Source organism: Toxotes jaculatrix, chromosome 13 (genome assembly GCF_017976425.1).
Source record: "Toxotes jaculatrix isolate fToxJac2 chromosome 13, fToxJac2.pri, whole genome shotgun sequence".
Classification (NCBI taxonomy): domain Eukaryota; kingdom Metazoa; phylum Chordata; class Actinopteri; family Toxotidae; genus Toxotes; species Toxotes jaculatrix.
Genome location: NC_054406.1, coordinates 13,896,212 through 13,960,085, shown reverse-complemented (window position 1 = coordinate 13,960,085; position 63,874 = coordinate 13,896,212). Strand labels below are relative to the sequence as shown.

The window sequence follows — 63,874 nt, the reverse complement described above, 5'->3', positions numbered from 1 at the left end:
ATGGAGGGGAAGGAAATTTGTGAGCACATGATTAATGAAATAATTAATTAAGTAATTGGATTGACTTAATTATTTATTTCTCAATCCTTGAAGTCGGAGAAAAGTTTGATTGCATATTCAAATCTGGGGGGGAAGTGGGGGGGGGGGGTGCAATGAGGTGAGCTGTGTTCTGCTTTTGATTCACATTTAATGCTGCAAGTACAGATGAGAGAGTAACTCATCTGTAAGTTTTAGTTTTCAACACATTGTAAGAAAGCTTTCCATGTGCAGAAAGCAGGCTGTAAAGTGAAAGCAGCTTCCAAAGTTTTGGGACGATTTGTTATTTAAATGATCAGATTAATGAACATCTGAGCAGCCTGTGTCATGAGCTCTCCAATTTGATCCAAACACAATTGTTTCAGTTCTTCATTTTGTTAATAATATAGATGATTAACTATCTTAATGAAGAGTTAAGTCTGTGATCCCATTCCCATATGTGACTCCCAGTATGTCTGGAAATAGATTCTGTGATTCCACGTTGTCTTTTCCATCTGCTGCCTGCTGTTACGGGGTGTGTTGGATGTTTCCTGGACCTGCTGTCAGGACTCTGAGCTTTTCCAGGGAAAACATGCAGTACTTTTGGATCTTCTCTTAAAAAGCTGGCGTGGTATTCCTCCATGAGCTTCTGCATATGTCATACCTGGCATTAAAGCTTTAACTTCACACTAACTCAAATGGAAAGGCTGTTCAGATTTCCCATAACTCACATCATAAATCAGCTGATATACTGGTTCTTTGGGCCAGCTTGGTAGCGAACCTTAAATTTACTGCTATTGGATACCACAGCAGCTGATTGTGCTAATGACGTACAGCATCTATGACTGCATGTCTGCAAATCTCAATGCACGCTTCTCCTGCAACATATCTTTTTATCACCTCCCTGTCTCTAGTGAAACATTTGAAAGTCTGATAAAATAAGTGAGAATCACATTTTCTTTTTACAACTTTTTTTTTTTTTTTTTTATCCTGGGAAGAACTTTGCTGAGTATGCAGGCTCTTTTTTCAGCTATGCCCCTCTTCACAGGCCTACAGTTAGATATACCCTCTCCCATGGGAGCTGCCCACTGCTGCCACACTTTTCCAGAACTGGCCAGTATCACTTGGCATTTCTTGTATTTCTGCATACAGTACACCACAGTTACAATTACCCTCCTTGTGACTTTAAAAGTCTGTTTTAGTCTTTTCAGTCCATGTCCTGTCATGTGCAGCTAAAGTTTACACCTGTTCAACTTGGACCATTCACTTATTCAGTGGGCTTTTCACATCTGATGCTTTTCAAGTTCTTACTTTCTACAATATCTGTATATCAGCTAAAGTATGGTTATGGTTAGAGAAAGACTGTGATTATGCTAAACAAAAACATAAAAATTAATGGGACGCAAAACCCTGCAGGAAAGTTGGCACAGACCCATCTACAACCCCTATACTTTCCACACTCACTACATAAAGGGGACATAACTTCCTCGATTGGAAATGACTGCTGGCTCTGGATGTGAACCATTTGGATTTGTCTAATATGGACATTATTCATAGAGATACTGTGGTGTGCACGCACATTAAACAAAGTTTAATGTAGATCACATACTATTCACCTAACTGTAACACATACGGGAAAATGAGAGAGTGGTGTCTTACCACCTTTATGATTCATTTGTGTTTTATAAACATACATCATCCACTAACACTCCCGCCTAATGCTCATACTTGGGCTTTTAAAGAGTTGAGCACAAGATGTAGCATCGTAGACCAACTGTACCCCATCACAGTTAATCCAAAAGGCATGTGTAACCGAGACTTTCCCATGACCAGGCCGAATTTCATTCTTCATCAAGTGTTCTGCTCAGTTTGGCCTTTTCACTTTCCCTGCCCTGCCCAACAGTCACCACTCAAATAAAACAACACCACAAGTGTTTAAAATGAAACCAATGGCTAAAACGAATCCTCTAATGCATGTTAGCATGCGTGTATAAATCTTTGTATGTGTCTATGAGTCTGTGTGTGTGTGTGTTTGAATTTGTGTTTGTGTGTGCATGTGTTTATATGCAGCGTGTGCAGGTCTCCCTGCTGCGTCGTATTGGAGATCATTGTGCATCCATCAGTATGCCGTTAAGCAGTGGCCAGTGAGGATATGAAATGGCTCTCACTTTGGGGCTATCGCTGATCAATGCTCATAAACATTTAATGTCATAATCAGCCATCAGGCGGCACAATAACACATCAGCACTAACAGCTTTGGGCACGGACAGCAAGATGGCAACACACATAGACACATACGCTCACATACAAATGCATACACAGACTCACTTCTTTAGTGCGACATCTCTGGTACATTGACTATGTATATTTTATGTAACATAGCTATGGAGGTGGAAACAACTTCTGCACCGCACCACACACACACACACACACACACACACACACACACACACACACACACACACACACACACACACACACACAGAAGCACACACACATTAGATATCTTGCCTCACACACCATTAAACAAACACACACCATCAACCATTTAGGCACTAAAATAATGTGTGTGCTCAGAGTGTGTATGATGTTATGCTATGTGAGAGATGAAAGAGAGAGAGAGACAGGGGGAGGGTGGTGTGGTTGGGGGGGGCGGGAGGGGGGTATTATCGGGGGAGGGCTTTACAAAGTAAGCCAATTTATACAAGGTATCCCGGCTCGAATTAGTGGCTAATGACTCTATTAGCTTTCATTTTTGCACCGAGGAGATTTGCCTGCATAAATTAGGGCCCGATCATTGGCAAAGTGTCACGGCCAAAGGACAGTTTATAAATACAACAGCCAGGCCCTGTCAGCCACACCGGGCGCTGATATAGACGTCTCTGCAGACTTTGTCGTTGAGCCCAACAGACTTGTGCCAGTCAGACAGTGACAGGGGACTGTGGGGGTCCCAGGGGGAGCTCTCTCGCCATCGTCCCTGAAAAGGTCAACTTGACGCGGGCACAGCCCATCGACCTGCCCCCCTGTCGGCTCCGCTGATAAAAATCAGATAAACTTAAGACCACTTATCGATCGAGGCTGCAGAGCCTTAGGCAAATGTTGGCTGAGCCCTCCTCCTCCTTCCCGTCCTGTTCTCCTGTGCATATGATTACACACAAGCAAATTAAAATAGGGCTGCTGAAAAAAGAGTGAGGAGGGAGGGGTAAAGAAGGGGAAGAGATGGGAGAAGGAGAGAGGAAAGGAAGCACAGGCATGGATTCTTGTTTCTCTGAGGAGAGGAGGGGAGGGGATGTTATTAAGAGGTGAGAGGATGAGAAGTGGGAGAAGGGACAGTAAGATTAATCGCAGAAATTTGAGCAGAGACAGGGAAATTTCATTAACTATGAGAGCACTTGTTAGAGCTAAATGGTCAGAGAGAGGCGGGAGGTGGAGGGGGGGTGAGACAGCTAGATTCTAAGAGGTTGAAGAAGTAGAGAAAAGAAAGACAAAGATGTACACAGAATGTGCTCATGCAGCCTCTAATGTCCCTTCCTCATCAAAAAGCAGTACAGATGCTCTACTCCCTAATGTCTGACTCTCCAGGTCTTTTCTTTAACTGTAAAAGAAGACGGGATGGGAACAGAGACAGGGGGGACAGATGAGTGAAAGCGGCTGTGGGAGGGAATGGAGGAATGAGGGGGCCCTGCAGCAGGAAGGATACAGAGCCGAGCAAAGGGCCAGGAGTCAAAGTTAGTGAGAAAAGACCAAGTACAGACTGCTGCAGAGAGACAGAATTAGAACAAAGCTACAGGAGAAACGAGGGAGAGATACAGAGGTGTAGCACATCTGGCTGGCAACACTTTCACCTCCGTAATCAGACCACACATCCTCTGCAGTTTCACTCACTGTCGTCTCTCACTGCATCGCTCTTTCCAGGGTGGGTGTCTGTCTGCTGCCCTTTGCACCCGCACTATCTTTTCTCACTTCCTACCTCGATCCCTTCACCAGGCATCCACACATCTCCTCGTTTTTCTGCACAAAAACATACTGTATGCACACACACAGACACAGACACACACACACGCACACACACACTGTCTCACTGTCTCTGTGTCCCTCTCAAGAGGATGAGCATTACAGCTCAGGGCAAAGAGGTGCTGATAAGGGGACAGGAGTGTGACGCGAGCAGGGGCCGATGACCACAGATAACACACTTACTTGTGTGTATGTCTTTGTGTGCGTGTGTGTGTGAGGCCCCACAGTCGTCAGGGTGTAAGTAGGAATGATGAGGGTAACCCCGTTATCAGCTCTGTCTATGTCAGCACCTCCATCTGGTGTCGGTGGTCTTGCCAGTGTATGTGTGCATGTGTGCGTGTGTGCGTGTGTGTGTGTGTGTGTATGTGTGTGTCGCTATAGGGCGAGTTGTCTGCTGAGCAGGAAGTGCAGTCTGGGTCAGACTGGTGACATACAGCACAGCCTATAATGTCTGTCTCATTCTCCTCTTCCCTTCCTTTGTGTGTGCGTGTGTGTGTGTGTGTAAGCCTAATCAGTGCAAAAGAAGAAGAATGGAGGTTTAATTAAATATCTCAGTCTGCTCTTTACATTTCCTCCTGTTTTTTGCTTCCACTACATTCCACATTATATTTGTTCTTATTTTCAGCTGCTAAAATGTTAATACATCCACATCGTAATCATTTCTCAGAATAATATGTTACACATTTTCTAAAAAAAAATTAACTGCATAAACAATATAAGCAACTAGTAGCATATAAAAGATGCCAAAAGAGATGAAAATGCAGGCGGTGTTGGCAGCAGAGGAGGTATGAGAGAGTTTTGGGTCGAAGCCACAACTCACAGCTTTAGTCCTCTGCTGCCAACCACTGGAGAAAATGTGGAACAGCGGCTCCTCACACTGACTGAAGATCCTCTTGACACACTGGTCTCTCCTCTGTGACTTCTATCTCTGCAAAACCTCAGCCTCTGTGATTACAAAATAAGCAAATTGTGCCGTAGCTGTAGAAAGAGAAACTTGCGAGAACTTCAAATTTAATGTATAAAAATGGTTTTGTTGCCATTAGTGGAGAATTTACATGTAAAGGCAAAGTAATAGATTGAACAGTGGAAGAATTTATCAGGGGTTTACAGGGAAAGAAGCAGTGACTTTTTCCTCTAAATGCATAAAAGACTTTTTTTGCTTTACTGAAAGCAAGATACTAGAGATTAATATTCAAAAAGGCTAAAGCTATTACTGTAAGTGCAGTAACATCCAACCCTTTGAGACGCCAATCTCTTGGATTTTATCCTACATATTTTTTAAAGAATGCAAATATTTTCATTTGACTATGTGGGAGAGTTCAACTATGAGGGAGAGTTCAACAATGTGGGAGAGTTTTTAAAATGTCACTAGTCCCCTTTCGCACTAATCCCTCAGTTTGTTGTGTAATGGTTTGTCGGTCCCTGCCAAAACATACTGAATCAAAAACAGAGATTTCTATTTGACTACAGGGCATTGCAACCAAGATATAGCTCGTTCTTATGCATAGTAACAAACTACAGATACAATGGCCACGGCTACTCTCTTATCACAACCAATTTTGCCCCTTTCCACTGCACAACAACATATTGCACAAAACACCTCTAATGCAACACAAAGAGTAGACTCTATCATTCTAAATGTATGTATATGATGCAGAAACATGATTCATATGGACAAATCCTGATATAACTCATAGGAGATAGGTCATTATGATTACACAGAGTGCTCCCCACTGGCCATTATCATTCAAGTGCATCTATACACTGAAGGACACAGCAAAGCCTGTTTGGATATGGCACTGTGGTACAATTTGTGGCTGTGTGTGTGGGTGTGTGCGTGTGTGTGTGGAGAGAGAATCCAGCTTTTTGTTTGGAAGAAAGGGGGAACAGGTGCAGTGAATACTGCAGAGTGAGTTTTTAAGGACAGTCTGATCAACAGTATCATTAACAGTGGAATAACTCAGTGTGTTTGACTATGTGTGTGTGTGTGTGTGTGTGCAACCATGAGACCCGAGTGCGTCTATTTCATCATAAGTTGCAGTGGATAGTAAAAGATGCAAATAGGCTCAATAAAATATCTGTTATTTTTAAAATCTAATATCGATGATTCAGTATCCAGCCTCTCAATAAAACGTCGCAGTAAATGGCCAGTGGATTTATATATAACCATAACCTGACATAAGGGTAAGTGTTCCTAATAGTTATAAATGAGAGACTGCCCGTTACTTTTGTTTATTGGCATGCATTCTTTGGATCCCCTCACTGATTCCAGTAATGTAACATGTCGCTCTCACCGTGCTGCAAAATGAGATTAGACTCTGACATGGGCCCCGCATCATCCACCGATGAGCCCGCACCATGAACTCTTCACCCGGGCACGGCACGGCGGCGAGATGACGCACGGAAGCGGAATATCCAAGCAGGCAGCCAGGCAGGCAGGCGGCGGCTGCGCGCTCCCTGGAGCTCCAGGCACGTTCCTCCAGTCCTGGAAGAATTATTCATCCAAGTCTGCCATCTACCGACGAAAAAAGGGAACGACACAGTCAGATGTGGGTGCTGAGAGTATGTCCTCTTTGACAAAATACTAGGATATAATGTTCATCATGACTCAGTTGTGGGCTTATAAAGAATCAGTCTGAATACAGTTTCTCATTATCATTCTAATATAAGCTAAAATCCCTGTTAGAAAGAAACATAATGATAATACTGACTGTGCATCAGCCAGTATTGTACTGTACTAGTTGATAGATACTGAAAATGTGTATCTCTTACGGATTCACTTTAAAGTTTTGATTATACTCATGTTCAACTTTTCAGTCCCACTGTGATATTTTGAAAACATACTTTTACTTTGAAGCTCTTTTTCACAAGTGTGTATACCAGCATTTAGACAGGCTTGGAAGCAGCAACATGTTCTGCTGAACTATTATTTAGCAAAACACTGAAACCCTCTGCCTGCGCCTTCATTGTAAGTCTCATTGTAAAAGTCAGTGAACAGTTTATGTACATTCTGGTAAGTGCAAGCACAACTGTTTATTTCACCTAACATTCCCACAATAGGTTTAAATCAGGAAATATAGACCATTTACAAAGCAATGCAGTGACTTGTATAATAGATGAAGAGACATCTAATGGTCAGCTAGACACTATTTACAGGACAAGACAGACAGACAGACAGACAGACAGACAGACAGATAGATAGATAGATAGATAGATAGATAGATGTAGTGTCCAGCAAACGCTACATGCAGTACATGTACATGCATACAGAAGAGAAGGAGCGGCAGCAGAAGGAGAAACAGAGAAACAGAGGGCCATTTTATTGGACTGGTTTTATTGCTCTCACTCAGGACTCATATCCTGAGTTTAACAGGGCCAAAGGCAAAAGGTTTTAAGTGTGTGTGTGTGTGCATGTCTAAGAGAGAAAGAAGGCGGGGGTTATAGCCTCCTGCCCATTACCGGGGGTTGCACATGTAGGCCAAGGCCACATCATGTTGGACTGAGCTCAGCACAGCAATGCTGGCCAAAGGCTGTGTTACTGTCTACTTAATGTGATAAGAGGTGGGTAATTACGGTTTATTTTGTCGTAGCATTTCACCTTGTATTGAACAAATGAACAGTAATAAAACAGTTTAAAATTTTAAATCAAAATGGAAGTTAGATGAATTTCAAGGAGAATGGAAAGCGAGGGAGGAAATAACCACCGGCTCACTATGTAAGCTGTCATCCACATCTCATTCTGCTCAAAAAAATGTTTGACATGAGCTTTTTCAACATCACAATATTTACATAGTAGTGTGAGGGATAGCGTTTCCCAGATGGCCCGAGATGCATCTTCGTGCTGCATCATTTTACAGTATGTTTATAATGCAAGTAAACAAAAGATCCCTCCCTGTCATTCAATACATCTGAGAATGAACACAATCTCTTTGAAGACAGAGTGACACAAAATCATTGCTTTGTTTCACCCTGATATCACTGTGCGGTAATTAAGGTTATATGAGCAGAGAGCAACAGTTATAATGCTCTTTAATGGTCGCATTTTCTTTTACATTCCATTTTAATGGATTTCAAGCTCTTTACGATTTGGAAAATTTACATATAGGGATTTAAGTAGGTCAATCCTATGCCCATATTTTTTCTGAATATTGCAGCTTGAATGAGGTCAAAGTGCACACTGAACACAGAAAATAACTCTGCCCAGAGCTTGGTGGGGAGGTCGGCTTGTAAATCATTACAAAAAAAAAAAAAAAGTCTGACTATTTTAGCTTTGTCGCAGAAACTTTTAAAACATTTTGTCATCTGTGTGGTAATGAAACTAACTGAACAGAAAGTCTTCACTTTAAAACACATTTTTGATACAAAATGATGTTGGGTTGGGCTGATACATGATGATCCCTGTTTACAGATGCTTTTTCCTCTCACTGCAGGACAAGGACAGTTTACGTCCAAAGTCAAATTTTTTCCCAGTGTCAAAACCCTTATAACTGAAGTTTGGTTAATCCCAACACATGGTAGGAATTTCTCCTTTGAAGGTCTGATTGATAGGTCACTGGATGTAAAGTATTTTCATCATACACTGACACATAAGCTGAAACTTTGCCTTAAAGCAAGCTAGTGCAATGTACAATAAGTGGAATATTCAAACAATCAAAAATTTCCAAGAAATGATCTTTACTACCAGTGAATAATGAAGGTTACAATGTCCTCCTCTTTCTTTTCTTTATCTCCTCGCTATTATAATTAGGAATAGTATCAATAAAAATAAGACAGTGCTTCACAGTAGGCCTTGTCAACATAATACATTGACTTATCGTAGCAGGAAAGTCGTGACAGTGCACAACACCAGGACTCTGAAACTAAAGCAGCTACATGGAATTAAGTGATTTCATTATTTGTTCACCATGAAAAACAACAATCAAGACTATCAATACAGAATAAAGCACAGGTGAATAAAACATATGGATAAGTAACACATCTAAAGTTGATAATCAAAACAAATCAGGGAAGAAAGGATTTGAATTAAATATTAAGAGCAGGCCCTAAGAAGATATGGGCATAGGTTCATATATGGTCATGATTAGAAATAAGTAAAGCAAAACAAAGGGAAAAAGTGACAGACAATATAATGGTCTATATCTACCCAAAGATAACAGCAAAAACGAATTTAATAAGGGAAAAGGGAAAAGATGAAACGGATTTTTCAGCCTTTACAAAGTAGAGGTACCGCACATTGGCCTGTAGATGGCAGTGGAAGACAAACAGTGGCCGCTACAAGTAGGATGCAGGCTGGTGTGTGTTGCTATCATGTTCCCACTGTGCATTAATTGTGCCTTAATGTCAGATGTAGGCTATTGAAACCATACCTTGGTGTTAACACCTAGACCCTGAAATCACATTTAGAAAAGTTCCTAAATTAACACCAATGTTTTGATAGCCTAGATAAAACTGTGATTAGACCTGTTTCAATAGGCATGCATCAGTGAGTTCCCATATACCTTACCATCAACACTCTCACACACACTGATGACCTATGTAAGACACTCACAAATGCGCTCTACTTGAGCGAAGTCAATTTCTTAAGTGCGTATAAAGTGTTTGCTTGGAAGTTGGCTGATGATAAAATTACTCGGGGCTGCTTGTATATCAATTCATCTCTGTCTTGCTTTGTGTTTCAAATTGATTCCATCTAATTCTATTACAAGCTGCTAAACCTGCATCCGTGCTCATCTACACATAAAACCATAGGCTAATTGACAATCTTCTTGGCTGTCGTCATATTAGGGCGGATTAAATGCAACGCGGAGGCGAGCTTCGGGCAGACTATAATTAATATGAAGTGTTTACTGCGTCGACGGGGCCACGTTGGTTAATGGTGTTGTTTATTGTTTTGCAGGAGCCCCGCGTTTCCGGTGCATCAATCCTCGTGTCAGTGCCTGGGCCCTGGTGTCGCCGAGGAGTGATGGCCGTGCGGTGATTATAACGGAATAAAAGGACGTAATGAAGTGCTTTCCGCCCCGTTATTCTCGTGTGCCCGGCTGCTGTCAGCCACCTCCACGCTGCCTTGATGCTCCACTCCTTTCCCTCCCTCCATCCCATCACTGTGTGCCACAGCCTGCTGCCTGTTTTCTGTCTTTCTTCTTTGTTATTTCTTATTTTCTTTATCGTAAGGTTCACACAGTTTAATCGTTAGAAACGCTAATAACTTGACAGGGGACACACAGCTGTATGTGCTGTGTGTCTATGTGTGGCGTTATCACAAATGCCCTGTTTGTGGTTTATATTAACATGCCTATGCCTCTCTGCGTATTTGCCATTTTTCTGTATTTCATGTGTTAACATTACTCTGTAGCCTTTGTGATTTGCGTGAACGTGTGTGAGAGAAAGAGAGAGAGAGAGAGACAAATGGAACAGGTTGGTGGTGATTAATTGAAGAAATAGAGAGTTGATTGTAGTAATTAAACAAAACAAGGCACAGCAAACGACTGGGCTGCCATCTGGGCCCGCAGGCTGGGAGCACATGCATTTACCCACTGCCAAGCACACCATTTATTTACCCATATAAAGATGCTAGGGGACCGGCTGGGGCTCACTGTGTTTGTTTGTTTGTGTATGTATGTGTCTGTGTCTGTGTGTGTATGAGCATATTTTGTCATAGAGAAGATAATTTTATTCATCACATGCCAATGTGTGCACATGTATGTGTAAACTAATGTTTTGTTTTCAAAGAGAAAATGACTGCTCTGGTCTCTCAAATAGCCACGCTGGATGTATGGGTGTGTGTATATGTGTGTGCAGAAGTGTTTGAGTGTGTTGTATGTTTATACATATTTGCATCTGTGATGGTAGAGACATTCATCCTGTGTCACTTTGCTGATCATCCTAGCTGCTTTGGTGCATAAACATCACAATCAAGTGATGCTGCGATGGAGAGCAAATGTGCAAAGATGCATAACAGGGGACATGGATGGAACCAGATTAATTAAAACACACATATCCAGATACAGACACACACACACACATACTCACACAGCCATACGAACTCAAATGCAAATGCTTTAACGCAGACACACACAAAACCAAGCAGACATCTCCTCATACACACACACTCAAAGGCTGTGTGTTATTTTTGAAGTCAGTCGACCATCAGCTAAATCTGGTCTCTTCATTTTGCTTCAGAGAGAAAGCTATGAGGACTCGTGTGCGCGTATGAAATTGCTTACATTATATGCTGCAATGTTTTTCCAATGGGCTGGAACATATTAAGCTGAAAATGAATAGCAGGTCTTCTCGACACCATGTTGCGCGGTGGCTAAGCCTTCACTTCCCCTTCTCCGAGTGCTCCATCATAACGACAGCTGTCACTTTTATAGTGTGTGTATGTGTCTGCTTGTGTGCATATACTGTGTTTGCGCCATATGTTTGAATGTATCTGCATACATGTGTGCATTTACGCGAGTGTGTGCGCCTGCTACTGTAAGGCTGTGTGCAGTGGCCCTCTGTACCAGGTCATGTGTTGAGACAAAGGATCACATCTGCCTGCTGGAAAGGAAGCCATGCACGTCTATTTGCTTTAGCACCAGTCGTACAAAGCAGGAAGATGTTCGGTTGATGTGCACACAGATGATTATCATAAATATGACATCTTTTATATACCCCAGCAGGTACATAGTGCAAGCATCTGAGCATGTGTATGGGTTTGGGGTGTGTGTTTTATCGGGGTACATTTGTGATCTCTGTGCATTCACATATGCATATTTATGCATGTGTGTGTGTGTGTGTGTGTGTGTGTATGTGTGTGTGTGTGTCAGACGGTGGCTCATTGGTATGCTGAGTGTCTCCGGTTCCCCTGTGGTGCTGGGTGGGATAGGAAGCATCTGTCACCTTTGCAGAGATCCAGCACGCTGCCGACTTAACCCTTAAAGCGCCGCATCACCTGAGGGCTGCTGAGAGAGAGAGAGAGAGAGAGAGAGAGAGAGAGAGAGAGAGAGAGAGACAGAAAGAGAGAGAGAGGGAGCGATTTCTATTGGCAGAGCCAACCAGATGGGTGGGACCAATGTCAGAATTTTGCCCAGATTGATGAATTTGGAGGAGGAGCAAATGCAGACAGACATGGCCTATCCAGTCAGGAGGCGGAGCCTGGTTGCCGCAGCAACCGAACACCTTGACAACCTATTGGAGGACCAAGAAAATTGCTGATACATTGCTCTCTTTCATTTTTACCCTCTTTTTTCCCCCTTCTCTCTCTCTCTCTCACTTGTTTTGGTCTGTCCTGTAGTTGTTCATATGAGGGGTGGGTGACACAAAGTGACAGCGATTACACACTGGCCACGGTGCTGGGACCATGAGATACAGTCCTACACAAGCACTTACTTCACTCTACAAACACATGGCAGAGGGAATAGCAGAATAAAGTATGCTGTGTATGTGTGATGATATACAAAGTTAGAGAAAACCAAGTAGCCTCAGGGAAATGTAAAAAAAAAAACCTCTAGTTGCTAATGGGACAGTAAGTTCATGCAGCTTTTTCAGAGGACATATTTGTATCATCAACTCCTGTCTCATTACTGTCTACATGCCATTACTCTTTTGTGGAGTAGTTTACACTCCCATACAGGAGGTTAAATAAACATCAGTGATGCAACACTTAATAAGCTACGGCAGCTTCCTCCATTTTGGGTTCCCTGCTACCTCAGAGTTTAGAACTGTGAAGACAGCGAATGGTCAATGACACAAAGTCACATGACTTCAGACACAACTTATTTCCTGAAACAAACAAACCACTCTGAATGCAAACCCCAGTCTCTGGTGTGACAGTCATGCAGCCCAACCACTGCCGTTAATGAATGTGGTTCTTCCTTCATTCATCTGAAAGTCATGCACAGTGTCACGAAAGAATTGAAAATTGCTGTTCATGCACATGATTTTAAATTAGATTAAATTTTGTGACTATTTCAAAAACTGCCATGAGACTGGGTTGGTGCTGTTACACAGTTGGACATAATGTCTTTATATGGAAGATTTTAAAATACAGTCAGAAAAAGAAAGGAACATATCCACGTGTGTGCGTCTCCCTTCTGCATTCATGCAAGTCTGTGCATTTGTGTGTGTGAGTGTGTCCTCCGGGTGTCATTGAGCTCTGGTATAAATCAGCTGGGTGTGCGAGTGTCGGGCTGCAGTAAATTAGCCAGGTTTTAATTGTGTCTGTAATAGATGACTATAATTAGTCAAGGCTCTTCCTCAGCCTCTACTGCCCTGACATAATCATCTTCTAACCAAACTACACATCCCTTCGTCTCTCCATCTCTCCATCCTTCATCCCTCTGTAGCCTGGAGGGACAGGAAGGATCTTCTCTTCCTCCTCCTCCTACTCCCAGGATCCCCCTCTCTGTGACAGCTTCTCAAAGAAACCAACAGAGAAAGGCCCTCTCCCTTTGTCTACCTGAGGTCTTCTCTCCCGCCTTCTGCACCTCTCATCAAAAAATTCTGTTTCTAAGAGGAAAATGTCATTTTCAAGGCAAGTTTCAGCCTCCAGTTTGCAGGGTCTGTCACCTTTTTGCTTGTCGTTGTTGAGACCAACGTCTGTGACTCTAAGATAATACAATGTCCTATTTATCCTTGTAGAGTTGCTGTTCAATGATAATACAACACACTTTATTGTCCCCATGGGGAAGTTTGTCTTGGACTCTGCATGTGTGTAACCACCTCCATAGTAATAAAAAAAACAAATAACAAACAAATAAATATGAACATAATTAAACCAGTTATCTGCAATTAGATCAGTAAATGATCCCAGAGCTCTACCTACTCTTACACCACAGCCTCTGGCATCGAAGCTAGACATCATGTTTTTAATGCAGCGTTGAAGTTAGTGATGACTTAATGAAAAGCAGAAAAGTAACACATGATCAGAGCTGTGCCTTTACTGGTTATAAGTGAAGTAGTACTAACTGCGACAGGATCTCAGGTATATATCAAGACATTATCAAAGATGAGTGATTTTTCATCATCCCTGTCTTGATTTATCAAAGATATCAACAGTCTGATGAAATGAAAATGAATGAAATTTGTTTGCTGATGTCCGCTTGTCCAAGGCAGGTGCAGGTTAGATCTTTGTTAGTGATGTAAATAGGTGGAGAATTGAATTACCTGCTGGGTCATTGCGAGCCACCAGAACAGCTTCATGGAGTCTTTTGGGTCTCATTGAGGTGAACGCTGCCAGACATTAAGGCCTAAAATCTCCCGCAACTGTTCAACTAGGTTGAGATCAGGTGACTGTGAAGACCAATGCAGATAATTCACATCATTTTCATATTTATCAATCATTCAGCAACCTCTGTATAGAAGCAGTTTTAATTATATTTCTCCATTCATTTATTCAGTATTTTTCCTTTGAATTGTCACCCATCTCTGTAACAGCTTCCTGTTGATCATATCCTCAAGATTTTTGGGCCAGAATCCAGGTCATCCTTCTTAACAAACTATCCAATCTCACTGCTGATGTTAAAGATTATGTAAACAAAAATGTACTTACATGGGTCATCAAAGATGATCGAAACATCCACGCAACCTAAATGTGAAAAGCACTCGATTTCAGTGTGGTTAGTGAAAAACATGTCAGTAATCCAAATGAACTTGCACATACAAATGCACACTTACCCTTGAACACACGGGGCTACTGCAAAAATCATGCAACTAATCACCAACGGGTGTGAGTGACAGAGGGGCCGGACCAATGGGATCTGACAGAGCTGATGGCCAGCACCTGATAAAGCAGGACAAAACTGAAAAATGTTGCTGCAGGGGGATCCATGCGCTGATTAGGCTTGCGTTCGATTCCTCCAAGTGCCGATTCATCAGTGTCCACTAGCACCCGTTTACCCGATTCCCGGGTGTCAGTGTGGTCACATAGTTGCCGGGACCTCGCCAATCTCTGTCGCACAGCATCAGCGTCTGAGAGAGGCAGCAGCTGACCCCTGTCCCATTCCAACACACACACTCACACAGTGCCTTGCCTCTAATCACAGCAACAAACACAATAAACTGTGTACACTAACCCTGTCTGTACACATACAGACCACACACAACTTCAGCTGATACTGACCACACACACAAACACACACTAGTTCATGCTGAGATGTGAGCCCCCCCACCCCCTGAAGTGCCTTGGTCACCAATCAGGACCACTTTGTCAAGGCACAGGTAACCGTGACGACTCTAATCCCTCGGCAATCAGCCGGTCATTCATCACCGCCAAGGGAAGGAGACCGAGAGGGAGAGAGAACGAGGAGAGGGAGGGAGGAAAAAAAGGTGGACGGGGGGGGCCCCCGGGTGTCACAGACAGGGGCAACTGTGCAGACAAATGGCCCCAAAAATTCAGTATTAATCAGCAACTGATTTGCTGCCCCTTTAAAGCCAATACCACTTAACAGCTGCAGAGAGAGAGGGAGGGAGGACAAGCGTGAGCCTGAAAACAGAGACAAAGACAGGAGAAGAAAGAAGATGAAGCCCAAATGAAGGAATGAAAGAGAGAAAGACTGGATGAAAGAAAGAAAGAAAAAGCAAAGCACCTCATTGGAGTCTACTGTTGCATTTGGTGTTTGGTTTCTGACATAGTAAAATGCTGCGTAAGGTACTCCCCTCACCACACAAACACACACATGCACACACACACACAAGCTACACAAGTAGCCCCCTGTTGATTTGTCAGTGGAGTTGATCAATAGCTGTGATGGAAACTGAATCAGCTCAGATGGATTAAACGTCCCAGTGGCTCTGACGTTATTTTCCCATTAAGAGAAGGCTAATCATTACACACACACAGACACACACACACAAAGAAAATACATACAGGTACACATTCATACACACACTCTGAGGAACATATTATGCATACATCACTAGTGCGCTGCATGGATACAGTTTCATATCCGTTTAAGCATGGTTACTAACATAAACAGTACTTTATAGATATGGTGGCACGTGGCATGTCTGAAAACGCACGCACGCAGGCACGCACAAAGAGGCTGTTAAAGAAGCTGTGACTACAGTGCTTACAATGTGACTGCCGATAAGCTTGTTTCCCTCAACAACACACACTTTGGTCTCAAACAAAATCCCAAAAATGACAAGAAAGTAAGACATTATACTTAGAAACAATGATCATGAATTCTTCTGGATTTTTTTCTCTGCAATGTTATAAAATGCAATGCTAAAATGATGTTGATGAAAAAGGATAATTTCACCTAAATTATGAAAAGTATGCATCATTTACCTCAGTGGTATTTAACCATGCAAATGTTTAGATTTATGTGCCAAGTTATTTTAAGATTTGACCTCCATTGTTTTGGAATGGAGCTAAAAATGTCAAAAAGTGATTAAGATGGTTGACAAATTCAACAATGAAAAAAAAAATCAATAATAATACCAATAGTGTCTTATCAAGGTCTTGGGCCACTGCAAACCTCCTTGGCAGGGCTTGGCATAGCACTGACATACCTTGCTCCAAAATGTCTGCTTGATTAATTGTGTTTAGATCTATTGACTGTGAAGGCAATAGCATATGACTGACACCATTTTCATACTCACCAAACCATTCAGGGAGCCCTCACGGCCCATAGGAGACCATCTGCATTGTTTGTGGGTTTTTTTTTTTTACTTATTTATTAAAGGTTTGTTTCTTATATTTGTATGTGTGTGTGTGTGTGTGTGTGTTGTGGATTGCACAGCAATCCACAAGATCCTATCAGTTCTATGAACCCTAACCCTTTAGGCTAAGACTAGTGTTATACATTTTTCAGATAAAAAAAAATCCCATGGAAAGAGCAAAACCATCAATGTGTTTGTGTGTCTCTGAACCCTTTCCCACTTATTAAAGAAGCACATATTTAAAAATAGGTCACAAAAATAGTTTCATTTTTAATAAATAGTAAATAACTTCCCGAAACACCTGGGAAGTGTAATTTTTTTTTGCAAACATCACATTGATACATTGATGTGTTTTTAATAGTTTTTTTTTGGACAACAGTGGAGCTCTATGGCATAGCGGACTAAGCTATATCAGGCTTTATATTCACAGACCTGTCAGTATGATAAATGTATTATTGTTTTGTTTTTTTTTGTTTTTGTTTTTTGACATTAAGAAAAATATCAAATGTCACCAGTCTTATTTTTAAACAAAGTCCTTTAACATTACTTCGTCAGCGACTAAAATCAAGTTAAGCCTACAAAGCCCTGCCAACAGAAGGTGTTTTAAGTCTGAAGTAAGCGTAAGAAGTAAATTAAGTAAATAGTGTACATGACCAAGGTTGCAGAGGTGAGATGATACATTATACAGCGTGCGATGCAGGAAAGAACATGAGGCAGGAGTGCAGAGAGAAAGAGAAGGAGAGTGATAGCTCTGCAGGGAGGAAGCCTGAGACCATCTGCTGCTGGATACCCTGCTGTTCCCCCTCTCTCTTCCCTCACCTTCCCTCTCTTCTTTCTCCCCATTTCCCCAGCAGTCTATGAAGGAACTCAGTCAGTTAGTGTCAGAGAGCTGGCGTACACACACCAGGGAGTGCGCGCACACACACTATCTCCGATGCACATACACTATAAAGCAAACAAGACGGTTTCAGTTTCAGTTAATTTGCAACTGTATATTTCATATTTGTACTCTCCATCGTCTGCGCTGTCACTGTTACACCGTTACTCCTTTACTCCCCCAGCACACGTGCTTCTTTTTAACAAATATGCAGACATGACGCACACACAAATGTTCACAACAAACACACAAAACACACACACACACACACACACTGTGAGAGGGTCTCTCTAATGGATTCTGAAGATTCCAATTTCCCCTCTGCCACCAAAGACAGAAAACCCTCTGAGCTCAATTACCCCTGTCTCACACACACCCGGCAAGACCACATGCACACACACACACATGCACACACACAGATGCATCTTCACACACACATATCCATGCACACCTTAAGCCACTGTGACATGCCGGGAATCACACAATCAGAGTCACACAAGCAAACTGAGAGGAGTATTAGTCTAAGGTAGATTTTATGTGATAGGAGATAACAGGATGAGAGAGGGGGTGAAAAATTGAGGGGTTGTTGGGAGGTGAGGCATGGGGGAGAGGTCAGGATACAGAAAAAGAGGAGATGGTGGGATCGAAGATGGCACAACGGGAGGATAGGATCAAGAGAAAGATGTAGAGAAATGTGTGAGCAAACAAAGCCAGAGAAAGATGTTGAGGAGATATAAGAGCAGACTGGAGAGGAGGTGTGGGCCTCTGGCTTTTACAGAATCCACTCTTCCAGAAACCTTATTAAATTCTACAATTAGCTGAACGTCTCAGGCTATAAATAGGCTCACTTTTCCCATTCCCTGATGTCAGTCAGCGGGCCAGGCTTCGACTGTGGGGGAAACAAAACAATTTAAATTATAGCGAGGCTCTCTCTTTGTCTGGCCACCCTTTTAACGGGATAATTACTAGTCTATTCATTCGCGCTCGGCCAGGGCGATATATCACCTCACTGCACAGCGGCCCCGCTTTCTGTGATAAACGTCCTTTACTGGGGATAAAGGAAAGGAGGGGGGAGGCTGAGGGTTAACGTGTGCCCGTTGATATCAGCTCACTGTCTGCCACTGGCTTTCACCAAAAGCCTCGTCCACTAGATTGAATAGCCTCCTGCCAGAATCTGGAGAGCACCAGGAGCGCTGCACCTTGGTTTCCAGAGTGACACCGACACCTTCCCATGGGGCCCCGGCGATGAGGAAATGAGCGAGAGAGGGAATGAAAGGGAAAGAGAGGGAGCGAAAGGCATCTATTATTCAGCACGGCCCCGACCCCTGCATACGCATGCCATTAAAAATAGGAAATCCATAGCGGAGACAAATGGCTTCTAAATGAAGCACTACAGGAGGAGAGCGGAGATAGGGACCCCTGTCACATGCACTTTAATTGTCTCCCGGGGTGATAAGAGGATTTATCAAATTCATCGTGCCAGGAAGAGCTGTTAGGCCTAGGACGACGAGTGGTTGGAGAAACAGCGCAGCATGTGTTTGTTCGTTCAAAGATACGCACCATGAGACAAGAGAACAATTACAGCTAACATAAAATTTGCCAAGCACAAAGTGCCTATTGTGGTTAAATAAAACCCAATGCTGTTGTAAATAAAGAAAAAAAAAACAATGAAAGGCTACAGCGGAGTTGCTCAAACTTTCTACAGAAACAACAAGCTGTGATTAAAACCTATTTACTCAGTAGGAATGTGACTACATGGTAGGTACTAGATGCTCAACTGGTAGTGAGGTTGTGAAAAGAATCAGCACCTTCATCCTTCCACAAACTGCGGCAAAATATTGCCTTGTCATCAGCCAAGCAGCTTCCACCTAAAAATGCTCTGGTGTTAGGAAACTCATTTGACCTTTCTATGATCACATGCCTCCTTCAAGTGCCTCCGTCCCATGGGGGCTGGAGGAGTGGAAAGAGCTACTGAGAAAGATGTTTTTCTTTAATTATTTCACAGCTGTAAGGGTGGCAGCATGGGGTTTTCAGCAAAAGGGAAATGACTAGGTGTATGTGTAACATGTAAGCCCTTAGAGATGTTTCAAAAGTGACCCAGGCTTATGGAGTTGTGTTTCAGGGCTGTTTCACTATAGTCTAGTAATTCTCACAAATGCACACAAGAACATCCAAACATGAGTTATAGTTAGCTAATAAATTTGCAATCTATGCTTTTCCCCCAGCTGTAAAAATTAGGGGTTAAGTTACATGATAAAACTGGTGATATTGTTTACAATTTTGTATTGTTAAGCAATCCCATGAAAAAGCCAAAACCAGATCTCTTTTCCACAGAGCTCCAGCATTGCTGAAAAACTACTAAAAACACATCTGTGAGCCTCACCATTGCGCTAGATGACATGTTCCATTAATTAGATGAATATGGCGACTGTAGTTTACGTCAAGTCATGCACTGTCCCACAAATACTCACAAAGATGTTTTAATCTGCAGCTGAAAATAGTCCCCAATAAATGTAAAAAAAAAAATGTAGGAAATTATTTATGTACTTGTTTTTTAAAATAAGAAGCTTAATGTTTGTGACCTGTTTTCAATGACTTATGAACTTAGTAGAAATGGCTAGGCATGGGCCTGAGTGCCATAGACAGGGGCAGGAAGTACTGGGAGACCGACTAACACATGGTTTTAAGCTGAGCCAGAACAAAACCACATTTGCATTATTTTCATGCAAGAACGCACTATGTCTGTTTAGTTGTTTGTGAGATGCAGACTCATAAGACCATAATTCCATGTGCTAACCTAAATAAACGCTTCTCAACAAATAAACTCCTGCTGCCATGCTTGTCTCCACTTCTCATTTACATTAAACAAAGTGACACGTGCTCTGCCACTGCATTTTGGGATAAACAGCAGTTACCCGTGCCTGAGATTCTAATTTGGTATCGTGCTGTTTTTTTTTTTTCATTTTAGCTCTAGAGATACATACATACACACACCCTTATCTGCTTTCACAAAACGTACAGAGACATGAAGCATATATGATTTGGTTGTTGAGACATTATAAATGACCTCATTAAAATTAATGACAAAAGTAATTAGAATTTAATTAGAAAATGAGCACTTTTTATGATTGTTACAATTAACCCCAAATGATGTTAGAACTGACCCTAGTTGTGGAGTAGATTATACAAATGTTCCCCTCTGTTTTTAGAAGCCAGTGCATTTCTCTTTTGAGATTACACAGGATGCTTTGAATCAGACAGAAATGCTCGGTATCAAATTTGAAGTCACTGGGCTACTGTAAATAACCACAGATTAATGGGGTAATAAACCAAATGCGTTTCAGCAGTCCCTGCTCTCATTTAGAGTTGAATTTGGGAGGCAGTTCCTTCTCTAAAATATGATTGTGCCAGTTACGGTCAGGAGTAGAGACAGAAAGAAAATAGGAGAGAAAACTAAACAATTCCACTGCAGGAAATCGCGAGAGTGGTGCGGTGCACTGTTACTGTAAAGCAGAAACCAAAATATATTTATGACCTTTGTAAATGAAAAAATGATAAAAGAGAGGGTGGGAGAAAAAGAAGAGAGGGAGCGTAGGGCGGATAGAAAAGGGTCCGATTCACGATATCATGAACATACTTATCGCAATTCAACACAAACTGACCAGAGACTGGAAATGACACAGAGCATCAGCTAACAATCAGGAGAGAGCACAGTAACAGTATAATACCGACCTCACAGTACAAACTGAGAATGGTAACCTTGGAAACAGCAGAACATCCCATATTATAAGAACCTAAAGTTAGAACAATAATTTGCTGCGGTTTCTTCTGTTAAACATACACATAATTCAGATGCCAATACAGATTTGAAATTCATTCATAAAATCACTCACTTGGTAGAAATACAGCTTTAAGAGAGTCAGCAACAGCCTGAATGAACAACTACTTACAACAGCACTATGTCATGTTAGTATCACATCTTATGTCATGTGAATTGACTCAGTTTGACCTTATTCACTATATAATGGAGAAGTTCTGGCTAATTGAATCCTGTTAATGAAACCAAATTACTGCCAAAGTGTGAGCACTAACTAAAATACTACTAAAAACTATAAAGTACAAGATTTTTTTTTTTTAAAGATAAAAAAACAAAAAAACAAAACAGATATCAGCACATGTTCAAAGAGTTTATCCAGGGTTTTGATTCAGGTGTTCAACTTCAAGTAAATCAATAGCATATAGCTCAGTAGAAGGAAATTAATCATTATTGTTCAACCTGGTGGACTTGACACATCTATTAGGTTTTCACAGTGGTCACTGCATTCATCATCACCACGAGATGGAAAATGAAGCAAATATACCCAAACTGGGTGCATCTTTACAGTCTGAGCTATCTGAGTCGTCTCTCTGCCAGGCTTCCTTCCCTTACTCTGTCCACCACGCAATAAAAGAAAAAAAAAGAAAAGAAAGGTACGAACCCACCTACACTTAAACCTGACGCAAATAACCCCACGTCGCTTGATTCTGCAGTGAATCTTATTCGTAATTGACCAATTGATGTAGAGTGAACTGACAGGGGTCCCTATCTCCTATCCATCAGTCCCTTAACTCAAAACTTCATCACATTCAAGTTCTGTATTGCCTGTGGAACTCCTCCTCAGCATCTTCTGCCATGGTCTTCTGATCTTTGCAAACCCTTGCACAAAGGCTCAGCAGTAATTACAAAGTCCAATGTCCTGACGTACATGGAGACAGTCTGAGAAGACGCTACTGTCTTCTACTGCACTTTACACCTTTTGCAGACTAATCATATCAACACATTGACAGCTCCATGTCTTGGGCTCAGAGACAGAAAAGTCCAAATGTAAAATAAGAAATTTAAGAAAAAAACAAAAGACAAAACAGATGATCAAGCACTACATAGTACAAGGCATTCTTTATCCAGGTGACAAAGTCAAATAAATTCACAAAGACAAAAATTATTAAAGTTAAATAAATTTACAATGACAAAGCAATTTAAGAAAAGGGATAACTAAATAACAAAATAAAAAATACCCATAAACATAAATATGTAAAGTTAAACTAAAATAAATAAAATGACAAGCATATGAAAAAGGTGCTCAAGAACAGAAAACCGACAATTTGGGAGAAATGTGTGCAGCAGACCATGTAAAAGTAAACAGCATGGATAAAGAGATTAACACCATCACTGGAGGTTCAGCCACAGAATAAGGCCTCAGTTCACTCATAATCAAACTACAGCAACTACAGAATCATTTAAGCCGAATTTATGGTCTATCCAAACTTCACGTCTTCCTCACTCTGTTTATTCAAGCACTGAAATGAGTCCTTAACTGTGTCTTTCCCTCAAGTGTCTTTGACAAGGTTTCTAAAAGATAGTGAAAGGTTTTTCTACCATCTGTAAACTTTTTTTCAGGTTTGCCTTCTGAAATGGCTGTCACTCTGTTCAGGTTTATAAAGATTAGCAGTTCTACTTCAAGACAAAGCCTGTTTTCCTTAAGGCTTTCTCTTCAATTCAGCCATGACAATGTCTCATTTCAAGTATGTCAATAGCACGTAGCTCAGTAGGAGCAAATTATCATATCAGGTGTTCATCATCATCACTAGATGGAAAATTAAGCAAATATATCCAAACTGGGTGTATTTTTACAGTCTGAGCTATCTGAGTCGTCTCTCTGCCAGGCTTCCTTCCCTTACTCTGTCCACCATGCAATAAAAAAGAAAAAAAAAGTACGAACACACCTACACTTAAACCTGACCCAAATAACCCCACGCCACTTGATATTGCAGTGAATCTTGTCCGCGATTTACCGTGCATAACGCTTTACAGGGGCGGGAAAACTTCCCCTGCCGGGAGGCCTCCCTCTGTGCCGACGCCAAAAAAAAAACCTAACAATTGCAAAACTTTTCCTCACCACACCTACTTCAACCCAGACAAGTCCTACTCCAGTCTCCCCTTGGAACGAAACTTGTCAGAGCGAGACGAGCCAGTGTTTGACCACAAAGTCCAACTCACCCTCCATATAAAACAAAGCTTCTATCAAAATTTGGCTGGTGGTGATGGACAGCAGTGAAACTATGTTCAGGACACAGGCTGACCAAATCAATCTACATCAGACCTGCCTGTGTACCTTCCACCATTTACTGATGGAAAACCAACTAACTGACCTAACAATGATTTTACTCAATATCAAAAAATGTGATCACAAATGTATCTCAGATGCCAATATAGATTTTAAATGCATTCATGAAACATCATCCAAGGGCTGAATAACTGCTTGAGAAAGCCAACATCAGAAACACAATTACAACTAGATCAGAATAGCAATGTTCTATCAATAATTCCAGTCAGTTAGACCAGTCAAAGTACAGGCAAGTCATTCGCATAGTCTTGGTCTTAATCAGTTATTATGATTTTAGAGAAGTTATCACCATGTAATAGCAAGGTTAATAAACAGATTAAAAGAATTTACAGGGAAGCACATGTGGAGACCGTAAATAAAAAAATAAATAAATAAAAGGTTCATTCAAACATTCATATTCTGATTAAACTAAAATACTTGGAGGAAACGCCATCAGAGACAGCCAGCACACCAACATGGCGGCTGTAGAAGCCTCCTTTCAATAAAACAATAATATCTATATACAGCAGACCTGACATACACATTATTGTCTTACTTCAGCTGTGAGGACACACTGAAGCATAATGCCTTAACTATCCAAACTGAAAGTTGAAAGGAGGATCTGACTTATCAAAATGCCTGATTGTTTTTTTTTGTTTTTTTTTTAAACAGCTGCCTGTTATTTGTCCTTCCACACTTGTGACTATGGTCACAAGTTCAAGTTAATTTGTCTTATTTGAAAAATGTTGCCATGTGACATAACTGCTGATATATGTCACTGTATATTCTGCCAATCATCTGTATGCTTTAGAAATTTTATGTTTAGGTTGATCTGATATGCCAATAAAGTTAATGGGGGAGGGCAGGCCAAAATCAGACCCCAAATCAGCCCACATAAAGCTAATGGGGAGGGGAGAGGCCAAAATCGACCATATTAGACAGAGAGACAGGCCCTAAACAGCCACAATGCTGGGCCCCCAGATGAACTCCGAGCAGGCTGATTAGAGGGAGGTAGCGAGACAGAGGTGTGAGTGTGAGTCTGTGTGTATGTGTGTGTGAGACAGAGAGAGACAGAAGGACAGAGACTGGCACAGCAGCCGAGACAATGTAAAGTGATGGCACAGTGGCTGAGCAAACACCTGATACCACGTACCTCTTGAAGACTCAAAATAAAAGTGGATGGATGGACGGACAGCAGCCACGATGGAAGGATGGACAGGAACAAATTCTGTAGGAGGAAAAGTTATGGCACGGCGGCCAGACATCCCAGCATCAAAAAACTGAAAGTCGCATACCTCGTATAGCCTCTTCATCCAACGTAGTCAAAATCGACGAGCAAACAATAATCAAACAAGCAAACAATAATCAAACAAGCAAACAATAATCAAACAAACAAACCGCCCGACCAACAGACTGATAGAGAGAGAGAGCAATCGATGGCAGCCATATTGGATGGACCGGAACAAATTCTGTAGGAGGAAAAGTTATGGCACGGCAGCCAGACATCGCAGCATCAAAGAAATTAAACTCATATCTCGTATAGCATCTTGATCCCACGTGGTCAAAATCGATGCTACAATGCTGAGAGAGGGTTAGAGTGCAAGGGAGAGAGAGTGACAGACGGGCAAACGGTCGGGCGGACAAATAATTATGGCATGGTGGCAGTGTGTGAGACAGAAAGAAAAAGAGGGTGAGACAGATTGGCACAGTGGCCCCGTGTGTGTATGTGTGTGTGTGTGTGTGCGTGCGTGCGTGTGTGCGTGCATGCGTGTGTGTGTGTGCGTGCGTGTGCAAGAGAGACACACGCGCACACACACCCCAGCAGCAGAATAAAAACTTAACTTACAATTAGCTGTTTTCTTCTCATGCTGATCTGTTTGTGGACCTGAAAGAAGAAGAAACAGCTCAGTCTGAGTCTGCAGGTCAGAGCCAGTTCACCTGTGAAGACACAGGGTAGACTGATCCTGTCCAACACTCACACTCTGTGGACATCAGTTCAGCACGTTCTCTTCACTGAGCAGCGTTTCACACTCTTTAAATAGTTTGATTAAATTCTGCTCAACGAGTAAAACGGAAAATCAACACTGGTCAAACTGATGACGGTATTTTACCATCCGAGCTTCACTCAGAGAGAACCACAGCCCTCAGGTTCACCTTCACCCAGGCCGCTGCTGCACCTGTGAGCCAAAGCAGCAGGTGCGCTCCAGACAGCCACAGTCTGCGTGCACGTGACCTGCAGTTCTGGACTCTAATATAACTAATAAAGGTTTATGTGGGTAAAACTCTGAGAACTTACAGGCCCCTGATACCCTGGGCACGTGGGAGGTGAACTGAGGGTTTACTAACCTGAAGTGAGGAGGTCTCTGAGGCCTAATTATCTCTGTGTGGCTGCGCTGTCCCGCATGCCATATTCAGCCTTTATCTTTACCACATTAACAACATCACGGTCCAGAATTTAAATATATCAAACCACCAAGACTGAGGGAATATTTACTACAGAAGCAGGTGAGCTCCACCTTAAAACATAACCCTAGGTGGCACGAGCGCACCGTGGCACCGTAAACTGTTTCCGGAACCATGTCGTTGGCGTGCTCGTTGGGGCTCGTCTGAAATCGTGGATTAAAATGTTGTGTGTACTCACTTTTCGTAGAAAGTCCAGACAGCCGTTTCCAAGCCGTCTGTCCAAGGTGAGCGGTGCGATGGAGACACACGCACGGAGGCTGTGTGCGCGAGCGTGTGCACAAAGTGTCGTCTGTGGCTCACAGGGTGGACAGGTCCCGGGCGCCTCTGTTGCAGCATCTGAAGAACAGAGATTCACAGGCTGATACACCTGGTCTGTTTCCCTCAGTGTGCTCGCACTGTCTCCATACTCACTCAGAAACTCGGTGGAAGTCTGCGTTCCGCACATGCGCTCTCCTCTCCTCCAAACCGGCGTGGTAATGGCGGACTCGGTGCAGCGCCTGGTGGTCGCAGTGGTACCGTGATCTACGAGCTGAAACCAGCTCCACCACACGGCTCAGTGTCCGGTTTTATCAGGTTTTATCAGGTCACACTTTGACTCAAAAGTCCCGGGTCTTCACCTGATGAACAACAGTATTTCACAGATCTGAATAAACTCACAACCAGCGTCTCCGTGTCTACCTGTTTCTAGCGTTCGCGCGGCATTCACCTGCCCCTTTTAAGTCCCACCCTTCTAACAACCAGGTGGGTCGTCATCTCTGATTGGCTAATGATTGGCCAATGATAATTGAGTCAGACCATAATATCACAGGCCATGTATTACGAAACAAAACAGAGAAACCAATAGGGGTGTGCCATACTGCAAAATTTGGTATGATCCAATACCAAGTAAACACAGGGTCAGTACTGCTGATGCCATTAGCAGCTTATCTACTTTAGTGTAGGGTGGAGCAATGCGTCATAATTTATGAAGTGAATGCAATATGCAAACTTGAATGAAAATTGAACATTTTAATTTTTATGATCATTGAATGATTTTGTGATTTTTCAATTAGTTTAAAGTAGCAAAAAAATACTTTTAAGTAAAATTTTTAATTTTACTTTTTCAGTTAAGATTTTTGTTCAGTTTTTAACAGACGAGGGCAAATAAAAAAAGTGCAAATAACTAAACAAAAGCAAAAACTACTATTGGCTGTCATTCACGACCTTTGGCTAAGGTCCCATTTTGGTTCCTGTCCCCATGTTTAGAGCCACAGATTTAAAGGTTTTTGTTCAGAAACAATAACATGTTTACATTTTTCCCTTTCATTGCACTTGCTGCAATTGCAATTGTTGACCACTAAATCTGCTACTGTTACTATTTTTATCTATTTTATATTTGACTTTTACTGCAATTAGTATGACTACTGGTATCACTGCTAATCACAGTAATAATCTGTCTGATCCTATGAATGGATCTAATGTACCTGCACCGTGTCAGGACACTGGAATCCTCACAGGACTTTGTTTTCTCTTGTTTTCTTGTACGCTGATGTTTTGCCTTTGGGAAATTTTCGGAGCACCTCACAGCTGCTCCGACAGATTCATTATCAGCCGATTCAGGCCTGTCAAACTACTGCTATTTATTCAAAAACCAAACACGATATCGCCAAACAAATTTCACTGTCAACGCCACGAGACCTTAAGGAACACAGTAATGTTTTTCTTTTGGTCCTAGTGTCAAAAATGTGGAAAATACGGCAAGTTAAAAAAGAGTATTTTCTGCTTTTCTCCAAAAATCCTCTTCTTGGTTTACATTGGAGTCAAAGGAGCAGATGAGAGCGACTCATGTCGGTAAAAGGCAGACTATTCAAAAACTGTAAATCCTACCGATAAAGTAAACACATTGTGAGAAAGAAGACAAGTGTGGCTACAAAGTTGGAGAATATCACTGTTGTAGAGTAAAATGTGTGGCTATAGTCATCATGTAAGGAAAACATTTCTGAGACTTTTTTAAAATCCTCTACACTCTAAGCTCCCAGTCTAGCCTGGAATATTCTGCAATACACACCCATTGTAAACTCTGAATTTTTCCAAAATCACTCATGATCATTAAAGGCTCTCCGTTCAAAAACTACACAAGACTTGTGTCTACATTTTAAAGTTTGAACGGTGTTTCTAGGTGAAAGTATGCCAGAGCAGTTAATGTTTGAAAAACACTGAAAAATTGCAACTTTTTTGACACTTTTTTTGACCTCGTCTCATTCATTCTCTATGGGAGCCGCACATTTGATGTATAATTTGCTGGTGTGCGCTCAACAGTGTGGGATGAGTTACGAACCGAAATTCTGGGTGTAAAAAAAACGAGAATAACAATAGTGTGCGGTGCTGCACCCTGCACCACTAAAAATGTATCAAAAGAGACCAAAAAAAGTGCTTTATATAAGTGGAAATTTAGATGAAGGCAGAAAAGTGTGTTTAGCTTTGCATCCCAGGGAGAATGTGTGTGTGTGTGTGTCCCTCTGAATGTGAGGGTGTGTTCTGTCTTTTGTGATGGATGAATGACAGTCAGCATGGCAGCTCATCTCCTCTCAGGCGGCTGGGTGACAGAGAGAGATGTTACAGCTCAGAGACAGCACAACCGCCACACTGGCAGGCAGGTGTCAGACACACACACACACACACACGCTTATCCAAAGCATGCACCTGCATTCAACATCAAGATCCTCTCCTTTCCTTTCTGGCTTTCACCTGCCTCCCACTTCACAACCCTGCCACCTCTGTCCACCACCTGTGTCTTGCCTGTCTCCTGCACCCACCTCCCTCTCCACCCCTTCCATGTACCCTGTAAGTGAGCTGTCTCTTTGTGGGCGGCGGCCTCCTCGTCTTCTTCGTAGCCTCAGACCTGAGCCTGTCAAATGCTTACCCCCTCCCCGCTCCCAATACCTCGCATCCCAATCAATGGGAGCGCCATGAATATTTCACACACCTCAGGCAGGCATGAGGCAAGCAGGGTGAGGAGGAGGAGGAGGAGTGTCCCGGTCGCCTGGGGGGGAGGAGAAATAGAGGAATGGGGGTTGTGGTGGTGGAAGGTTGGGGAAGGAGGGTGATTTAGCCTGTCAGGGCGCCAGTGTGGTGGAGAGATGGGGCTTCTCTTCCTGAGTCAGACAGGGCCAATAACTCATTAGAGAGAGAGAGATGTAGAGGTGAAGATGTGGCAGAGAGGAAGCAAGGAGGATAGGGAGATGAGAGGAGAGCTCCCCGCCTCAAAAGCAAGGAGATTTTTTGTTTCCTCCCTCTCTCCTTTTGAATTTCTCAACTCTCTTCCTTCTGCCTCTCCTCTTTTTCTACTGACCCTGTCCTCCTCATCTCTCCTTTTTTATTACCTCCCACGATCGACACACACCCCTTCCCCTCTTTCCCTCAGCAACTCCCGCGAACCCCTCTCCTCCTCCTCCTCCTCCTCCTCCCTCCCCTCCTCCTCCTCTCCTCTCCTCCCTCCTTCCATCTGTCTTTCTTGCTGCAGTGCCCATGCTGCCAGGCAGCATAAATCACATCTCTGGGCTTGGCTGCAATGGGCCTGAAAATAAAAAGGCATAAAAGTGTCGGGATGAGCTACGAGCTGAGGGGGAGAATTCCTTTATGATGGGTCTAAATCCTCCTCCTGCCCCGCATCCTCACCATCACCCCCCCCCCCCCCCCCCCCACACACACACACACACACGAATGCACAAATACACACAGATTGCTTGTACATGCACAACATATGCCTCTGCTCTGAAATTATCCCCACAAATAGCAGCAGTTTGGATCTCACTCTATTTCTCCCTCTCTCTCTCTCATACACACCTGTGCAACCCTCCAAACATACACACACACTCGTGATCAGAATTGAGACCTCTTCTCCCCAACTCTGACTTTAAAGGGACAGTTCAGCTGAAACTCCAGTCTGTGTTGACATAACCCTGTCTCCGTCATCTGCCCTTGCTCACATTTCTCTGTAAGCGTTGGCAGTGACCCTGGAGACAAACTGCTCTTCTTCTTCTTCTATTTTTTTTATCCTAAAAGAGAAGAAAGAGATAAAGGATAATAGGAATGTCAGCTACAGCTATTCACATGTGCAAAGGCAGGATGAAAAAGGAGATGTGATAGTTCTATATTTTGTTATTACTGATGTAACTGCTACATGAAGGAAGATATAATAATGTAATTTTTGTAAAAAAACAAAAAAAACAATGTCATTTAAAAAAGTGTACACCAGCCCTAGAAGTCCCTGGTGATAGAAGGATAATGCCTCTGCAGACAAGGACTTTCATACTTTCGGGGCATCAAAGGATGAATTTTGATCACAAAATTGATATATGTGGAGCTCCTCTAAGGTTTATTTTTGTATTAATGAGGGGTAAATGCAATGGATGCGAGAGAAAATGTGCACCAAGTACCTGAAGCTGTCCTTCTTCACTGTCTAAGATGGATTTTACAAAGGTTTTCAGCCTGGATTATAGTACAAAGGAGAGTCACTTCACTGTGTATAATGGTAATTGTGGGCAATTTATGATCTCTTCAGTCCCCATCTATGTATCGTTCTGAGTAAATAAACCAATAAAAATGATTGAGGTGGCCTATAACATATTGAAATGAACCTGCTGGCAGAGATGCATTGTAAAGGTTGTCTAAATGATTATGGGTATGAAGATGGAGGTGAGGGAAAGCAGGGTGAATGGGCGACTCAATCACCTGCTAAAATCAACCTATAGCTCAGAGTTCTCCTTTAATCTACGCCCCGATGTGCACTTTGTCAATTCTATTAGATCCCGCTGTGTGTGGTTTGAACACACACACACACGCATAGAGTGATGATGATAATGGTGAGCACCTCCCTAGGTGAAGCCTATTCAGTCACAGTGGGAGCCATCTCAGACCTAATTATGCTTGGTTTTGCGTTTTAACTGTATTGATCAAAACGCTGAAACAAACGAGAAATGCTTATCAAGCTGGAAAAGAAGAGCCCTCAGGAGCCTTGGAGTGTGTGTGTGTGTGTGTGTCTGTGTGTGTGTGTGCGTGTATGTGTGTGTGCTCCAAGGGAGTGAGTGAGAGTGATGACATAGGTGTGAGAGGTGGTGAGATATTGGGGGTTATAAAAAATTGCAATTCTGAGGTTTTGAGTTATTAATTACAGCCTCCCCTCCTTCACCCCTTTTTACCAGCCATTAGAAATACTGCCACACGCACACAGACACGCACACATACACACACAGACACTCCATGTACACCCACATGTTTCCACACATATATGCTCACATATGCAAGCCTCAGGACATGCACAAACACACACACATGCAGGACCATGCACACACACCCTCACACAAACTAGCTCGTCCACACCAGCACTAAGTGTACAATACCCTGCTCTGATGAGCAAGCTCCCATCGACCTTGGAACTCTCTGGAAAGACAATGCAAGGGGACCCATGCTGCGAAAGGGAGGAGGTGGGGGTGGTGGGAGTAGATAAGGTGGAGGGAGGGATGGAGAGAGGGAGACAATAGATGAGAGAAGGAGGGAGGGAAAGAGAGAAAGAGGGAGAGAGAGACTGTAAGTGGAGCTGCTCAGTGTAGGGCAGGAGGGCAGCGCTCCCTCCCTCCTCTCCATCTCAGCTCATCTTGAATGCAAATGTGGTTTCTATACGGTTCCTTTGTGGCCCTTCTAACTGCTCCAGAGAGAAGCAATTACAACTGCTCCATTCACTCAGAGAGAGAAAGACACGCATGGATAGAGAAGGGTAATTAATAAAGAGATAGGAGGGATGAAGGAGGAGGAGAGGAGGTGAGCACATACCTGTGGAGGATCTTCACCTAAGATTGGAGCAGGATATTGACTATAAAGACAGCTTCGCTATTGACCTGCACAAACATCAACATGAGGCTGACCTCGATCATGATTTCTGACCAACTACTCTGTGAAAGTTCAAAGGTGAGAGGTCATTATCATTACATCACTGGTGTTATGTAGAGTGTGTATAACACAGAATTGCACTGCGTTGCCCTCTGTAAATATGCAACATTTATCTTACAGTCATTATTCCCCAAGTCACTTTTTCAGAGAACTGAACCCAGAGAATTTATTGAATCAAAAGAAGTCCATCCAGATGACATCACCCTCAATTGCTCTCTCTTTCTGTTGCAGTGCCAGTGCCATATCCTGTTGCAGTCACAGCGGCCGGGCGGCGCTGCAAGGTATGGTGGGAGTTTTTATGGCAGTCATTTGGGCCGCTAATATGTCATCTCCATTAGCCAACTTTTAACACTCGCAGATAGATGGCCCTGTGACATTTATCTGCACACGGGTCGTATTTTAGCTGTTAAATGGCTGGTGATGTGCGGGGTGCGTGCAGAATGAGCGTGTGTGTGTGTGTGTGTGTGTGTGTGTGTGTGTGTGTGTGTGTGTGTGTGTGTGTGTGTGTGTGTGTGTGTGTGTGTGTGTGTGTGTGTGTGTGTGTGTGTGTGTTTTAGGCGTGCAAATGTGGGGTGGGGAGGTGAGAGAGAGAAAGATGCATTGACTTTTAATGATGCTCTGTGCAATAGCACTTTAGAGGTAATAATCACAAATACAATGCAAGTCATAACCTTTGACCTTCCCACCCTCACCCTGCGCAAAAAAGAGACAGAGTAGAGAGAGGAAGGGGAGTCGGCTGCGAGGTCGAGACCCAGGCCTCCTTTCTCAACAGTTAGACAGCCAGGCCTGCAGAGTCAGCAGAAGAAGCACCCAACTACAAAAGAGAACAGCTAATTAACTTAGCAGACTATAGAGAAAGAAAGAGAAGGAAACTGAAAAATGAGAGAGAGTGGAGAGGAAGAATGATGGAAAGACACAAAATAAGGGCAGGGGCAGGGTGAGAGTTACGCAGGCTAATTGCTCATATGGATTTTGCCATTGTTGACTTTTGTAGGGTCAAGGAGGTGAAGTCATTCCCTGCAGTGACTTCAGGTGAAACTCTAAATGAGCTAATAATTTAGACTCGTAAACTAATACTAATATTGACGGCCGCCACATATACTGAAAAGCATTAGAAAGACTCCTGCCATAAAACAGCTGTAAATATGATATAAGATCTCATCATTTAACTCATCACATACAGCAGAACCTTTTCCCCCTTACACATAAAAATACCATCCACTACGCTGCATCAAAACGCTGAGAATGTGTTCTGTGTCATTTTATGTGTTGCCTACGGGAGCTCTGTCACCTGTCCAGAGCCACTGAAGTTGACTAATGTGACAGAAAATTAACAATTAAAAATATCACACGGGCCCAGAGCCACTGCAACGTGGTCCGTTCACAACTCAGTGGACACCCTAATTGCTTTGAAATACAATTGGGTTTGGGCTTTGTTTGGTGTTTTGGAGGTATGAAGCGCATCAATGCACACTGGAAATTGAGTTATAAATTACTGAGCTGAAATAGACATGTACCATGAATACTCAATATCCAAATGCTAGATGCTCTCCCCTACAAAAAGGCAGATGCGTGCATGTATACACACACACACACACACACACACAAAAGCAAGATGCCACCGCTTGCAGTTGCATTTCATTTCGTCAGAAAATTGAGTGGCTCTGAACCAAACAATGCATGTGTGTGTGTGTGTGTCATGCTGTATGCCTGTCATGGGGGAACGCTGATAAGGTCAGCCTTAACAGCAAACAGAGATGAGGGCTCCAACCACAAACCAATGTGACTCTGAAAATGACAGAGGATGAGGAAAACCGAAAATGCTCATTCATCTAGAGAGTTCCCACCAGGGTGCATATATATATGTGTGTGTGTTCGTGTTCACAGCTGTCACTGTGTTTTCAGACACTGTGTGTATGTATCTGGGTCTGTTTGCCATATGAATACAGTGGCTCAGTGGCTGGCGTATAGTGTGAAGTCACTGACAGCTTCATTATGGCTTGTGCGCAAAGGGAGACAGCACCATCCAGGGGAAGGAGGAGAAGAGGACAGAGACGCGGGACAGGCCAGGTTTACTGTCGGGCCGGCCCACGTCAGTCCAGCGGTTGGTGGAGGAGGCAGGGAGGGGGTGGGGGACAGCTGCTGTCTCCTTTAATGAGTCTTTGCTTCTTTCATCAGCTTTCAATTTACAGGGCTGTCCTGCACTCGCACACTGCCCCCCATCCCCACACCCACCCAAATCCCTGTAATACACACACACAGTTTGAGGCTGTCTTGTTTCTTTCAGGTGATTCCCAAGAGCAGTCTGTAATAGTTAAATTAATTTGCTGTCTTCCTTTAATTAGACCATCTCACCTGGGGAAAGCTGTGACACTGGGCTGAAATGTGACCTGCGCTGGACCTCTTCTTGTCAATATCGCAAGACTGGGGATGCTTAAATCTAGCATGTACATACACTCAATAGCAGGTGCCGTACTTTAACAACTATCTAGATTCCAGCTTTCTAAAACAGTTTCAATAAAAGGGAACAGTGTAACCTTTATGAAGGTAGGAGGTAGACTGTACTAGTTTTAGCTGTATCTAATGATGATGATCTTCCCCCAATATCTCATCAGTATAATGCAGTCCAGTTCAAATCAAATCATTGCAAACTACAACCACACTAATACCTCTTTGGCAGTTTCAACCAAAACCTGTATATTCATGGCTGAGCTGTTGTATTAGAACAGGCATTACTAATAAAGTGGCCACTCAGTGTAGATACTCACATTGTATATGAAGGTTTAAGGTCCTGTGTTTTCATGTCACAGGAGGCACATGGTCAGTTTTGTGCAACTGCACCTATGTAAAAGTGTACACAAGAGTGCACAGTGAATGATTGTGACCGTGAATGTGAATGTAATTCACCAGTGTTACACACAGGCATAGCACATTCACTTTACTCCGGTACGTTCTTTCAATTTTGATTCTAAAGATGAATACTAGACACCAATCTTTCAAATTAGGCACATCAATAATGTGCACATGAGCCACAGTCTGAATCAACTTTATCAGCACTGTGGACCAACATCCCACTACTGTATACACTCAGGAACTGGAGGTCCTATGAAGTCTACACTCCCTCTACTGGGCTGTTAGAAGAGTGCATGACTGTTGCACTGTACACATCACTGTACACATCAAAAAGTTGCATGTCACATGGTAGAGCCAAAAGCCAAATTCAGCAATACATGGTATGTTTAAGACAAGTCTGTTGTTCTTCAAAAAAGACAATTTATTCATCCATTAACAAATCATAAAAGTATTCTCAAATATTTTTCTAAAAAACCTGTCGACAATTCAAAACGCATCCCTTGCTAACCACAGTACAGCTTCAGTGCTGATAAAAATATATACATAGGAAATATTTAAGAATTCACAATTACAAATGTAGATTTATACATTTTTTAAAATATGAAACTTCTTTTTTTAAGTACACACTAAATTAAATGACTAAGGCTTTGATTTAATAAAAAAAAAAAAAACTAAGGTAAATTATTAAAACAAACATTTAAGGGTTGTAATGAAATTAACAAAAGTAAAAGAAAGTTTTTTTGATCTTTGGAAGTTAACTAAGAAAAGAAAGAGCTCCACAGAGAGTCACTTCAATGTCCAAAGAGAAAGGGAGGTGGAAGTACAGTACAGTACTGCTGTGCATCAGGGCTCAATGAGTGTGGTGGGGGATTCTGAAAGACAGCTGTACAGCTCTGGGTCTCTGTCAGAGGACCCAAAGAAGGGGAGTGGGCTACCCCGCATTGGAGTGTCCACGCTTAGTCCCAAGCCCGACGACGAAGAACTGCTGTGAGAGGGGAAGGGGTGAAAGGGGTGAACCCAGCATTACACACTGAAAACTGTTCTTTAATGCAAACATTTCTGTCAAACCTCGCTCGTACCTTTCACAGTCAGAGTCACAGGAGCCCTTGTCCTCTAATCTACTGATGTGATCCCTGCGGGAACGCTGTATGGCTTCGGCCACTGTGTACCTGGTCTTACCACGAGCACACTTCTCAATCTTTGTCATGCTGAGGTCTGACTGGAGGAACAGATGGAGCCGACTGTCTGATAATAATAACGGTGTATGAAGAACACTAGAGAGGAAAGGATATTAAATGAGACATACGAAACACAGAGCAAAGACAAAGATAGTTAAAGTAGTGTTAGGATAAACATATTTAAGGTGAGTTTCAAGCAAAACACTTGCCTCTATCAGATAAACACATTTGATGGGGAGTTTAGAGGGATGGTAATGTTATTATTTTCATTGCTGCTATCGCTTTAGCTGCAGAGCAACTCACCTTTCCAAAAACTCTTCCAGGCCCTTCATCCGCTGAGAGACTTGCTCTGTGTTCCTCAGACTGAAGAAAGGGTTCCAGGGCGGCAACTTAGGTAATTCTCTGGACAGGAGAACATCAAAGAAAATTCACATAGAGAAAAAAAATATTGCATGGTAGAAGTCAAAAAACAATGAAAATCTCATTAAAGTCAACTACCACATGTGAAACAATACGCTGAGTTGGCAGTTCATTAGTTACAGCTAGCTACAACTTATACCATCTAATGCAACAATCCTGCAATAATGTTCAGTTTGTGTTGAAGCTGTTGCAGAGATGTGTTGATTTATTTTGTTGATGACAAAACACAAACACCTCTCTGTATAATTCAGTGCAATTCAACAGCATCACAAATTACAACCTCCAAACTTTCATACTGCTGAATCAACACCTTCCTAAAACAACCTCAAAACAAGTTGAATGTTAGCAAGGAGGATTTGTTGGAGGGCTGTTGTATTATTAGACTGCTTTAGTTTTAGCTGGGGGTAACTGATTAACTGCCAGCTCTGTGCTTAAATATCTGGGGAAGAAACTGGAGAACATACATGATCAGAGCATTCTGTTCCAGACAATGACGCAGCCAAACAAACTCACTGTAACGCCTCCTTACACAGGAAGTCTTCTTTCGAAAACACATGCTATTGGTCTACAAACAGAGATATCAGTTCAGTGGACTTTAAAGAGCAAGCTTAAAGACATTCTTTAAGACAATTATTACCTAAAAAGAAAATCTAAACCCCCCCCCCAGGTGGCACCTACCTGTAAACAGATCTCGTAGTCGACATGTGTGTGCCAGAGGTCATCTTTATGTAGCCTTGGATCCCGAACACAAATGCTAATGAACTCCTGCAAGATTCAAAACCAAGCTTCCATTACTTCAAAGAGGGGTTGTAAAGATGCATCCATGTGTTTTAAATGAAAACACCATGGGACATCAATATGTCAGAAACAATTGGCACTATTTTTGTCTTCTAAGTGCAAAATTAAAAGACAAAAACAGGAGGAGATACAGTGTGAAGGAACATGCATGACCACTTACAGTTTTTGCGAGATTGTCAAGCATACTGTCCATAATGTGTACACAAACCTGCAAGAAACAGAAACAAATCAAGTGTCTGTTGCCTAGAAAGACAGCGATCTGTCGCAATTTGCAACCGTGTTATTTCAGTTCCAAAATTCTACAGTCGGTGGTAGCAAATGAGCATTTGAAAATAACAGGTCAGTTAAACTATTGTGTTTCATTCTAAAAAACAGCCAAAGTCCACTGTTTCAGTGTAAGATTTGCTTTGTACGGCAGAGGCCTGGTTGGAAATTAAAACCTTAAGGACTCGAAAGAGCAAAGGAGCAAACATTTGGAGCTGATGTAGCATAAAGGGGAACAAAGGGCAATGGAGGAGGATTTCGCTTGCAAGTGGGAAATCTTGGCTCCAAACACCTTAATACGGACTCACACGCCACAGCTACAAACAACAAGAAAGCCTTTTCTGGCACACTACAGGCAGAAATACAGCCAGCTCTTGGCCAATTCGCTGAGCTCACATGACAGGCATATCGAAAGGCTTCAGCAACACCGCTGGATCATCTGCCCCTTTGCACGCTAATGGGACACATGTCATTTACAAGCCTCAAGTCCAAGCAGAGCAAATCAGTCCGTATAAACAATGTTTGAAAACAAAGTCCTGAGATTAAATCAGTGGGTGACTCTGAGAAAAACTCCACTGACTCCCTGAAAAAAACATCATGTGAAATCACACGTAAACTAGTCTAACTGGATATACCCTGTAATGTACTGCAGGCTGCATGTTCTGGTTCATGACAGTATTTTGTTGGTTTATGGCAGCAGTGCTGTGCAGTGATTTACAAGTTTCTAGGCTTAAAACAAAAAGAAAAAAAAATATCAGTGCTGTTTAAGGAAAATCAATAAATTCCACACAGTCTCCTCAGGTCAAATGGAGTCAACAGGATGCTGTAAGTGAATTCTCAATGTAGCAACTTCCATTATTTCTTAACCACTATGGACTGCATAATACAATCATTATACTTTGCTTTAGGCTGCAATTACACACAGTTAGCACACTAAATCAGTGATGTATGAACACAGAATTATGTCATTTTCAGGCTGATCCAGGATCATAAGGCAGGGCAGAAACAAGGCCTTCACAACAGTAGAACGTGCCTATATTGATCACCTGAATAAAAGTTGAGGTATTCATTTCTTGGTCTCTTTTTTGTTTTTAAACTGCAACGGTATGACAACTAAGAAAAAAAAAAAGAAAAGAAAAAGAAATCCAAACCAGAAAAACCGACCAACCATCCAACCATTAACAACTACCATTCCATACAAACTATGTAAAAGCAAGTTAAAAATGATTTAATCCACTGTCCATTCCAATTATTAAAATCCTGCTGAAGACATTTTCACAAATTAATAACAGGCCAAGTCAAAATGATTTGAAGCTCTGAAGTTTACAGGGGAAAAAGAAGAAACGAATCCGCCACTGCACGACGTCTGTACCAACTAAAATAAATTTTTTGGCAAAAAAAAAAAATAAGTAAATATACGACTAAATGCATGAAGTTTTAGTTTTAGCTCTAGACTGATCCTACCTTTTCCCTTCTTAACTTCCCGAGCAGCGATCCGGTGAACAACCAGGAGCAGATCGTTGATCTGGCTCGAGGCTCAGCTCTGCTCGGACTCAAGTGCTGCTGTAATTACTCAGTGTGACCTCTGCCTCGAAGTTTGCTCACGTCCCTGTTTGCCTTTCTGCCCAGGGGAGGCCACGCAGCCACGAAGTATACGCAAAACACAAAATAAAAAGATATTAAAAAAAAAAAAAAAAAAAAAAAAAAAAAAAGGCCTGAGCTCCCTCTTGAGAGAACTGTGTTGGCTGCAGCCTCAGTGCACACATGTCCCTAATTCAAGGGGTGGGATTCGTTTAAATGGATTAAAGCGACTCACCTGGTGGGAGGAGACGTACTGATGGTGAGGAAGTGGAACGCGAGGATGGTTAAACTATCACCGCGAATAATACAAGTAACTCATGTCATGTCATCACCTGCCACTCTCAGTCCGGGCCCAGGTTGCGGGCTACCGCCCAGTCCACAATGCACCGAGGTCCTAAGCACCTCCCACGGGTGACGAGTAAGTCAAGATACTAAATTCGCCAGTGATGCTGTGATAGTTGTGAATGTTATGGTTTGCAGAGCTTTATTGTTGTCTGCATTACAACTTTAGATTCCATAGCTTGACTTTTTTTTTTTTTTTTTTTTTTTTAACACAAAATGCTTCAAATTAGCCCTGAAGTCAGTCCATTTCTTCTTGTAGGAACTGTACGAAAGAAGCATTTTTTCAACTCTTACCTGTGCCCTCAGAAGTCTGTTTCAAGATTCAGTCCAGCCAGTGAGAAGAAAAACACAATTAGTGAGACCTGACCTTAAATAAATACTCAATCTACCATGGGTATAGGCGTTGAAGGGAGGCAAAGGTCTGCTAATTTGCATATAAAGGTATCTTTACTTTGGGAGACATCAGCAGATAATGACTGTCTCAGTTGCCCCTGTTCCATTTCAACCTGTGATGAGTGACTGTAGAGCAACAGTAATTTTTATTTGGTTTGAAACCTCCAGATAATTTGATTGGCTGGATGTGGCCGATAAGTGCCACTCAAGACACGCTGAGGGAAAATGCTGACTCAGTAAACTGCTCTATGATCTTAACTATAGACAACCATCATGTGCTATACACACACAAAGCCACAGATGATGTCTTGATAGTGCAGTCAGGGATGTTCACACAAAAACCTTTTCTTCACTCATCTTGACAATAAAAAAAAGGAAAAAAGTTATTATACATTATGTTAACATCCCAAACCTGCCAAATGGTATATTGTGAAATAGAGTCATTTGTAAGCTATGGCATGCCAAGCAGCAACATGAAGAAAACCCAATTATATTTTCAGAAAATGCACAATTTAAAGTGTTTGATAATGGGTTAACTCTTATTGTCATTGTAGATATATGCATAGGTGTGTGTTGTGAACTTGTGAGAGGTCTGAGGAGATTTGCATACAAGTATTGACTGTTCTGCACTGATTAAAGCTTTGACTTAATCAAGATCATTCAGATTTAAAGTGGCCAATGAAATGTGAGAATACCTGCTTTACTTTTATTTGTCTAATCTTCCATCTTTTCCTCAGAAAAAGTGTTTACATGAACCTGTTCTCTTGATGTCCCTGCATCTCAGTTACATTTGCTTTCTTTAGAAAACATACACATGCACACACACAGAATTTACCGTCCTTATCAACCCCATAAGGGCCTTTGTAATGTTGTGTTTTTGTTTCAGAAGAAGAATGATATGAAGATAACTTTTGGTAAAATAGGTAGATTTGTATTTATGTTGACATTCTTGATTATTTCTTGACAGGATTCAAGTCTTGATTGAAGAAAATAAACAGATTTGAATAGCTTTTCCTTTATCAGCACTTTTGGCACATGAACCTATTGGGATAACAAAAGGCTTATTTAGATCCTGTTTTGTAACATTTTGGAAGAAATTCATTGCAAACTGTCAAACTGTATGACTTTGGCTGTTTAAGGATGTTTCATAAGGGATTTTTCCATGGAAACCACAAATTGTGTGAGTTGCCATAGAAACACCATCTGCACTAATGCGCAAAGATCCAAAGTCCATGTCCCATATCCTAATGCCAGTCATGAGGCCGTTCTCCACAGCACAGCAGAGGTAGCCATGCCATCTGGCGACATGGCCCATCACTGTAGATCTCAGCTGTTTGTTAGTAGTGGAGAGATACTGAGCTTTAATGATATTAAAATGTGTCACCATGGATTGGCCGGGGTGGAAATGATTTACTCAAGTATAAGCACAAAAGCTACATGGGAAAAATGCTGTAACAAAAACAAAGTCCTACATTTAAAATCAAAAAGAGTAAAGGTAAAGAGAGACATGGTCATATTACTGCGAACTCCTTAGGGGGTAGCTGAAAAATGCTGTTCTAACTGTGGTCAGAAACAAAAGTTTTGGAATATTGCCATTACTGTAGGCTTCACTGTTCTTTCTGGCACCAGCCCAACGTCCACATTTCAGTCATTACTATCAACATAAAAGCTCAGATTAGTCAACATTTCCAGCTTTCGGCAATGTATTTAGAACAAAACAAAACCAAGTTTTCAAAGAAATAGATTAACTTTTACAGTTTTATGTACTTTAATTTTCAGTTCTTCATGCATATTTCCTTGGAACCATAAAAACTAAGCAGTAGAATCTGGCCACATAAAACCTTTATTAGAACGTCAAATAATATTTACAGACAAAGTATACAAAATGCACTTTTAGACCAAAACATCACAACTAGTGTGAAAAAACACCCCCAGAACAAACAGCATCTTACATGAAACTGAGATGGTAATACAAGAGGTGTTTGACAGCTTAACAAACCAAAGTAGCCATTAAGAATTTACAAAATTTGACCAGGTATGAATATAGGCAGTGCTGGTTTCTATTAATGTTTCTAAACTGCCATAACATAAATCATAATTATACTGGAAGACTTCTTGCATTACACATCACAACACCATCACCTGTTTTCTTATAATCACTTCTGCTAATATGTACAAGAACATAGCGCTCTTTGACTGCCATATGATTTGAGTCTTGAAACATCTTCAAAAATAACTAAGATAGCTAAAACTAGAAGGCAAGCCAGAGAGGAAAACTCAGTCCTGAGGAGAAGGGCATAGGTGGTGCAAAGGACTGCAGGGACCATTGGAAAGTACTACTGAGCTTCATCCTCTGGACAGGAATGCCATGTCAGTCTCTCCTCATAGAAAGAAATGACCACCTGAGGGCAGCGAGTGTTTGCCTCACGGGCTGGGACCAAGTCTGCTTCATCTGAGTCTTTCCTAAAGAAAAGGCCAAAGAGTGAAGGGAAATTACAGCAACTGTGGACCCTTCTCCTCGACAAATCCATTTGTTTTTTTATTGGTTTATATTGAAGGGCAATTCTTTCAGAGCAAGAATATAAAGCTAAATGTGCATTTCATGTATCTCTGGGGGATACTACAGAGCCAAGATATTAAATGTCTCAAATGCAGCATATACAATACAAGAGACAGGTTGAGCTGTTTGGACATCAAGGATTTATTTCCTTCTGCACTCACCATTTCATCAAGAACATCAACTCTCCACTACTGTCCGTTGCGCCAATGATCCGTTCCGGTTCGAGGTTCCTAGCAAAGCCACGCGGTTTCTCGGCCTGTAAATAATGACAAACAGAGCACATCAGCACATGTAAGAAACTGGAGGAGTAATTCATGTATTTTCTTTCCCCAGAGGACATTGGACAATTTTGATTTTGAGACTCCCAGGAATGTTTGATTGCAGGCTTAATCCAAGAGTGGGCGGCAAGGCAGTGTTTACACATGGTATTTTATCATTTATATTTTCCTGTATTTTGAGACATAATAATCACATGAAGTATTCCCACTGACAGATACAACTAGTGTGATATGTAAAGTGCTGGTTGGAGAGGTGAACTGACCACATCTTTCTTCTTTGCTTCAGTCTCTGGCTCATCTGTTGATGCCTTCCTCTTAACAGGAGCAGGCTTCTCTGTAACGTTCTTCTGTGATTCCAGAAAGGCTGAAATCAGCTCTGGACAATCCAGGTTCTCCTCTGGCTCCCATGTATTGTCAGCACTGCAGAAAAAGGAAGAGGATCATCATTTGCATCTCAAGACACAGACCTGCCATCAATGAAAATGCAAATAATATAGTTAACTTTAAAAACAAGCTTGTATGAAGGACTGAAGCTTCTTCATTCAACCACAATGATTATGGACAAAAGCATAGCACAACCCCATACCAGGGAAGCACTTCCAGTTCAGCAGGGGTTTGGGGGGGCAGGTGTCCCAGGCAACTCACTCTGTAAATCCTTTCCACTTCAAGAAGAATTCTACTTTCCCATTGACAATACGCTGGTCCAATACTTTTTCCACAACAAATTCCTCAGGTTCCTCCTGTGTCTCCTGTGCATCCTTCTTTCCCTTGGTGTTCTGCTTCTTGCCCATGTTGTGCTCTAAAAACAAGGAGGAGTTTGAACATTTCAACTGATCAGTTTGTGCAGTGTCATATAAAGTCATATAAATGTGCATGAAAAGGTACTGCTCTTATCCACATTAGAGCTGATGGAAATAAAACACGTGACCAGCATGACCCAAATCTGCCACAGGTAAAGGAGCCATAGACGAGCGTATTGTTGTAGCTGGCGTTATGGTCACTAAGGTGTCCCCGGTAACGTACACAAACGCGCCAACGTGTACAAAGCAATACTATTACATGGTTAAGTTGCAGAAACAAAATCAGTTAGCCGAGCGCTGTGCAATGCATTACTCAAAACTAGCCAATTCACAACGTTAGGCAGATTAGCCAGCGTGCTAACTGTAGCTGAAATAATGTCAGGCCTGGGAGATAGAGAAACATTTCCTTTACTTTACTTTGCCACCTGCAGTGCAACGCTGAGTGGTGTGAAGAAACAACCTATAACATCAGTTAGTGATTTTACATCAGCAATTTTGATGAAGCTAATTTAGGTTAACGTCAGGCTAGCCAAAAAAAAAAGCGCTCAAATTACCTTCAAAGGCCCAGGGATAAAACTACAACACTGCTGCTATTAGCTAGCTGACGTTATTGTAGCCGTAACACTGCAGGATACTGTGAGGTACGTTAGCATACACCGACAATGTACACATGTATGAAGGCAATAATATAGCTAGCTAATACTGCTGGTGTAAGGTTATGCCTCAGCCCTCTCTAGCAAACCGAGTTACCCGCTCCTTGGCCCCACTCTTAAACAAAGCTATCGTTAGGCTGGGTCGAATTTACGCTAAGTACTGCAGCATTTAACATGAATCTCCATACATACCCTAAAAACAACAGGAATCGCTTCAGTGATGTCTCCTTACCACGCGGTCTGCCACCTCTTTCTCCCTTGTCTGCAGCTCAGCAGGACGAGCGCCAAAAGCTCAGTTAATATCGTTGGTCTTCTACGGGAGCCTGGAAGGACAACGCGTTTTGCAGTGAGGGTTTCAAACAGGAGGGCCGGGCTCCCAAAGCAGTTGCACACAGACGGAGGAAGAAGAGAGAGAGAGACTGTGTTTATTTATTTATTTTTTTAATCAGAAAGAACAACGCCTGCAAAAGTATTTGAAATTCCCTAAGCATTTATATAAACAGCAAAGTAAACTCTTGGTCAAACTGGGAAATTAAATACAAATTTTGTAAGGGACTAGGGGGGAAAATACTTCATGAATCACACTATTAACTACCTTATGCGCTTTTCTCCATTTAACTCAGTCGCTCTGCTGACTGTATAAAGCAGTGTGCCTTAATAATTCAACTCTCAAATATATAAAAAAGCAACATCCAAACACATTCAGTCCTGTTAAATAGAGTTTGTGATTGTATTTTCATTGTTTCAGAAATGGGATTGTTTAGGCCCATCTTAAAAATGGAGGATTTGGAGTCAATGAGTGCACATAAGTTCCCCTCTGAAAGGGCGCTGTTTTTTTTTTCCATTCAGCCAAAATCAAAAACACGAACTAAAGCATGAGGTAGTATATAGTCTTTCCAAAACTCTTAAGTACTTAAAATGAAAGGGGTTAAGCAGAATTTTACTTGAAACTAATTATTCAATATTAATTTAAAACATGGAATGGTTGCCTCTTAAAAACATTTTGTTATGATAATGTTCATCTGTGGATCATGTGCACACTCAGTAACCAAAACACTTATCAAATGCAAATTAAGGCCTTGTCAGTTTAATCATTGGTATACTATACATCAAGACATGTTAAGAAAAAAAAATTTTTTTTTTGCATTTCAGTTCAAATTTCTGCTGAACAGTACATGTCCTTAAGTATCTGAAACAAATCTGTAAACTTTATGTAATATCCCAATATTCTTAGCACTTTCAGATTACGTTTCCATTACGAACAGAAGGAGACTGCCCTTGACAGTCTCATGATGCATATTAGCATTTCAGGAACTTTAATAAATACAATCTTTAACCTCCACTTTTAACCCAATAGGTATACATCGAGAGGCAAGACTACATGGAAACAAACAAACAATCAGTATCCTCCTCCTACATTTAAATACAGTTACTGTCACAATGCTGGCCATGTTGAATTTTAGACATGTTTGGTTGTCAATGCTTATCTGTAAAAACAACAAGACTCAAGAACTTTAATGTTAACAGGCACAAAGAGAGACTGGTGGCATGGCCAGCAGCTGATAGCCGTTCCCTTAGACCGCTCCTGATGCCTTGTCCATCTTTAATGAGCAAAGAATCTCCAGTGTGTGAGCTACATTTTACCAATGAGACATTTTATTTACAGAGAATTTTCTTACTGATTTATGTTCTGGGTGTCTTTCTTTTTTTTTTTCTTTCTGCAGCTTTGGCTGATTTAGGCTCCCAACAGCGGTGAATCCACACACACTTTCACAAAAGGAGGTCCCAAAACCAGAGTCAGGCAGGTAAGTTCAGAAATATCCAAAAACCTAAAAGCTCAAGTCTGAGCTGGCAATACTGCATCACTGCTTTTTTTCCTTCTTCCTCTTGTCTGTTTTGTTGCCAGTTGATGTGGAGACAGCAGGCTGTCTTACTGGCTGAACTACCACTCTCCCATTAGCCCCGCACTGCAGGGTGAATCTTTCTGGGTTTAGGGGCTGCCCTGAATCATCCCTCAGCCGGGCCAGGACGTCTCTGGTCAGCTGCCTAATCTGCTGGCCCACAGCACCCATTGTCTTGGCGGTAAGCTGTTTCTCCCTCAGTAGCCTGTCTCTCTGAGCTTGCAGCCTTTCCACCTCCTCCTGGAGCCCTGTGATGGCATCTAGTTTGCGCTTACGGCAGTTCTGCGCTGCCAATTTATTCTTACCCCGCCTGCGGATGTCCCTCAGAAGTGTCACCTGTTCGGGTGAAAAGCCATGACCATCAAGGACCTCCAGGAACTCTTCAACAGGCATGTTGACTATCTGCAGGACAGAGTATGGGATGCACATGGCGCGGGCACGCAGCTCATCGCGACTCAGCTCCCTCTCTTCATACATTGGCATGTCGTCATCAGTGAGAGGTTCCTCTTTGATGCCTTTGTGGGGAAGCGTTGAGTAGCTATGGTCATGCCACACACTCGTACTCAGATCAACCGGTGACCATGTTGTGGTGTAGTCCACAATGGCTTTTGAGGGGACTGAATCTACATCGCTGCTGTAGCCGGTGGCTCCACACTCATCTTCACAGTATGAGCTGGATGAGGATGACATCTCAGATGAGCCTGTACAAGGGAGATTGTGTTAATGTGTACAACAAACGAGTTATTGGTTTCACAGGCAAGAGGTATACATACATTTAATCTACAAGGATTTCTGAAGATCTGAACCAACCTGGGGAGACTGGACCTCCACAGCTGCTCTCCAGGGAAAGACCGGAGTCTGAGTCCAAGTCCTCGAGGACCTGTGGGTCTATGCTCTCCAGACAGCCCATCAGCTGGTTGTCAATAGTGTCTAGGCCTTCCAAACCTAGCTGATTGATCTGATCAAAAACTGCCTCATCCAGGCAGCCACCCAGTGCACTATGCGATGACTCATTTCCAGTTAAATTACATACTGAAGCAAAGGGGAGAGCGGCCAGGCCCAGGGCCATCCCTGGTGACGCGTCGGAGTGTGAGGAGCCGGTGGATTCCAGTCGGAAGAGGGTTCTTTGTTGTTGGGTGACTTGTCTGGCCTCACCTCTTTCTGATGCCACACCAAAGACTCCAGCACTGGTTACCATAGCATCATGCAAACTGACATTGTGGCTGATGGCGCTGGTGATGTCTGTGTCCGTAACCAGGGAGTCCAAGTCCTACGCACAAGACATACATTTTAGTTATGCAGTGCTTTATTCTTCACATCTTTGAAAATCAGCAGGTAGATCACCATGGGACACTAAGACTCTCTACTGTAACACACTGGTGGTTCATAGCTCATGGATGTGAATTACTTTTGACAGAGATTAAGTCTCATGTAAAATTAGTTTTCAGGCATCTGTAATGAAAAGACTACTTACATCAAGGTCAGTGACAGACAGAGAGAGTAAATTGCTCCAGTGCTGGTCAATGTCAATGGTAGGAGGATGGTGGTGTGCCGGATCAGGCAGTGTAGTGATACCTTCGAGCAGACTCTGAAATAGGCAAAACATGCACAGAATACAGCATTCACATATATGTTCTGTTGTTTAAGTTATGTCCCAATGTGAATTTAAGTGTGTCAGAGCTTTAAATAATACCAGGGAATATACTTGCAATAAAATTGCAATCATTTTTGTCTAAATTCTTCTGTAAAACTGTCCTTAAAAGAGTAAAGGTAAAGAGTCTAAAAATAAAGTATTTCCCTGTGAGAGGTAGTAATTATTGTGCTTCAACATCCCTAATCTTACACAGTGTTAGCAATGTTGCACTGGGATCAGAATGGTACAATTTAAGTGTTTAAGTCACATGACAATGAACTTCTGGTTAAAAACAGGTACAATGCAATTTTCAACACTGTCACGTGGCTGTAAATTTTACTTGACACTGACAAACACTGTAGTGTGTAATCTTGAAACAAAACCAGCATAACCACTTTTCAAAAACCTTTTTTAAACACTGATGCAACATTTTCAACAGTATACAGTGACTAATGAGGGAAACCGTGACAAGCAAGATCATACCTCCTGTTCCAGTGTGGAACTGTGAGCCAGCTGAGTGAGTGGAGCAGGTTCTTCCTCCTCTTTAACTTTAACATCAGTTTCCTGGCAGCACAAAGGAAGGTAAATGGAGAAAAAGGGGAGATAGAATGGGGGCACAGGAGAGCAAGTGGATTCAGAATAGAAGAGAAGGAAAAAAGAAAGTCAGTTTGTTAGCTGACACACAAAGACCCTAAAGACCATTAAATTTCTGGCAGAGTAACCCACTCCATTGCAGATAAATGGATATTTTAAAACAATGCTGTGACAGCAAGAAGGTTTGTTTTAATAAGCAGTGGTTTTAACTCCAGAAGGAACTGAACCCCAATGAAATGACTTGGGTCAACAACTAACTTCAGCTGCCTTCACCAACTTTCTTTTTGGGACACATTAGGAATGTGTGAGCTGGTGTATTTATATATGAAAGTGGGGTTTATTTTAATATACCGTTACACCAGTAATCCTCAGAGATGACCTAACCCTGTTATAGACATTTTAAGATACTTCTGAAATATCAAGTACAGTATTTAAGGCAGGTCACCAGCTGTCTGCCACAGACATAATACTTTTCATGTCTCCACACATTGGCAGAAAAGTATTCAGCCACCCCCCCCCAAAAAAAAACTCACCCATTTGAGAAGCAGAATGACTGCTGAATCAGTTTTTAACTTAAAGCTTGAGGCAAAAATACACTACACCGGCACAGTACTGCCCAAGCCCTGTCTGAGCTTGTCGACTTCTACTGAAGTAGCTTTTCCAGGTTCAACTGGCCCAGTGAATGTAGATAGTTACTCTTTTGTTTTTTTTTTTAAATCTCAAACACCTGTAGTCCCATTGCATTTCCACAAACCACAACATCTTTCCCTACCACAGTTAAGCTGTTATTTTACAAAAGAAAGGCCAAACAACAAAAAAAAAGATGTGTCAACATCACATTATCCATGTGAAGAAAAACCCTAGGAGAAGGCAGTGTTCAAGTATGGACCACTGCTTTTGTGTAAGCAAATAGGGTGTGGGTCTAAGCCTCACTTCTCCACCTCTCAAGGTTCACAGCTGGCGGCTGAGTCTGAAGAAAGGGGATACAGTTACACAATTAGACCACATAAACTGCCCTCAGGACATAACATCCACCAAGCAGCTGTTATACCCTGAGCTAGAAAAACTGGATTACTGGAAGAACTGAAAATGAAGGTCTGTGTGTGAGTGTGATTACAGTCTTAACACAAATAATGGCAGTTACACTGACTATGAAACAACATATTTTCAATCAAAGGGTTTCAATAATGAGAATGAGTGAACATCTTGTCAAAGAACTTTACAGCTGTGTGATTACCCAATGCACTGGCCTTCTTGGGCTCTTATTTGTGAAGTAAATTCTATTGTCCTAACTAACTATTCAGAGAGGACTTAATGTTCCATAGTGAAGGGTGACAGGTGTAGCAGACAGTTAGCTGAATACTTGTGATGGTGTAGCTCAAACTCCACTGTTTGTTAACTGGTTGTATACCATGCAAGTACTCATACAAATGTGAAAGTGAATGCACATTTCATGTTTTTCAGGTTATCACATAGTTCCCTAGTCCACCAGGAAATGTTACCGCATGATAAGTAACTTGTTAGATGGGCACGCATCATTGTGTAATATTGGTTAGTGCCGCTAGTTAGCTAGTGATAGCATTAGCTGTTCAGTTAACTATTGAGGAAGTTTTACCTCTAGTTCATTACCTCCGTTAGTCAGTACATAAGCTCTAAAGCTGGGCAGACAATTGTCATTTAAACTTAGTTAGCGGCAAAGTCTGCTTAACTTCATGTTGCATTGCACACACATAAACACTTGCCTCTTTAAGAAACCCACAGGCTCCAGTGCTACAGGGCCCATGTCCGAGTTCAGGGGTCGTTTGGCACACCTCTTGGCCGCTGTCAGGCAGGTGCTCCCTGTCATCCCTGGCTCCGTCCCCGGGGCTTTCTAAGCCTGAGCTGGTGTCATTGTTGTTGCTGGTTGAAGGCCCGCAGTCTGCCCGGTCAGTGGCAGACACCTGGTGCACCAGCCATGCGTTAAGCTGCGTGGGGAACCGCGGGGAGCCAAGGGTCCTCACTTCGTCTAGTAGCCGGCGACTTGCAAAGAAATAGTCCAACTCGGGACATTTTGGGTGCACACTGTAACCGTCAAGAGTGTCTCTCAGATTATGAAAAGGTGTCTGTATGTAGCCTGAGCTAGGACCCAAGTTAATCTCTATCAGAGGCGTATAATAGCCGCTTAAGTAGCTGTCGATATCCACACGAACTCCAATCAAACTGAGTAAGATCGTTAACTGAATCAGGCCTTCTGTGAAGTATTTTTTCGCGATTTGCATTTTCTAAATACTTTCAGAACTGCAGATAATTGCGAAATCCTGACCAAACAGTTCCTCTTTTCCCACTGGACAAAGGGAAAAGCCTAACAAAAGAGCACGCCTTCCCCTGTCAGACAAAGAGGTCCGCCTGTACCGGCGAAATGGTTAGATAGCTATGCTAGCTGTTAGCAGTTAGCTATCAGCTTTAATTACCAGTTAACGGGAGCGTCTTGGCGCAAACATAGCGAACACGTTGCTCATCAGTCCCTTACAGGAGAAGTTATTCGTCGGTGTTACCACGCTATTAAACCCTTCCCTACGTTGCTACTTAAACAGAAAATGAAACATCAGAGAAGCTAAATGCTGTCAGCCTAGTGTGCTGCTACTGGGGAAACTTCGTTTCAGATTTGCATAGCTCATGCAGATTGGACCAGAGCGATCACCGCAACAAGATGTGATTGGACGACAGGGTTGTCAGTTATAATTTTAACCAATGAGAACAGGGCACAGTTGTTGACTACCGCCAGCCTCCACCCCATTCATAGCTGCATAATTATTTCCGTGAAGAATAACAGAAATTAACCTAATATCTCCCCTTAAACACACATGAAATACTGCTCTTAGTAGTAGTAATTTCTGTGTTCCAGCAGTTCATCGATCCACCAGGGGATTTGTCAGTTAGGCTGCAATTCCGGGATTGTGCTACTGACCTGCATTCGTCCCATGTTTGACCTACTGGTAAATGACAGAATTACAGTTTGAACTTGTTCAACTATATAACTTCCAAACAAAGGGGAACACGAGTGGGGAACACGTATACAAAACACCTTAACCACTGGACAGAAACTAAAAAACAAAACAGGAGTTTATACTTTTTTCAAAAACACTGGTTAAAGTATGAAGACTTCATTCACTCAAGCTGACAATTGGCTGTTTAAATACTGTTTGTTACTTTCCACATTGAGTTTTCTATTAAAACTGGTCAGTTTTCAGAAAACAATGCACTGTTACAGATGAAACTATGCACAAATATAAAATAGTTAAACACATTTCCATTGTGGTATTCCTACCTCTGCTTAAAGGATCTAAGTATTTTCAATAAATCCAGCACTGTTCGTGATGTGAGAATGGGAATGTGGGCTGGAGAAAGAGGGAATTTTAATCTTCAAAAGTTCGATCATGAACAAAATTTGTGTAACCTGCATACTGTGGGTATAAGATAGGACACTATTGGGCTGAACACAATATTTTAACAAAAATCCACATAACTTAATAGGTACTAAAACATTAGTTCTTCTCAGATCAGTATATGTTGCATTCAGGCTTGATGTTGTTGGTGGTAATGTAATGAGGTCAGTTTATCTTTGTCCATGAAACAACCATTAAAATATTTCAAGGTTTGTTTTGCCACTGATTTTATAGTCCTGGATGCTGTCCATCTAATCTGGATGATAATGTTTTATCAGAATGAGTGGCCAGTTAATTTGAAATAACTGCTGTATGCAATCATTGCTCATGTACATACATGTGAATCCCTCCTCTCCAAACTGGTGAAACAAGCTGGAGTTGCCCTTTGTAACGTTTTGAGGTTGTCCCCTCCGGCTGAGGAAGATTGATACCTACTGTATAGGTACTGTGTATATAGGTCCTGCACAGTTAACTTCCACTGCAACAGAGACACAAAAAAAAAAAAAAAAAAGATGTAATAAGAACTGGAAACACTATGAGGTATATTTCTCTGTGCCCTGTGTTTTTTTTTTTCATACTTTAATATCATTATGTGACGTATATGTATAAAACATATGATAAATATTACACAAAATAGTCGTATCGAAAGAGTTCAGTCTGTCCTCCTCCAAGATCTCAAACTTAAACTAGCATGCCTGTATCAAGGCAATGTCAAAAGGAGTGATTTTATCATACTCATGCCTTGATACTCACAGAAATCCAGGGTTTCTGTCTGGCCAGAATAAGACTTGTTTGCTGATATCTAGTTATCCAAGGCCTGTGCAGTCTTGTGTCAGTGGTGTGTACATCCTTGAGTTAAATCAAAAGAAGAGAACCAGGACACAGACTGAAATCAACACAGATACTGGTTTCACCTTTAGAATACCTTTATTGTGGAGGAAAACAGTAGAATACATGCAGTGTGTACTGTTTATCAGGTGATGGAGGAAGCATTCTTTACTTAACCCTCCTGTTGTCTTCGGGTCAACAGGAGGGTTAAGTAACACTAAAAATGCCACAATGTAAAAAATACTTTGTTACAATTAAATGCCTTGAATTTTTAAAAAAATATATTCAAGTAAAGTTATTAAGTAATGTCAGCAAAATATACTTAGATACATCAAGGGTAAAAGTATTCATTGTGCAAAATGAAAACTTTCAGAGCTGTTGTTAAGATTAGTAAACTATGTATGGTGTAAACTATGATCAACCAAATCAAATCTTACATTTCCAGTGTTTTCATATTAATATAAAGGTTGATACAAACTGTCAGAGGAAACAGGAATCATTACTACTTGCTTCAAATCACTCCAGGTGGACTTTGCTGAAGGCCGGCACACGAGAGTGTCAGAATTCTGGCTCACTTGCGACTCCTGCTGGCAAAAAGTGGTAACATTAATGAATCCATGAACCATTTTTAGGTAGTTTTTCCCACTACTGACGTGAAATCAACATTTACTAAAACGAAGACTCCTATTTTGTAAACTATCTTTGGCCTTGTGGACTTGTGAACCCTTCTTAACAAGAAAAACGTTTTTTTGAAAACATTTTTTGAATATCTTTATTTTGGTTATTATTATTATTTTTGTTTGGTTTAAGTGTTGTCTGTGTCAGCTGACAAAATAATGACCCACCAAGTACGACTTCTGGTTGTATTTCACCTGAGAAATATTCAGTTTATATAGTTTTCTTATCTCTTTAGTTGACGTGACATCAATATGAGGACTGTCTATATGTCTATAAAAGAAAGAAATCTATGAAGACACTGTATTACTTAACCCTATTAATGGAGTAAGAATAGCTGTTGGAGTCCAAATGGAATTGGAAAAAAAAACACTTCCTCTCTATACTGTACAAACCCATTAACTTGGGAGTGTGGATGCTGTAATGGAGCTCGTCTGTGCAATGAAAATCCATTGTAAGCCTTTTGGAAAGCGTCTATTCAACTTTTATGAGCCCCTGCATTACAAAGTATTGTCTAGAAACTCGGATTCGATTATAGGAGCAATAATGAGTGGATACAGTGAGTCTAGTTCAACGCAACAACAAGTTCAACTCACATTGCCTATGTCAGCTTGACCGTCTCACCAGCAGACAGTCGATCCCTCCTGCAGAACAGGCACCAGTCAGACGCGCAGTGGCGCTTATCTGACAACTGGTTGTATCACACTTCATTTAGGAGGCAGCAACAATAATGCAATCATGTAAAATAATGCAACACATTCAGATAAACAGCGGCTATAGACTGACCCAGCTCAGCTATTTCCAGAGCTATAGATAAGTCCGTCACCGGAAGAACTGCAGTGTAATTGCGTCCTAAGCTGTTTGTGCATTACAAAGCTACAACAACAAAAAAATACCCATTCAAAATAACAAGTGACACTGCGGTCCGCCTCATGCAATCTTCACACATCGACTTGGTGGCCCGACAAAATCCAGAGACTAAACGCTCCAAATCGCGTCGCTTTAACAAAGCTGTGGAGAGTAATCTGCTCCAATTGATCTGACGCCAGCGTGCAGTCACTTGATTAATCCACAAGTATTTTCATAACGATGTGAAACACATTTAAATCAACTTTGTGAAGTTCTGACAGATTTATTGGAGGAGCGCTCTTAAATCACCCCCACATACTCCTCTGAGGACGAAGCCGATTGGTGGGATTGCACACGACGTGTGGGAGGCTGGTGCGCGTGCGCCGAAGTGTGGGTCCCCGCAAAGACTCACGGGAAACCCGAGAGAAATCGAAGTGAATTCCATGGGACTATTTTGTTGTTATTTTCTGGTGTTTACACACGGGGTTGCAGTTTTAAACACGCTGTTAAAGCCATTCTCACACATCGACCTTGGGTCAGATTTTAGGTTATAATATAATACAAAATTAACTCATCTATTTTTTGTATATTCAAGCTATTTAGGACACTTTTAAAATTATTTGAAGAAATTACTCTTCATGTAAAGTGGATGAAAAATATCAAACTAGTTCATGGATCTGCTGATTAGTAAACCTACCTGATTGAATAGTCTGCAGGGAATGAACATATATGTTGCATCAGTTGGGCTCAGTGAGATTTGAATGAACAAAGCAGACAATTCAATACTCTAAATGCATTTAATCCAGGATTTTGCAGGCATCATATGGAGTATTGTATCTGAGAAAATATTTTTGACATTTGTAATTATTGGAAAATATTTTTCTATTGAAAACAAATCCTTTGTGAACAATTTTATTTAGGATAACTTGTCAATTAAAAAAAATGAACTGTGTCAATAGATAAAAAGTTTTAAGTAATTTCAGAATATACATTTCATCTCTTAATTAATGTGAAATGCAAATAAAAATTTCTCCACAATCAATGTAATCATGGAAAATCTTTAAAAATGTCCTACTTCAACTATCATAATAATTACTATTAAATAAAACGTATATAAGATTATTATAGACTCGACTAAAATTACACAAATATTTGTGTTTAATTTTTAATGAATAGGGGATAAAATATATAGTAACGTGAATCATAATTAAATAAAACCTAAAATATGATAAATTTATTTTATATTGATTTAAATATATAAATGTTAGAAAATATAAAAAATATTGTTTATCTTTTTATTTCGACATATCAAGTGTAAATATATTTGAGGCGCTCTGTGTAGTGTCTGTGCTAAATAGAAGTGTGTGTGTGTGTGTCTGTGTGGGTGTGTGTGAGTGTGTATGGACGGTCTCTGCAGCGGAGCTCTGTCCTCCAGAGAGCAAAACAACCGACTGGCCGCTCTCTGCCTCCAGACCCCGTCGCTGCTTGATTGACATCTGCTCATAGCCAATCAAACGCACGAATCGCAATCCTGCCTTGCTATTGGTTCACCGCTCGAGTTTGAGCAACCCTCGCTAACCAACCACAAAGCGTAAATCACCATAAAAAAAAATACAGATGACAGCCGTTCTGGCAGACTCTGTGGCGCCCCGCAGCGGAGGCATATTGAAGTAATTTTACATCAGGCTCTTTCTCAGCAAATTGAGTTGTAATAATGAAAAATGCACTGCTCTTTCCAAGGCTTTATTTCTTTTCCCTTTTCAATGCAGTTTTTGTTTTAAGGCTGATGGACCGAACAGACTTTTCTACGTTATGGTTCCCGCTGGTCTGAGAGAAACTGACTGCTTTGTGTTTGTCCAGTTAGCAGTGTCCCTGCTTTCAGTCACCAGCAATAATACGTCTCTTATTGACAGTATTATGGTACTGCTGTTCTTATTATCACTCTAAACCACGTGAGACCCAATAACACCCAACTTTTATTTCCATTTTCAGTCTGTTACATGTGATACTATATTGCAAAGCCGTTGTGTTGCCCTGAAAGTGCTGAAGCAGCATTAGCCACAAGGGGGCGCGACTGTTTAAGTTTTTTTTCTTTTGCCTCAAATGGCTTGACCTGAAGTTTATTCACCTCTCTCAAGTGGAAGCTATGCTCGCCAATTGAAATGTTGCAGCCCCATACGGCTCTGTGCTGTTTAAGTGAATAGACACATAATTATGATCAGTAACATCTCACTCAGAATTAAATTATATATATTAAAACTACTTAAACCACACAGATTTTACACCTCCCCTTCACTCTTTCCTCCTTTCTTCCCTTTCTCTCACCACCTCTCCAGAGTTCAGAGGCTGAGGGGCCAGCAGAGGGGAGAGGTGCTGACAGTTTTTTTTTTCTTCTTTTACTTTTCACTTTTTTTTCAGCATGAGAAGCAGTCGCGGATTTGATGTCAGAGTCTCAGATGGCTGCCTTGATAAAGTTGGTCTGGCTCGCTGAGATTGGCAGCCTTCTCCTCGGAAAAGAAAACAGAAAGGCCCTACATAAACAGAGGAAAATGGCCCTGGCCGAGCAGAAAAACAGCCCTGTATGATGTGACCTGGTAACTTTGGAACGATATCAGCTCAGACGTGGTCTGAAACACACATACTGTATGCGCACACCATCACAGGCAGTTTTGCAGAGATGTTAACATCCTTATGAATTAAATGCAGGGACTAAGACTTATATCAGCCTTTGTGCATATCATACACGTGAAAGCATTCAGGATGTGTTCATCATTTCTCTTGCTTTTTCTGGTCTTGAAGGAAATCTCCCTGTGTCGGCTCTGTTCCTGTAGCTATTGTGTCTACTTCACTAATGGACTCCTCTCACCCTGTCTCCTTTTCCTCCCTCTTTCTTCCCCTCCTTTTTCTCTCATATCATATCCATGTATCCCCCCAGGGGCTGATTAAAAGGCTTTCGAGCTGGGGTGAGGGGAGAAGAGAGGCGAGAGAAGAGGAGATGGGGGGTAGGGGGGACGCTGGCAGTGCAGAAGAGTGGTCCTTATTACCCCATATGTCTGGAGAGGAGAGAGTGGAGTGAAGGTCCTCTTCCAGTTAATCAATAGAGATACGTTCCTTCTAATCTCTCTCTCTCTGTGTCTCTCTGTCTCCCTCTCTCTTACCCTCTGTCCTCTTCCCTCCACCCTCAGACTCTCCCATTAGAGATAATGTGTCTGGTATTGACACTGCAAGGTCTGGGTACTATGACAGAAATACAGCTCTGCTCAGTGAGGCCGAGTTTCATGTCAAAACTCTGTGCTCAACAAAGCGACCTGAGTCATCGACTTGCTGTTTAACCAGTTTCACTGCGCGTTACATCCTCTCATTGCGGGCCATTCGTGGGAGATTTACCTCTGAATCAGCGCAATTGATTTCAAAAGCAGCTCTTCTTTTTCTTATTCTTCAATATTTTTGGTAAAATGAATGATAAATTTAACAGGACTTAAAGCGTATAGAAAATGCTACAGCACGAACACATTCAGCATTGTGGATGAATCATATTAACCTCCTGAGAATATTAATGTAAAGCCATTACAATTGACTGTATTAGCACTTTTTCTCAGTAAAGTACCTGAGATGTTTTGGGGTTTTTCCAGGAAACTGATGTGTGTATCCCATTTATCCCATTAGCCAGTGATTTTCATTATCACTTTTTCAATATTCAGATCATGGTTGTTTGGTTGAAACATACCAGTTGGCTTCAGCAATTTTAGGTCACTGTGTTTCAATAAGAAGACAAAGCTGAAATAGGTCTGTATGGTGACATACATCTCACTTGTATTTTGGATTTTCATTTGATTTACTTTTGGATCTTCAAAATCACACTGAATTCTAGGATCACACATTAAAGTGAGAAACACACACACACACACACACAAAGTGTTTAACATTAAAATCACACAGTAAAAATTCAAAAAATAAAATTACAGTTATAGGAACTAAACAGAATAATCAGTTTGGACTGCCAATGGCACTGCAGTAGTAATTTACTTCAGATCGATTATGTTTTTTTGGGAGAACACTGAGCAAGTAAAGTGTCAGTGTAACATTAGAGAATGATCACATTATAAAGCATGTTAAATTCTTAGGAGAAACAATTAGCCTGCTAGACAAGATTGACCGAAACAGACCATTGTTGGCTAAAACCGGAAGGGGGATCCCTGTGTCCCCTGGCTGCCCGAGGGTCGTGTGGGTGTTGCTCTGCAGGGCCGCAGGGCTTCAGACATAGGGCCGGAAACTTCTGAGAGATGCCTGGGGTAGCTGTGGGGAGAACGACCTCTGACCTCCCTGACTCGGTAACCCCCAGGGTCACAGAGGGAGGGGCCGGCTCTACAGGGGATAGGCTGTAATTGATGTGAGGGAGGCCTGCAGGGGCTGCTGGAAGCAGAGAGGGTTGGAGGGATGGAGGGGAAACCTGAGGCCCCAGAGAGAGGCAAGAGTGGGAGAGCTGATGAGGGCTCTGGTCTGTGTCCACAGGTCTATGGCACTGGTCTGGGTCCCGTGGGAGGCCAAAAGGCTTAGATGCGTATGGCTGAGTATGTCAGAGATTTGACTGTCTAAACTGCCGACAGTTCTTATTAGTTGAACTGAGTGGTTAACTAAACAAGAATGAAGAACAAAGTCTCCTCTGATTCAAAAATAATATTCTGTCATTCATTATATGCAACTGCATGAATTTCCTTGCTGGCAAATGCAATTAAAAGTCTTTTAACTGTCCTTTGGTATAGCTTTAGACAGAAGAATAGAAAATCGAAATTTCTAGTCATTTCTTTGTGTATTCCAAGTATTTAAACCTCTGAAAAGACTAAATATCCTGAGGGGTTTCCACTTACATTCTGCAGTAATCACTAACATGCTCTTTCCTGGACTGTGAACCATGAGCCAAACAAGTATTTGCTGTTATGATAACACTGATTTATCCATATACAGACATGCAGCTAAATATGCCTCCCCTTTTGTTGTCAAAGAACTGAAGTCTTTTTGGCAGAGAGTCACAGTTGATCTTTCTTCAGCTGAAGGTGAAAGAGCACAGTGAATTGCTGGGGTCTGGGGAGGAGGGGTGGCCAAGGTAGGCAATGGCTGACAGATGTTTACAGAGGCCTGACTACACTTCTGTGACCATAAGATGGGAGTGGGATTTTTTTGTGTGTACGTGGGTCATACCTCATGACCACTACTACCACTAAAAAAAATCCCAGTCCACTCCATCTCCACTGTGGTGAATGCTCCTCTTTGCTGTGGCACAAGAACTCAAACACTAGGCTCCCCTGTCAGCCTCCTTGGCCCCATACCCGATCCTGATGGCCTGGATCTATCTCACCAGGGGACCAGGCCTAGTGGGTCCTGCTTGGGCCCCCTACACCATCCATCCCATCGATTTCCACCAACCTCAGTGAGGACTGGTTCACTGACTGCCTCTCTTTCACAGCCACAGGATTCCTCAGCGCTCCGTGTTCTAGCAGGCAGCTCTCGAGTTACCGGCAACCCGGCGCAGATCGTGTCAAAGCTGTTATTTTAGAGAACTGGGTGAGGAGAGGGAAAATGTGTGCGATGTTTGTGAGGGAGAGAGATTCAGAGTTTCCTGTCCACATCATAGCACTCATGAGGATTCTAGTCATGTCACGGCGTCGAACATAGACATGTCCTACAAAAGCTATAAACACACACTCAAAGAAAATAGTTTGGAGATGTATTGGTGCAGATGAGTGTGGCTAATACAGTTTGTGCTTTGGGTAGCTGGTCATCCTTAAAAATTGTGACGGAATTCATAACTGCCACACACCTGTGGGAACTGAAATTTTATAACTCCCATTTGGGCCATCTCTTAGTTTTATTTATTTTCACCCCATAACTTCACCTCTGATGACATTTTTTTTCCTATGATAGACTGTTTGAAAATTCAAAGGGAAAGTTTGGTATACAGTGAGTTAAATTTTAGTGTTGATAAATTCACATAACCCTAAATGGGCCAGGACTTACGTGGAGATTGTGGAGTGGGACTCAGCAAGCACGCATATTAATGATGATGACCCCTGATTTGCCATGCTTGACTAGGAGAAAACAGATGGTGTTATGAGGGAAAAACAATTTGGCTCGCAGAGCATGCTCCCCACTCCAAGACCACTGGTTCGTTAGGCCACTGAGACAGTAAAGTTTGCATGTTTCCAATGCCTGTATTTCAGGGTGGAAAAATGGTAAAACAAACAAGCAAACAAAACCTCGTTGGAAAATATAACCACTCAGCCAGCCAGATCTGCTTAATACAGCGCTTTCATTGCCATTTTGTGTCGTGCATTTGAAATTGATTTAATTTCTTCTCCCAGAGATGGTAAAACAGGACCCCACAGTGTGTGTTGTAAAATGAAACGAGGTGGAAAGAACGTTTTCCACTTCCATAGAAAGTGGTGAAACCTATGATGAAAATAAAACAAAATTGTCATATACACCTGGAGATGATTTAAATGCATAAAAATGGGGAAGGATGTTTCACAAGCTCAGGCAATTTAGAGTATTTGTGCTGCTACATTATTGTCCTTACAAACCAATTTGAAAGGGAAATACATCTAATAAATAGAGACAAAACTTCAAAGGTGTTCATCTGCAGTTGTTACATGATAGGCTGCAAAAGCACACCCCTCCTCTCTTGTTTAAAGCAACTGATCCCCATGGCTAATACCCATGATGGAGCCCTCCCAGTGTCTCTTCAGCCTCCATGAGTGACACCATTGTTGGAAAGGGGAGGAGGGATGTGTGAGTGCAGGGGAAGCAGTGCTGGTTTCACAGGACTGTGACTGGTGGAGTGTAACGCTGATGAAGACTTCATCCAATCTGTTGTGTTCATGATAGGAGAGCAGAGAGAGTGACCCTTATCTTCCCTGGACCTCTCAACCCCTTAGCACTATCTCTTTTCTTCTTCTTCTTCTCCCTCATTTCCTTCTCCTCCTGCTTTAATCCAGCAGTGTATCTACATGTACAGTGAATGTATCTGTATGTACATGACCTGCTCACAAACCCACCCAGCCTAAAAAGGTTGCTCGATCAGTGCCATCACCACAGATTTTAGTTCAGCTTTAGTGTGCCTTCATGCTCTAACTACTGCTAAGGAGGGTTTTCATTGCTGTGAAAAATGCAATTATTGTGAAAACACTGTTGCATGCATATACTATATGCATGGTTGCAAACTCGCCCATGTGCATAAACAAAGCAACATCTATTACAACACCTCACTCATGCATTAACACCATTAACGCAAGCATCAATGTGCTGCATGGAGTGTATTTCAACCCGTCTTTGTTTGTGAATGGTAATGGAGGAGCTCCTAAAGGGAGATGGAGGGGGAATAAATGGAGGATTTTCAGCTTGTTAAACGGGGCATTAGAGGGCTTGTGACTAGGAGTTGTAGGCTATAAAACCCAACGGTTCGGCTGCACTCATGTTTTAGTGCATTGGCTCATGGGCTGACAGCTATGCTGTTTGGGTGTCGTTTTGGGCCATGCCTTGGGGCATGCTTTACGCTGCTCATTTGGCACAGGGGCACTTTCAGGACCCACCGGAGACAGATTTAGGGATAGGCCGAGCCCCACATGGAGACCAGCTCCCCTCCACCAATCTGAGTGATATAAAACAGTGAGCAAAAGAGGAATGTAAAACATACATCTCGCACTTGCGGCTCATTTCTGCCTTGGAGACTGTGCGTCTCATTTTGTCTTGTGTTTCTATTTATCTCAGTGTTGTCACAGCATTTCAGTTTCTAAGCCAGATGTAAAGCTAATTGGGTTAGCACTAGATATGATTTGCTATCAAGGTTTCTGAGAAACAGGCGGACATGTGTTTGAAATCTGCACATCTGAGTTCTGTACAAATGCAGAGGCATACATGTGAGCCTTCATGCATGCACACACACATTTATTATTTTTCTCCATGAGGCCTGGAGGCAATTTTAGGGGTGCTTAAATGATCTAGCCTGCCATAATGATGTCCGCATGCTAACATATTTTCGATGAAGTATTCCTCTTGTCTGCTCTTCATGTAGCACCAAGCCATCTGGAATAACAACATCAGTTTAAGCTGCAGAACTGAGGAGGAAAAACAGATGAGGGAAAGAAAAGAGAAGAAATGAACAGAGAAATTTTTACAAAAGACTCACTGCTATCTGCTTGTGTCTGCGGTGGAACATTCCCACTCAGCAGTTCTTACAAGAAATTGCTGGTTTTGTCCATGCCGTATATCATTTTTATTACTCCAAAGGTCACTGCCGTAAGAGTTTAAATTTACAGTTACCAGCTTGATCGCAATCAGCTAATACATCAAGGCACAAAATTCAAAAGTTACATCAATAATAGAGGCATATGAATAGCAGGATGTCCTTTTGTGAGCAGCAACCTTATGTGATCCAAGTGAGACGTAACTATGAGCAACAGTGTCCGGGCAACCATTCTGAACCCTCTGAGCATCCATGCAAGGCACTCAAAGAATCTGCGGACTGTCATGGTGTATGAACGACCTCCTGGCTGCTTTCGCCAATGGACAAAACTGTCAGCAGGCAACACATCACAGGCAGAGGCGAGGACATTCAGCAGAGCAGTCTGTTCTTTACAAAGAATGTCTGCATGCCTGTGTTTGATTGGTGCAAGCCGAAGATCAATGGGGTTATAGAGAGCCAAAAAACATTTTTCCTCTAATATCATCAGTGTAAATAAATAGTTAGGTAAATATGATCTCCAATCAGTGATGAACACAAGGCAATCAACCCAACACATGAAGAGAAATTGCTGTTGAAAAAAGCCTTTGATCAAGTTAAAAAAAACACACACACACACACACACACACACACACAAACATACACACACACACACACACACACACACACATATTTATGTAACTTTTGAAGTTGAATTTATATCAAAGATTTATGACAATAAATCTGATATAAAATAATAAAATCATAACCTGAGTGGCGTTCATCCCCAAAATATCACCAAGGCGTGTTTAACATTTAGGCTTTAATCCGTGTTGTTTGATGTAAGTGCGTGTCCTTTTATTTTCTACAACCTTTTCTTTCACAAATGTCACCTTTTAACCCCAATACAGAGAATCAGACACAAACCAGTGAGACAGAGAGAGAGAGTAATCAGACCTCAGAAGATACAAGTGAGGAGAGAGAGGGATTTCCTCTCTAAGATGATATAGTCATCCGTCATAATAGCTGTCACAATGATATGGTTCAACAGTTCCCATTTCCCCATCTGCTGTGTCTGTTTGTGTGTGTAAAGTGAGCCTGCCTGTATGTGCATGTACACAAGCCTGGTCTCATGGCATATCCTGTAATAAAAATACTACTAAGCCCTATATTCAAAATCCTACTAAGGTAAAAGTAAGGTAGAAGTACTAAGCACTTAAAGTATAAAGCAGTACTTAAATGTTGTATTTGGTTGAAGTGGAGATAATTTAAACTACTTTTTCTGCTTTTGGCAAGTTTAATCCATAACAATGCAACATGTTTTATGAGCTGATCACATTTTTTTTTGTTATTGTTTTGTGGACAGTGTTTCCTCAGACAGGTGGTGTTGCGACTGGGACAAAAACCTCTTCTGTGCATAACCATGACAACTTTTCATGTACCATCACACAGACTGTGAAGCTGCTCCTCTTGTCGTATATTATACACACACACCATCCTTAAAAGGCATTGATGTACACATCTTCAGTGTGTGTCCATTTTCCAA

At 41.8% G+C, this 63,874-nt stretch overlaps 3 protein-coding genes across 7 annotated transcripts; all 3 read right to left on the bottom strand.

The window, feature by feature from the left end:
* Window positions 1-35,442: 35,442 nt before the first annotated feature.
* snx10a (sorting nexin 10a) lies at window positions 35,443-39,553 on the bottom strand. 4 transcript variants are annotated; one of them, XM_041053664.1, is made up of 7 exons: window positions 39,418-39,553; window positions 37,498-37,545; window positions 37,218-37,304; window positions 37,004-37,104; window positions 36,423-36,521; window positions 36,021-36,215; window positions 35,443-35,926 (listed from the first exon to the last, which is right to left on the bottom strand). In XM_041053664.1, the coding sequence occupies exons 2-7, from the start codon at window positions 37,528-37,530 to the stop codon at window positions 35,785-35,787; spliced, it is 657 nt and encodes a 218-aa protein (XP_040909598.1). In that variant the 5' UTR covers window positions 37,531-37,545; window positions 39,418-39,553; the 3' UTR covers window positions 35,443-35,784. The 4 variants fall into 4 exon arrangements, with proteins under 4 accessions (XP_040909598.1, XP_040909599.1, XP_040909600.1 ...); XM_041053665.1 differs by having other exon boundaries at window positions 35,443-35,923; XM_041053666.1 differs by lacking the exon at window positions 39,418-39,553 and adding an exon at window positions 39,066-39,170.
* Window positions 39,554-41,742: 2,189 nt separating this feature from the next.
* On the bottom strand, window positions 41,743-45,719 carry cbx3a (chromobox homolog 3a (HP1 gamma homolog, Drosophila)). 2 transcript variants are annotated; one of them, XM_041053201.1, is made up of 5 exons: window positions 44,401-45,719; window positions 43,401-43,554; window positions 43,019-43,175; window positions 42,639-42,733; window positions 41,743-42,380 (listed from the first exon to the last, which is right to left on the bottom strand). In XM_041053201.1, exons 2-5 carry the CDS (start codon window positions 43,544-43,546, stop codon window positions 42,254-42,256), a joined length of 525 nt encoding a protein of 174 aa, XP_040909135.1. In that variant the 5' UTR covers window positions 43,547-43,554; window positions 44,401-45,719; the 3' UTR covers window positions 41,743-42,253. The 2 variants fall into 2 exon arrangements, with proteins under 2 accessions (XP_040909135.1, XP_040909136.1); XM_041053202.1 differs by having other exon boundaries at window positions 44,441-45,719.
* A 143-nt stretch (window positions 45,720-45,862) lies between these two features.
* nfe2l3 (nuclear factor, erythroid 2-like 3) lies at window positions 45,863-50,962 on the bottom strand. The gene is made up of 5 exons (XM_041053200.1): window positions 50,079-50,962; window positions 48,226-48,306; window positions 47,584-47,697; window positions 46,920-47,379; window positions 45,863-46,810 (listed from the first exon to the last, which is right to left on the bottom strand). The coding sequence occupies exons 1-5, from the start codon at window positions 50,592-50,594 to the stop codon at window positions 46,071-46,073; spliced, it is 1,911 nt and encodes a 636-aa protein (XP_040909134.1). The 5' UTR covers window positions 50,595-50,962; the 3' UTR covers window positions 45,863-46,070.
* Window positions 50,963-63,874: the final 12,912 nt, after the last annotated feature.

What these genes read in the sequence shown, in the direction of transcription:
- snx10a (XM_041053664.1), bottom strand. Translation starts at nt 37,530, where the DNA reads ATGGACAGTATGCTTGACAATCTCGCAAAAACT. An exon ending in GAACAGAATGCTCTGATCAT is followed by an intron (nt 36,522 to 37,003) that starts GTATGTTCTCCA and finishes TCTCCTGTCCAG; the next exon opens with AGAATTACCTAAGTTGCCGC. An exon ending in TGTGACTCTGACTGTGAAAG is followed by an intron (nt 35,927 to 36,020) that starts GTACGAGCGAGG and finishes CCCCTCTCACAG; the next exon opens with CAGTTCTTCGTCGTCGGGCT.
- cbx3a (XM_041053201.1), bottom strand. Translation starts at nt 43,546, where the DNA reads ATGGGCAAGAAGCAGAACACCAAGGGAAAGAAGGATGCACAGGAGACA. An exon ending in AAGTGGAAAGGATTTACAGA is followed by an intron (nt 43,176 to 43,400) that starts GTGAGTTGCCTG and finishes CTTTTTCTGCAG; the next exon opens with TGCTGACAATACATGGGAGC. An exon ending in TTGATGTTCTTGATGAAATG is followed by an intron (nt 42,381 to 42,638) that starts GTGAGTGCAGAA and finishes CCTTTTCTTTAG; the next exon opens with GAAAGACTCAGATGAAGCAG.
- nfe2l3 (XM_041053200.1), bottom strand. Translation starts at nt 50,594, where the DNA reads ATGCAAATCGCGAAAAAATACTTCACAGAAGGCCTGATTCAGTTAACG. An exon ending in GTTCCACACTGGAACAGGAG is followed by an intron (nt 47,698 to 48,225) that starts GTATGATCTTGC and finishes TGCCTATTTCAG; the next exon opens with AGTCTGCTCGAAGGTATCAC. An exon ending in TGGAGGTCCAGTCTCCCCAG is followed by an intron (nt 46,811 to 46,919) that starts GTTGGTTCAGAT and finishes TCCCTTGTACAG; the next exon opens with GCTCATCTGAGATGTCATCC.